The 71,795-nt window shown below is 47.5% G+C and overlaps 1 protein-coding gene across 1 annotated transcript; it reads right to left on the reverse strand.

The window, feature by feature from the left end:
• Positions 1-7,433: 7,433 nt before the first annotated feature.
• On the reverse strand, positions 7,434-40,720 carry LOC134385654 (coiled-coil domain-containing protein 86-like). Its single transcript, XM_063107409.1, has 13 exons — positions 40,703-40,720; positions 39,799-40,363; positions 36,924-37,076; positions 35,378-35,544; positions 31,357-31,436; positions 30,232-30,355; positions 27,336-27,456; positions 22,379-22,437; positions 20,522-20,630; positions 14,871-15,074; positions 13,106-13,197; positions 10,015-10,144; positions 7,434-7,610 (listed from the first exon to the last, which is right to left on the reverse strand). Exons 1-13 carry the CDS (start codon positions 40,718-40,720, stop codon positions 7,606-7,608), a joined length of 1,827 nt encoding a protein of 608 aa, XP_062963479.1. The 3' UTR covers positions 7,434-7,605.
• Between the last annotated feature and the right edge of the window lie 31,075 nt (positions 40,721-71,795).

Below are 71,795 nucleotides of genomic sequence, written 5' to 3' on the forward strand. Positions count from 1 at the left end.
GGCAGTAAAGCTGGGTTAAAAAAAGAAAAAAGCAGGGGGAAAGTGCAGGTAAAGAGGTTAAATACGAGATGTGTCCCTTTAAAATCGTATCACTTACATAATGCCATAGGTGCACCAGTGATGCCTGAGAACAGCATAAACTTACAAATTGTAAAAATATTTTGGGTGTTGCAATATCTGTAATACAACAAACAATACTTTATTAGTGTGATAGCTTGATTATGAGATTTTCCTGGCTCATTTTTCTGCAAAGTCATTTATTAGGTCATCAAGGTTTTCACTTTCAGCAACTTTACTTTCAATCGACATAATTGAAAGTGACATCAGTCGCTCTTGGCAGATGCAAGATTGCAAATCATTTTTGGCCATTTTCATTTGAGAAGGACCTTTCTGCTGATGTGACTGTTACTGGAGCTTCCTGTAGGCTGTGACAACATTGGGATACATTTCTGAAAAATGATTTTGAAATGCAAATTTTAGCTGATGATTCTTGCAGAACTATTTTCCTAAAAAGATTTAATTCTTCATGCAAATCAGTTTCATGTAAGTCTGAATTTAGTTTTAGATGTGCACAGTGGTATTTTAATGTTTAATGTCTGACATTTCCTGTAACCCGTGCAGGTTACACAAAACACTAACAGTGGTTTCATGGCTTGTGTACAGTCCCCTCATCTATTCATGCGTTCTGTCACTGCACCTGAATTACAAGGGAAATTTAACTTTAAAATTGTCTGCCTCAATAATTGTTTCATCAGAGCTTGATATAAAACAGTCTTCTTCTGGCCAAACATGACCATCTTTGTATTTAATTTCTATTTCTAAACCTTTGGATGTTTGCTTTACAGTGTTCTGACAGTTTCCAGAGATTTGAAACTCGTTGAAGAGTTCTAATAACACCTGATATGCTTTATTTCAACGTCCTTGAGTGCTCTTCTATTTTGTAATAACTTACTGACCAAGTTTACTGCCTGAGCCGCAGCGGCTCCTGTTCAGACCTGGGACTCTGGCCCGTCTAGTCATAACTGTGGGCAATCAAACTTAACATGGCTGTGGTGAGGACTGCCTGAGATTTTCAAACTTTGGCCATGACCTGTAAGAAGTCCTGAAACCAACATATTGGGCTTTGCCCAGCAGTTTTAAAATATGAAAGAGAGAGGAAGACAAAGTGTCAGGGTGCACCCCTGAAATAGGGTAAATATTGTTTTGCAAAAGTTTGGTCTTAGTCATAGCTGTGTGCTGGGCCACATGTAAAATGTACTTCTCGCTGTGCCTGTGTATACACCAAGTTCTGTACTTCTCGCTGTGCCTGTGTATACACCAAGTTCTGTACTTCTCACTGTGCCTGTGTATACACCAAGTCTGACTCAGATGATTATGGTGCAGCTCCAGTCAGTGGGGGCACATTTGGGAGAACCACTAAAGTATTGTCACCATTTCTCCAGATTGCCAGGGAAGCTTTCCCACTCGGCTCATCTGTCTTTGTCCAGGGCACCCAAGGCCCCATTTCATACCCTATTACCCCAAATGATTTGGTTTCCTGGGGTACTTTAAGCATGCCCAGAGAAGCACGTCCTGCCAAGGCCTGGGCCCTGAGCCATCGAGTTACCTGGTCAGGAGGATATTGGGTGACCTCACATCGACTGGGAGTTAAATTTCAAGGAGGAGGCAGGCACCCATGGCTGCACCCTCCGTTCCTCTCCATGTCAGGCATCGCCCAACACTGCAGTCCAGGTTTTGATGTATCATTCTTGCAACCACACTCCAGGCCCAGGATTCAAACCAGGATGGTGGCTTGGGGTCCTGTAGACACGAGCGCACTGAGAGGGAACGTGTGGACACCTCGGTTCGGGGGCTTGCTGGCCAGACAAGAAACCCAAACCCAACCCCCAAGGTGGATGGTGAATGGAATTGCTTCAGCAAAGAAGCTCAGTATGGGGATCATGTGAGACAATCAGTGCATACGTGTCACACATCAGGCAGTCAATGAGGATGTTATTGTCACTGTACCTCCCAGGACTGACACTGCAAGAATGATCGATCGTCGATAACACCACAAATAACCACATCTGGCACCCCTACCGCATGCAGACACTGGGCAGGGTGCTTTATAAAACACATCTGCTTTAATCCTCGCAGTATCCCTGCCACATGTCGAGCCCCCTTTTACAGATTGGAAAACTGAGGCTCAGGGAGGATGTGACTTGCTCAGCACCCAGCTGAGCTAAGCGGAGGCACTTTGAAGTTGGGTGTTGGGTGTGTCTTTTTGACATTCAGACTGTAGGTACTAGACCCCAGCTAGTCTAACTCCCTCATGGCAAGTGGGGACACAAAAACGAAGGGCTGGGCTGGAGTCCTGCAGGCTTTTGTAGGTAGCTAGCACTAAGGCCAGAATCGACCCCAACTACCACCCACAGGTGCACCCTTTCACCTGCTGCCTGAGGCACCTGCTCTCACCTCTGGACTCCTCCTCACTTGGAACCTGCCATTCTCTGCTTCCCTTGGTCGTGTTTTGTGAGAAAGCCCTGATTGCAGTCCCAGGTACATGGGGGTAGCTACTATCAATTTGCTGTCTGTCCAGGAGATATCCTTTCCCTCTCTGGGCATCTGTTTTCCCTGTGATGAAACAAAGGGGCTCCTACAGGATCAGTGGTCGGCCGGGCATTCGTGTTAGGGCTGCCAGATAAAATCAAGACATCCAGCTAGATTTGAATTTTAGATAAACAACTGATAACTTCTTAATATAGGTATATCCCAAACATAAACATAATAGAAGCAAAAGTTTTTATTTTTTTAATCTAAAATTCAAATTTAGCTGGTGTATTTTTATTTGCGTTATCTGGTGATCCTATTCATGGTCTAATTTGGACAATGTGTTATTATTTGTTAAGATTTGCTGAGTGTGCCCCAAGGGCTGGCCTCTGGAGGAGCCCCCAGTCCAGAGGGGAAGGTGGGCAGTGACTGATGCCATGGGCAGGGGTGGTGGTAAGTAGAGGTAAGCAGGGGGCCAGGGCGAGCAGAGAACTGTGGGGAGGGAGAGGCTGAGCTGGTTTGGAGAGAGAAAGATGCCCTTTCTCTCACAGGCTCTTTCTTCCTCGCAGGACCTTGACCAGAGCAGAGCTGGGATTTCCACCAGGTGCGGTTGTGATGGAAACACGACATGCACCACTGTGCACTCCGGCGAGTGCTGGCCTCTCCCTCCCCATCTGTAAACAGCTCAACTACACCTGCCTCACAAGGGTGTTGTGTGCATGACACAAAATGACGTGTGCCATGTGCCTGCCTGGCACAGAGCAGGCCTTCCACAATGCCAGTGTGACTGTCATCCCCCCAGATGGGGACAGAATGACGCTGGGGCTCCTCCTGCCCAGGATCAGAACAAGCTGCTCCTCTCCTACAGAAACAGCGCCCAGGGTGGCAGATGCCGCCCTCTGCCCTCCCACTATTTTTCCATTCCCCTCCTCCTCCCTACCAACCCCAGTTTTGCTCAGGACAGCCACATTTCAGCAGAGCTACACTTCCCAGCCTCCCTTGCAGCGAAGAGTGGCCAGTGCCATTTTGGTCCCTGAGATGCAAGTGGAGGGAGCTGGAGGGGGCTTTCTGGAGGCACATTAAAAGGAGGCAGAGCAGTGGGCACCGCCTCTGCCCTTCCCCATTGCCTCCTGCCTGCCCGGAGTGCCAGGGCAGGGCTTTTGTTATGTGATGAGGCCACCTGTGGTTGGGTCTCTGCTGCAGGCAGCTGGACCCGGACCCTGACATCTGCACCCCTGCACTGCACAGGAAATGTTGTAGTGAGCAAGACTGAAACCATGTTGGGACCTAAAACCACATGGGTTCTAAAAGATTTTTAAAACACACAGTTTTCTTCCTAGCATGCATTTCTCTGAGTTCCTGTTTCTCCCACGGATATTTGATATTTTGAACCTTGTTATAGGGCAAGATGACATCATTTACATGAATGTAAAGTTGTTTTCCAGACAGCCTGGAACTGCAGACTTGCTACAAGACACGTACTATCCAGACCCCGAGAAACCAAGGAAGACATCAGTAAGCCGTGCTGATTCCACCCTGATTCAGGACCCTGAGATAACAGCGGGGATGGAGCAGAAACCAGACGGAGCCTTGGTGGGATCTTGTTCCCTGCTGCTTGCATGGAGCCCCTGAAGGTCACGTCCCCCTCCCTCCTGCTTTTCATTTCCCACGTTCCATTCCTCAGCCTCCTCTATAAAAACCCCTCAGTCTTTGAGATGGTTTTCGTCTGGCCATTCCCCGTCAGGTTTGCTGGGGACATGGCTTAGCCTAACATCTCTCCTGAGGTCACTGGTATTCCTGAATAAAAACTGACTTCCATTTCCATCAACAATTTGGCTTTTGGGTTGTTTTCATTTGGGGGCAGGCAGATGGGCCTGGGTTCGGTAACAAGATTTTGCAGAACCTCAGGCAAGAGTTGAGTGCCCCCCAGTATCAGATTTTGGCAAGCAAAGCCAAGAGCTGGATGCCCTATGTGGCCTAGATGCCCCCCAAACTTCTACGGGAGTGAGGCTGGGTGTACCTGTGGGTGCCAGCTGCCTGTGGTAGGCCAGTCCTTTGGTTGGGACTTTGGGGACTTTTCCTGATGTTCCAGCAGTGGTGTTAACCACTGATTCCCCCCCCCGCCTTTTGGCTGGTGAAAGAAGGCAGCTTTAGTAAGGGGTCAACAGGCTCTGAGCTGGTAAGTCATACTGGGAGTCCTCTTATCTACACCATTTGTGTGTTACAGGTACCATTTGGGTGTGATATATGACTCGAGGACATAAAAGCCACCATTTTGTTTGTTTGTTTGGAAGAGCTCGGTCTGTTTGGGTTTGAGTAACTAAGTTTGTGCTTTTTGGTCATTAAAAACCTGATGACCAAAAATGAGTTTGTTTTCAAGTTTCTCTTGGCAAGCTTGAGAAACAAACTGCGATCCAGAAAGTTATAACTGGCCAAATCTCTGCACAGAATTTGTCTGTGTACACAGTTCTGCAAGTGTTAAAACATAAACTCACTCAGTTTATGGCATTCCAGCCAAAATAAAGAAAAAAAGAGCCCATTAGAAAGAATCAAAGCCACTTGGAGATTTTGTTTTTCTCATATAATGTAGCCAGTCCTAGCTAAATGTAAATATTTGAGAATTTTACTCTAAACTCATTTGAAACTGAAACTGAAGGGGGAAAATAGGTAAAGGGGTATTTTTTTTTGAAAATCAGAATGCTGTGAGAAATGTCTTCAGAATTATCAGCATATATTTTTGCCTGGGTTCACTGGTCCATCAGGATTATATTTGTATCCGCTAGAGGTTTTTAAAGTTAAAATTATAAACCCAGACTAAAACAGAATGATCTTTGATTATGCAATTTTTAGATAAATGAGGCTAATTTAGCATTATTGATAGAAAGTAATAAGTAAGTAGGAGAGAGAAATGTGAAGAAAGCTGTGGATATGGAGCTGTAGTTGTGGTTAAGAAGGTTAAAAAGAAAAGAGACTTGTATGTATGAAAGCGTCTTGTGTAGTGAATTTCTGTCCTAAAGCAAAATGACTGGTTGTTTAGGAAAGAGGAAACATAGGACAAAACAGAAAGTCTAAAGCATGTTGTAGAAATGTCTGAGCAAGTCATAAAATGGTTCATGAAGGGTGAATTTATGAAAGAATTTTGTGTGTGATTAAGTTGGCTATAATTAAAAGGGAATTATTTCTAAGTCTTTCTAAAGACTGAGCTTTGATATTAAAAAGACACTGATACAGAACTAAACGTCCCCTATGTTAGGACGGGTTTTTCTTAAAATATTGATCTGCTCTTAGTAAAATTGCAAGAAGTTTTGATTTTTCTCTACAGGCATCTACAATTGGATTCATGGAAAAGACTGTAACAAATACTCTTAAACACAGGTTTCAAATAACTTTCAAGTCAATGGGCAAAATAAAAGTTTTTTCAGAACTCTAAAAAGACATCAGATGGGTTTATAAAACTGCTAATTAAGATCCAACAAAGCAAAAATTAATTACATGAGGTTAAATAACTGATAGTTTTGTAACTTTCACTGTTGGTTCTTAAATGTTTTGTTTAGATTTAAGGAATCTTTACTCTCTTAAGCTCTCTATAACTTACAGCAATTTGGTAACATATACTTTTATGAACAAAGATGGAAAAATTTGTATGTTTCCTCTATTTGATTACTTCAAAATTTGAAAACTGTGAGTATCCTTATGCCTTTTATGGCAATATGGTTATTTGCACAGGTGCAATAAGAATTTGCTCTCTCTTTACAATAGGATACAACTGGAAAGACTGGTTATGAGGTAGCATGTCTCTTCTAAGTTCCCGACCACACTTTGTGTTGCCCTAATTTGGTCTAACTGCTGTTGTTTCTTTCCCCTTGACATGGTGCATGACCACCTGGGAATGAGCCTTCCTAGTACCAAGGGACCAATGAAAAGAAAAGCCTTTTTCAATCAGAAAATTGAGCATCAATGCTTTCCATTTTCACCAACAATTTGACTTTTGGGTTGTTTGTTTTTATTTGGAGGCAGGCAGCTGGACCTAGGTTTCGTAACAAGATTTTGGGGAGCCTCAGACAGGAGCTTAGTGCCCCCCAGTATCAGAACCACCACGACATGCCTGCTCCCCCATTTGGTCTAACAGTCCTACAACGGATGCTGCTGGCACCCCACCAAACCCCTCTCTCTCACCACTCCAGGGTGCAGCCTTCCAACTGCAGCACTGCGTTTCCCTGCCCAAGGGCTCTTGCAGCTTTCTCTGTCCACCTTGCACCTGTGCAGCAGACTGGAAGAATAAAGATCAACCTCTCCCGGAAACCATCCTCCAGCAATGATTGAAGGGAGTCAGTGGGTCATTACCCAGCTCCCTTGCCATAGGCTGGGTGGCTCTCAGAGGCACATCCTGCACTGGCTCCCAGGGACCCCAGGGGTCTAGCTCCCATTGCTTGGTTAATGCACCCTTTCATGGCTGCCTCTCTTGCCCTGCTCCTCTACCTGGGATCACATCCCAAACAGCCCACTTGCACACAAATCCGGATCTCAGGGTTGCTTCTGGGGGACCCAAACTTGGACAAGGTGATCATGTCACTTGATCTTCACCCATCCTTTGAGGCTGACAAGCAACGATTATTGTCCTTACAATTTAGACGAGGATACAGAAGCATGCCCAGGTCACACAGACAGATCACAAGAGGGAGGGGTCATGGCCAGAGGTGGTCCAGGTCGCCTGGGGGCCGCTCAGTGCCTGTGTCCTCTGTGAGTGGGCATGTGCTGAGGGATGTCAGACGTGGAAAGGTACAAGCACTCCACCCAAATCTCCCCAAGTCAAAGCCGCCTGACTGCAGGCGGCCCATGGTAGGAATACTCACGGTGTGGACACGCTGCTGAGCCCAGACGCAAAGACAGGCTGAGTCTGTTGCTCAGACACACACGTGCACACACGTGGTTTATTATCTCCTCAGTCGGCGGACCCATCTCAGTGTCCCTTCTGCGAGGCCCCAGCACATTGAGAGAGATGTCTCTATGGCGTCCGCCCTCAGAGTGCCTGGAAGGTGTCCGGAGGTCCCCGATGGTCCTGAGGCAAGTGCTGCTCTAGGCTGTAGAGTGGGGAGGGAGAGCACAGAGTTACTGCCGGGACCACGCTGACAGAACACAGGGGTGTTTCGCACGAACCCTAACCGCTCTCCATTCACGTGCACTCATCCCAAACGCTCCTGCAGACCCATCATGTGCTGGGATGGCACAGAATGCAGAGGCCTGTGCTGCCCCATGATGGGCCCTTGAAGGATGAAGCCCCTGCTCCCCACCTTGGCCCAGGAGGAAGGCCCTGCCCGGCACCTCCACTGCTCACCCCAGGAGGGCTCTGTCTCACCCACAGCCCCGACGCGTGACCCGGGTGCCAACCCTGAGACTCGGAGCTTTGTGAGTCATAAAATGTCTCCTCTGATTTTTGGACTTCTAGCACCAAGCCCAGGGCTTGGCATACAGTAGGCGCTCAGATGTCCACTTCCGGATGGATGAACTGAATGAGCGGGCCAGAGAGGGAACTGCAGGAAGCAGAGAGCAGCTGGAGTTGAGGAGAAGCTGCACCGGCAAGGCTGCTTTCTGGACAGTACTCGATGCCGGACGCATTTGTCATTTTGGAGGCGATTATCCATCAGGGCTTCCCGAAAGCCAGGTTTCTTTCACCTCACACTGTCCAGGTACCAGGTGAGCACCTTCCGTCAACTTCTCTGGGGAGGACACTCACACGAATGCACCTGGATACTAATTGACACCCCCCCAGCATCCTCCACCTGCTCCCCAGAGCTGCTGATGTCACAGATGCAGGAAACAGAGCCCAGTCACAAGATAAGCAAGAGGCCACCCCAAGGAAGAGAGCAGGGGACAGTGGGTTTATCCACATCAAAGAACGTGCCTCCTCCCTGCCTCCCGTATCCAGTAAGACCCACGTCTGCTTAATCCTCCTTCCGCAGCAGCCCTCGAGCCTGTGAGGGAGGGCGCCAGCCCCGGCCCCTGGACCGTATAAAGTGCCGCTTCCTCTTCGCTCGTACGCTACGTCTGTACACAAGTGCCCGCGGAGATCACCCAGGGCAAAGGCTCCCACTCAAGGTAAGGGGAGGTTTCTGAAGCAGAAGGACCCACCCATGCCTCTCACTGCCAGGGGCCTGGGCTTCAGCTTTGCTGTTTAAGAGACCAGGAAGGTGCTGGGAAAATTAAGGTTTATGGTCTTGTTCAGGCTTCAGAGGGATTGCTGGGCCTCTGACTGAAGAATGACCCTGCACGGGCTGTGCCAGACTCAGAGACTGTGTGCAGGCCGACGGGACAGGTGCTTGGTAACGGTCAGGTCAGAAGGAAAGCAAGTCCTGGAGCTTCTGGGACCTTGGGAACCTGGCCAGTTCCCAGGGCCGAAGAACGTCCCGAAGACTTGTGAGAAAGGATGCAGCCACGAACAAGATAACCACAGCTGCACGTCTGCACACAGGCTAGCGTTATCAGTCTGCAGCTGCGTGATAGAAGCAGGACTCCCCCAAACCGCTGTCTCGAGTCTCACCTGTGGAGGGGACACACTGCCGGGGACAAGCCCCACTTGTCTTCGCGACTCCAGATCGCTGTTTACGGGACTTCCTGGCACTGCTTACATCTGGATGCAGGTGTTTCCCCAATTTGGTGGTGTAAACAATGTTTAAATCTTTTCTTTCTTCTTCTTAATATACCTGCATAATCTTGCTCTCTTTGCTTACTTCATATATATCATCTATTTCTTACTTTGCTGTATCTTAATAAATATAAGCTGGTTTATTAGTGTGACCAGCGGTTTCTTTTACTAGTGAATCCTTTGAACCCAAATGAAAGCAAAAGCTTTTGGCAAAACAGAGGCCCCGCTTGTACTGCTCAAGAACTGGCCGCCTGCTGCCTGCACTCCCTCGCTCTGCCTTCCAACCTCCCTCCCTTTGCACACGTGGGTCCTCCCACCTGTGTGCTGCTGCTGCCCCCTCTGTGATAAAGGAGTTGGTAATTGTCCTCCTGGGCCCAGTGAGACGCTCTTGTCCTTATCTGGTCCTCTGTGAGCTGGCCTTCCAGATAATCACTGTGTCCCATCTGAGTGCCCACGGCCCCTTGTCCACGGAGGCAGATCCCCCTCCCTCCAGCACACTGCACCCCGACAGTCCCGTTCCCTGCCTACAGCTTGTGGCCAGGGGCTCCTGTATCTCTGCATCCCCCACTCTGGTGCCCAGCTCAGGGCCTGGCACCCATGGGCGCTGGATGAGGGATGGCCCATATCACTGTCCACCGCCACTTCCCCAGCAAGAGCTGGGATGCGCTGGTCACGTGGGAATGCTTGCTGAGTGAAGAAAAGAGTGACGCATGCATGAATAAATGCATGGACAGACAGGGATCTCCAGGGCTTTGCTCTTGTGGACCACTGAGGGCCAGGAGGAGATGTGTGGCAGGAGAGAGGGGAGGGAGATAGTGACCTTCTTAGATGGCCCCGCTCACCCGTGTCCATCACGTGCAGGCCAAAGTGCGACAGCATCAGGACCATGTTGAGGTTCTCAAACTCCTGCTCCAGGACCACCCCGTAGGTCTTCAGGCCCATCAGCTCCACCTCCAGCCTCTGCTGCTGGTTCTGAAAGGAACAGAGAGATGTTCACGCCAGCTGGCCCTGGGCTGGGAGCGAGATGCGCAGGTACACAAGTGAATGAGCAAGCGAGGAAATAGAAAAGTGAATAACTAAATACAGACATAAGGAAGTAAATCCATAAATAAGTAAATAAATACATATGCCAGAAAGTTGAAAGTAAATAAGCACATAAGTAGGAAAATAGGTACACATGTAAATAACAAAATAAGAACATAAGTAAACAAGTAAACAAACATGCAAAGGCTTCTTGTCCTGCAGGGCACATGCAGAATCCACAAACACCCCCTCTCTCCGCCTAGTCTCCAGGAAGCAGAACAGCCTTGCCCTCCCCCCCCACCCTCCGTTAACATCCTGCTACTTTGTGCTGGGCCCATCACGTAAAGCTCAGTATCTCACCAAACCCTTGGGGAGGCCGGGTAAGCAAGGTTCTGAGGGGATCAGTGACCTGCCAGACCCCCCAGTGGGAAGGGGAGCTGAGGTCCTCATCAGGGCTATGCAGTTGGAAATCAGGCTCAGCCCAGCCAAGATGTGAGGCAGACCCATGGGGTGAGGGCTGCCTTTGCAGGGTGTGGGCTCCCGACAGCCTGAGCCCACTAGATTGGGAGCTGTCTGCCAGGCCCTGTCCCGTTGCCACCTCTGACCCTCCAACATCCCGAGAGTGTCATCCTCAGAGGGAGGGGGCATAGCTGTCTGCAGAGACGAGCCAGGTGAGGCTACTTGCTAAGCATGTCAAATCCTGAGGAGCCCTGTGGGACCTCTGTCAGGTGTCCATTGGGTGATGGCTTTGGAAAACTGGATGTTTTCTTTTTTGCTTTCTTTTTTAAATTTAACATTCTCTCTTCAGAATTTTTTAGCAAGTTGCAGAGAAAGGAATAAAGCTACATTCAAAGGAAAAAGGAGTTTCAATGGAATTTGAGATGCACAAACGTCCAGGATGAAGGGCCTGTTGGAGGGGACATGAGTAGGCCAGCCCTCTGGGGGATGCTGCTGTGATTGTGATCCAAGGTGACATCCCCTGAGTGCCAAGTGCCCTGCCAGGTACTGGTCTACGAGCTCCACGAGAATCAGCTCATTTAATTGTCCAGGACACCATGTGGGGCAGACCCTGAGGGTATCCCCAGGTGATACGCTGTGTGTGTCCATGTACACAACTGCTAGGCTGCCGCCAGCGTTCCAGCCCCAGGTGTCAAGCTGGGGCCTGGGCTCCTGACCACTGCAGATGCCACCTCCTTTGGCAGGCCTCAGAAAGGCTGGCATGTGTGCAGTGATCACTGTACTTCTAGGAACCCCTGCTAAGGGAGCCAGCGGGGGTGAGCACAGAGCTGTACAGACAAGAATGTCCAGCACAGAGTTATTTATAACACAGCAGCTGGATGTGACCAGAATGCCCAACAGGGAAATGGGGGGTCAACTGTGGTTCATCCACATGGTGAAATGTCATGCAGCCACAAGAGGCAGTTCGTAAAGGAGTGTTGACAGAGACGTGAAGATGCGTGCGCTGTAATGAAAACAGAACCCACGGGGTCAAAACTGCGTGGTTTAGTCTGATTCTGTCTCCCTGTGTATCTGTCTCCCTATATCTCTCTCTACCTTTCTACCTCCGTTTATCTACAGAGACACATGAGAATACTTCAAAAAGTTCACGGGAAGATTCGTATTATCTTTTAATTCCATTTCTCCACAAGCTTTTTGAAGTAACCTTGTATTTATTTAAATATGCAGACATATGGATGTACAGATACATTTACTGTCATGCACTGCGTAAAGATGTTCGATCAGCGATGGACTGCTTATAGGAGAGTGGTCCTGTAAGATGATAATGCTGCATTTCTACCATACCTTTTCTATGTTTAGGTATGTTCAGGTATCTAAACATATGCTGACACATGTTTACAGCATATTCACAAATGCTGGCCACTGTGTTGCCGTTGTCTACAGTATTCAGGACAGTAACATGTTGTACAGGTTTGTCACCTAGAAGCAACAGGTTGTACCATGTAGCCTAGGTGTGTAGTTGGCTATATCACCTAGGTTTGTGTAAGCACATGCTGATGTTTGCACAACAAAATCATCTAGCGACACATTTCTCGGTATCCTCGTCCTTAAGTGATGCATGACTGTATCTATAAATAGATGGATAGATTTAGATATTTATACAAGACTAGAAGATGCTACAATGAAATGTTAACAATGCTTCTCTAATGATTGATTTAAATTTTCTTCATAAACTTTTCTGAAATTTTAAAATTTCCTTCAATAAATATACATTAATTTCATAAGCAGGCTAAAACAACACATTTTTAAAATGTCACTGCATGCATGGTTCCCCTCATCATTTTCCCTTTGCTGTCATTAGTGGGCACCACCTGTCAGAGCTCACATCTATACAGACTTGCCACTAAAAAGTGCCACACTCTCCATGGCCAGGCAACCCTGCTCTGTTGTATGTAGTCCACAGAACCTATCCCATGGCTCCATAAAAGGGCACATGTGAGGATATTTATCATGCCCTTAGCTGCAGTTGTGGGGAGCTGGGCCGAACTGGGCACCTGCCAGGAGGGAATGGGCCCATCAAATGTGGTGGGTGCAGCTGCCAGTTAGAAATAACAGGCAGGATGCCACGTGGCACTGTGGATGAAACAGCATGGAGTGAAACAATGAGCAACACAAGAGGCTCATAGCATAAATTTCTGTACACCAGAGACAAAAAGGGACAGAACACTGTATTTTGGAAGGACACATGCCAAATGTATTCTGGCATGCATGGTTGGGGTGGCAAGCGGCACTGGGATTTGCAAAGCATTATTTTACATGGACCATGTGGTCTCCATCCTTTGCTTCCTGAACACTGCAGGAGGGGCCTGGAGCTGAGGAGTGGGCTGTGAAGATAGGTGATGTGAGCACTTCCCTCCCTGCACTGCTGGCTCACACACCCACACACATCACCTGGAACTCTACCAGCTGCCTCTGCAGGGCCTCCTGCTCTGCTCGAGCTCTTTCTAGAGTCCTCTTCAGCTCTCTGAGCTCAAATTCCTTGACTGGAAAGAAAGGCAAGAGAAGGCCATCACGGTCTGTTTTTCCCAATCCCAAATCTTCCCTTCCCTAGCTGTGCAACTATTGGCACGTGACTTAACATCTCTGTGCTGCACTTTCTTCATCTTTAAAAGGAGGTGTAGGAATACTGGTCAGAACTCACTCCATTCTCATGGCCTTCAGAGCTCTGGCTTCAATAGTTATGCTCTTTCCCTTGCACAAGTTGCTTAGCAACCGAGGAAGGGAAAGGAACAGAATGCTATGCTTGTGTAAGGTAAGGGGAATGACTCCAGCAACCCCAAGGATAAGCAACAGGTGGCTACAAGGTGCCTGGGAATCTCCCACTTCCACAGCTTTTCTCTCTTTGGCGTAGCTCCACTTTTGTCTCTGAGTCCCTTATGAGCTTTAATTCCTCCCCTCTGGGGTTGCAGAGAAAGCAGCTGCATAGCAACTGGATTGATACTGTGCTCAATCCATTCCCTGTAAATAATCATCTGTCAATAATAATAATAATAATAATAATAAACAACTCCTTGTAAACCATATGGACTTGCCTGCTTCATTGTTTGGTCTCAGGACACCGTCTCAGTTTGGTGAGCATTATACTGTTAGCTCACACTCAGGCAGGAGGTGATGCTGTTACCTACCTTACACAGGCAATGGCTGGGACCCCCATATATGCAGGTCATTCTTTAAATTCTTTTTAATAGTTTTTGTTTCTTCCTCTAATACAAGTGACATCTATCCATTGGGGAAAATGTGGCAGACACAGAAAGGAATAAAGATGAACATAAAGACCCTACCTAGCCTGCCAGAGATAACCACCATGAACATCGGTATGGATTTTTGTATGTGCAAATTTACACCGTTAACATTGTTGGGAAGCAGTGAAGAACAGGTGTTGGAACGAGATGGCCTGGATTTGAAGCAAAGATTGGCCACTTACTAGCTGTGTAACCTTGAACAACTTACCTAACCTCTCTGTGCTGCCCTTTCTTCATCTTTAAAAGGAAGTGATAGCATTGCCTACGTCAGTCCTCTTAGGAGAATTCAAAGAGGTCGTTAGTGTAAAGTTCTTAGAACTCACTGAACACCCTTGGTTGTTCCTCATCCAATTATAATTTTTACTGCTGTTACTCCCCTAGACTGCAACTTTTCTTTATTGGCCCACTTAATATTTTAACCTATTATGTAGGTGCTATAGATTGGATGATCACCCTTCCCCAATCTCACTGAAGCTTAACCCCCACTATAACTGTCAAGGGTGGGAAATCCTATTATGGTAATTGAAAGGTAGGTCTTGAAGAAGTGATTGGATTGAAGGACCCTGCAGTAGTGAATGGATTAAATGTGGTGGTCAGGGGTATGGTCCTGAGGGCTTTAAAAGAAGAGGATATGAGAGTCAGTCTCTCTCTCTCTGCTCTGTCATTTTCTACCATGTGGGACCCCTTCATTGCTGTAAAGCTACCACCAAAGAAGACCCTCACCAGATGTGTTCCCTAGACTTTGGACTTCCCAGTCTCCAAAGCTGTAAGCAATAATTTTTTTCTTACAAAGTACCCAGTTGCAGGTGTTTTGCTATAAGCAACAGAAACAGACTAACAGTGCGTCACTCTGACCAGGATTATAAAACCTTAGGTCACTAAAGTGCAGGGAGCTGCTGAAATCTCTTACTCACATTTCAGCAGTTTAAAGATAAATTCTTGCAAGAAACACAAGTCGAATGAAGCAAAACTCTTCTCTGGAATCAGACCTCTGAGCAGAAGTGAATCGGGGCCCCCAGCTTCCTCATATGGCTCCACCTTGTTCAAATTCTGACCTTTCTCTTTCTCCAGAGGTTCCAGATGCTTCGAGTACTCAGCAGAATCTTTTTCAAATTCCCCTAAAAAGCAAAGAAATCCCGTGGCAAAGGTGAGCCCCACGAGCAGGAAATGAGCAGCTCCTCCAGGCCTGGCCCTCTGCCCAGATATAGGCAAACCAGTCCCTGCCGCAGGGTCCCCAGTCCAGTGGGCAGATGGATGGATGTACAAGCAGAACAGACTGTGACCAGGCAGGGCGGAGGGCAGGGGTGATGGTGGTGGTGGCTGTCCTGGAGTAACGGTCCTTGACTGAGATGGACATTTTTTTCCCTAACAGCTTTATTGAGATCCAATTCACAAACCACATAATCCATCCATTTAAAGTGTACAACTCAATGGTTTTTAGTATATTCCCAAGAAACCAAGGCCTGAGGATGCAAGAGCATGGGGGTGGGGGTGGGGTTCTTCCAGGGTGGGGACAGCTGGGAACAGGTAAGTCCTGGGCTCACTCCAGCCTGGGTGGATCCAAGGGTGACAAGAGCCACTTGAGATCTGAGCCCTAAAGAGATGTGCGACTAACACCCCCCTCCTCAGTCAGGACCAAGCCTCAAAGACTGTTGTCAGAAGCCCTGCTTTCCAGCAATATTGCAGCAATAAAAGCAGAAATAAAAAAGCTCTCAAGAGCTCAACTATTATCATAAAATCGTAGGTGATTTAGAAGGAAGATGAAGTGAGGTTTGTCGACGTGTTTCCTCTTAAATACTTGTAAAGGCCCTCAGAGACGTACGCTGGATCACAGCCACATGTACCTACAACCTCTCACAGCCCAGCACAGGATTTTATGGATTTTGAAATAAGCCTTGTTCTCTCCAGTGGGTAATTTACATGGTATGATGCTATGCATCCGGAGCACAAACGCTGTCCTCAACAGCACGCAACGAGATGCGTTTTGTCTTCGTCACCATTACTCACCTTCAACAAGATGTTACCAAAAACGGTTTATTTCCTCTCAAACACCAGACACAACGTGAACCTCCTGTACTTTCTTTCCTTCAGTAAATGTTTATCATCTGTTATGGGCAAGTGAACCACAAACAGCACCTGCTCTCCAGACTGTGTCCATGTGTGCACGTGTACACGCGTAGTGTATGTGTGTGTGCATGTGCATGTGTGTATGTGTAGTGTATGTGTGTGTGCATGTGCATATGTGTATGTGTAGTGTATGTGTGTGCATGAGTGTGTAGTGTGGGGTGTGTGTGCACGTGTACACGCGTAGTGTATGTGTGTGTGCATGTGCATATGTGTATGTGTAGTGTATGTGTGTGTGCATGTGCATATGTGTATGTGTAGTGTATGTGTGTGTGCATGTGCATATGTGTATGTGTAGTGTATGTGTGTGTGCATGTGCATATGTGTATGTGTCGTGTATGTGTGTGCATGAGTGTGTAGTGTGGGGTGTGTGCACGTGTACACGCGTAGTGTATGTGTGTGTGCATGTGCATATGTGTATGTGTAGTGTATGTGTGTGCATGAGTGTGTAGTGTGGGGTGTGTGTGCATGTGCATATGTGTATGTGTAGTGTATGTGTGTGCATGAGTGTGTAGTGTGGGGTGTGTGTGCACGTGTACACGCGTAGTGTATGTGTGTGTGCATGTGCATATGTGTATGTGTGGTGTATGTGTGTGCATGAGTGTGTAGTGTGGGGTGTGTGCACGTGTACACGCGTAGTGTATGTGTGTGTGCATGTGCATATGTGTATGTGTAGTGTATGTGTGTGTGCATGTGCATATGTGTATGTGTAGTGTATGTGTGTGTGCATGTGCATATGTGTATGTGTGGTGTATGTGTGTGCATGAGTGTGTAGTGTGGGGTGTGTGTGCACGTGTACACGCGTAGTGTATGTGTGTGTGCATGTGCATATGTGTATGTGTGGTGTATGTGTGTGCATGAGTGTGTAGTGTGGGGTGTGTGTGCACGTGTACATGCGTAGTGTATGTGTGTGTGCATGTGCATATGTGTATGTGTGGTGTATGTGTGTGCATGAGTGTGTAGTGTGGGGTGTGTGTGCACGTGTACATGCGTATGTATGTGTGTGTGCACGTGCATATGTGTATGTGTGGTGTATGTGTGTGCATGAGTGTGTAGTGTGGGGTGTGTGTGCACGTGTACACGCGCAGTCTATGTGTGTGTGCATGTGCATATGTGTATGTGTGGTGTATGTGTGTGCATGAGTGTGTAGTGTGGGGTGTGTGTGCACGTGTACATGCGTAGTGTATGTGTGTATGCATGTGCATATGTGTATGTGTGGTGTATGTGTGTGCATGAGTGTGTAGTGTGGGGTGTGTGTGCACGTGTACACGCGTAGTGTATGTGTGTGTGCATGTGCATATGTGTATGTGTAGTGTATGTGTGTGCATGAGTGTGTAGTGTGGGGTGTGTGTGCATGTGCATATGTGTATGTGTAGTGTATGTGTGTGTGCATGTGCATATGTGTATGTGTAGTGTATGTGTGTGCATGAGTGTGTAGTGTGGGGTGTGTGTGCACGTGTACACGCGTAGTGTATGTGTGTGTGCATGTGCATATGTGTATGTGTAGTGTATGTGTGTGCATGAGTGTGTAGTGTGGGGTGTGTGTGCATGTGCACATATGAGCGTATAGTATGTGGTGTGCGTGCACATATGTATGTGCATGAGGTGTGTGTGCATGTGTGTCGTGTGTGCACACATGAGCATATGAGTGTAATGTGGGGTGTGCGTGTAGTGTATGTGTGTGCATGAGTGTGTAGTGTGGGGTGTGTGTGCATGTGCACATATGAGCGTATAGTATGTGGTGCGCGTGCACATATGTATGTGCATGAGGTGTGTGTGCATGTGTCGTGTGTGCACACATGAGCATATGAGTGTAATATGGGGTGTGCGTGTAGTGTATATGTGCACACATGTATGTGTAGTGTGGGGTGTGTGTGCGCATGTGCACGAGTGCATAGTAAGGGGGTATGTGCACATTTGTATGTGAGCTGTGTATGCATGTGTGTGTGTGTAGTGTATGTGTGTGTGCATGTGCACATATGAGTGTGTAGTGTGGAGGGTGCACACATTTGTATGTGTAGTGTGTGCAGCATGTGTGCATATGAGTGTGTAGAATGAGGTGCGTGTGTGTGTGTGGTGCATGTGTTGCAGGGTGGTGGTAACAGTAACGGGATTATAATTATAAAGCAAAGGGCTTGTATGGAAGCCTCAGGAGCCCTGAGGAGCCCCCAGCCCAAGTCTGGGTCAGGAAAAGCTTCCGAGAGGATGTGACCTCTTGGCTGCACCAGGCCCTGCATGAGGCATGGCCCTTCCTTGTAGAAGGTTAGAAATCTGGATTCTCAGTTGATTTTTAGAATAGGGTTGTAGGTAATGCATGTACAGGGCAAAAACCCTTGGTTAAGGGGCAAAAGTCCAGAGCTAGCCTGGCAACAGCCCATCTAATCAACTCTAATCACTGTTCAAGTATGGGATTGTATACTTTAACGATTTTAGAGCTAACAGAGGTGGTTGACATACCAATCCTGTTAAGAGATTTTAAAGAGTCTCTGTAGGGAAAAATGTGAAAAAATGTTTGCTAAGGGCAAGCTGTCTGTTGGTGGAAACTACAGAGACAATTATACTTAGATTTAATCATAAGAATGTAACTTTTGCTTAAATCATTTAAGGAGAAGTTATATTTTAGATAATGATCACAGTTTGACCAACTTAGTTTTTCACAAATTGTACTTTGGATGTCACCTTGTTAACTTTACTGATGTTACTAGTTTCCATTGTTTAAGCTATACTTAGCCATAAGATAACTTTTGTCGCATTGCCCATGTCTTTGTGTCTTTTTGAAATGACTGAATCAATTGATTTTTCTTGTGAAACTTCGTTGTCTTTACAATAAAAAATAGAAGTTAACTTTGAATTGGGGCTGTACCCAGTTTTCTCCTTCTAACAGAGGGGTTGCTGAGGTGCAGTCCATTTGGGCATCTCATTGCATTCGTGTTGCTTTGAGTAATCCTTTTTCGCGTCTCCTTACACAGAGAGAAATGTAACACGTCCTCAGAAGAGCCCCGTGGGGCAGACAGTTTCATGATTATTTTACAGATGAGGTGAGGGAAGCTCAGAGAGGTTAAGCAACTTGCCCAGCAAGCTGGGTGCAGAGTGGGGGCTTAGGCCAGACCTATTTCTATTTGAACAATATTAAGGATATGTGGAAAAAAGAAAAAAAAGTTCCCCCTTAGTTCAGAAACTCCACAACTGTTTTCATCCCTAGAGGGTCTTTTCTAGCCCCAAAGCACATCAGCGACTATACGCAGTTGTAACTGTGGTGGTTCCCATTTCACTAGAATGCAACACATTTTAATGCGAGGATGTTTGTATTAATCCACCTGCTTGACCCTTGAGTTTCTTTAGGACAGAACCCTGTCTCATTCTTTCTGTGTCCCTAGCACCTGGCTTGATGCCTGGGAAGGAATAAGTTCTCGAGAGTTATTTGTTGGACACATTCATTCATTCGGTCAGCAAATACTTATTGAGCACCTCTGTGAGTGCCAGTTGTGGGTATGCTGCAGTGAATAAAACAGGCAAAAAGTCCCTGAACTCGGACTCGTATTCCAGTGGGAAATAACTGAGAATAAAGACACAAGTGAGCACATTAAGGTAGCTGTTGGAAGGTGATGGGATAATGAAGGAGCTAATGCAAGTGCCTTGCGCTGAATGTCCCCCCAAACTTAGTCTCCACTGTGACAGTGCAGAAGAGGGTGGGAAATCCTGTTATAGTAATTGAAAGGTGGGGCCTTGGAAAGGTGATTAGATTGTAGGACGGTGCGGTAGTGAATGGATTCACAGTGGAGGTCAAGCGTGTGGTTCTGAGGGCTTCGAAAGGAGAGTGAACGGGAGTCTCTTTCTCTGCTCTGCCATTTTCTGCCATGTGAGACCCTTGCATTGCTGTAAAGCCAAAGAACTCTCACCAGCTGTGTTCCCTGGACTTTGGACACCCCAGCCTCCGAAACTGTAAGCAATAAATTTCATTTTCTTATAAATCACCTAGTTCTGGGAATTTTGTTGTAAGCAACAGAAATGGACAAATACAGCAGGGTAAGAATACAGTGAAGGGCAGGGGCTGGAGGTTTGCAACTCTGCATGGGGCAGCCAGGGATGGCTTCCCTGGGCAGGGGACAGTTAAGCAAAGACCTGGTTGAGAGGGTAGGGAGAGCCCTGCAGTGACACGGGCACACAGTGGAGCAGGTGGAGTGTGGTATGCAGGCCCCGAGGGGGGCACGAGCCTGGCATGCTCTGGGAACAGTTCAGGAACTGGGGGGTAAGAGGCAAACTGAAGTGGCATCCCAGGAAGACCTGCCCTCCTCCCAAACTCTCACCTGGCAATAAGCGAGTTTGATTAGATCCTGTCTTAAAATTAATTTAAATAACAAGGAGGCATCCAGCGGCTGTAGGTGGCCTGCTCGCAGCTCCAGTGGCGCATCTGCCAGGCTGAGCAGCCTGTGGCTGTTACCTGTGAGGTTTTGCAGGTGCTGCTTCCCCAGCAGGTGCTCCTTCTTGTTGTGCAGGGAGCTGAAGAACTGCCTGCACGTCCCACAGTACAGGTCACTGTTTCCATCTCCCTGAGAGTGGAGATAGTTTCTGGTGAGCAGGGAGAAAGCGCAGGGGATCTGGCCTTCTCTGAACATAGGCTTAGCTACCAACAGCGCTCTGTTTCTCAGGAACCGTCTGCCATGTCAGAGAGGAGCTCTAGTGTCAGGTCACACTAATAGCTATGCCAATTGTATGGCTACGCATTTCATAACTAAAGCCAAACGTTTCATTATATTAGTAACACTAATTCCATTTGTAGTGCCAGGTCTAGGGCTCAGACCCTTCAAACCCATTGCACAGACTGGGCCACAGACCCCTCACATGCCAGGCCGGGTCACCAGACCCCTCACATGCAGGTCCACAAGCTCTAGGTAATTGGGAAAGATCTCAGGAGCCACTTGCAGATGACATGAGCTCAGTCCTCAGCAGCAGCGGTGGTGGTGATGGTGGCAGTGGCCTCCCTGCAGGACCCCCCCCCCCGAGGTCATCCCAGGGTCAAGGGGCCCCGTGGCTCAGAGCCCATTGTCCTTTAATACTTAAGTCATAACCTAAGACACCTGGGTGCACATGAGCAATTAGTCAGTAGCCAAGGGACACCTGGGCACACGTACATATTTATATCAAATGTCCGGCAAGATTCTGAACATCTGAGGGGCCCTGACCATTTTCCTATATTTTCCCAACACCTAGCCATACAATTAGTGTATCTATTGCCTCAATCCAACAACTGGCATAGTCATGTAGCTTTACAATACAATTTCCCCCCCTACAAATTCCATTTGCAATGTTTCCCCCCCTGATTCTATAAAATATACATAGCATGAAATTTACCATTTTAAGTGTACATTAAGTACATTCACAATATGTCATGCAACCATCATTGCTTGTAATGCTTTTTTAAAATAAAAATCCTAAACCTTTGTAAGAAAGGGATCTTGTCACAGAGACCTGCAGTCTTCCTTTCCATCTGCCTCAAACCCAGCATACACCAAGGCCCACTTGTGGCTTTCTGAGGGGATATATAATCTGGTGATAAATCATCCTTTTCCACTTTTTCTGAGACATACACAGTGGACACCCTGAGTGAGGTCTGGATGTTGATTTATAGTTTTAAAATTGTATTAATTCATTCAGTAATTACAGGCAGGCATCAGACACTTTGCCAGGAATATCAGAAGGAGCAAATCACATTCAGATACCACTTTATACTAATAGGATGGCTGTAATAATAAAAACGAGAATATCAAGTGTTGGCAAGGATGTGACAAAATAGGAGCCCTTCTACATTGCTGGTGGGAATGTTAAATGTGCAGCTGCTGTGGAAAAGTCTGGCAGTTTCTCAAAAAGTTAAACAGAATTACCATACGACCCAGCAATTCCACTAAGAATAAACTCAAAAGAATTCAGAACAGATGTCAAACGCTTGTACAGAAATGTACACAGCAGCATTACTGACAGTAGCCAGCCTCTCTGGCGGCAGCTGGCAGTCCTCAGCTAGTGGCTGTGTCGCTCCAATCTCTGCCTCTGTGGTCACATGGGCTGCTTCTGTGTTAAATCTCCCTCTGCCTCCCTCTTATAAAGACACTTGTGACTGCGTTATGCCCCCATCTCAAGATCTCTAACTTAATCACATCCTCAGATACCCAACCCCCCATTTTTTTTTGCCATATAAGGTACCATTCTAGGTTCTGGGGATTGGGACGTGGCTATCTTGGGAGGGATGATTTTACAGCTGTCCACACCAAATGAGGGTGATTCCTCCCCCCAAAAAACTTACATCAATTGCTGAGAAGTCGAGGCCCTCACTCTCAAATTCATTTCCTGGGGTTCCTGTTCCTGATGGAAAGAGAAACAAAGGACATCATTTTAAAGAGTCTGTCTCAGAAAAGGGCTCAGCCTCATTTGGGGGGCATTGATTAGAGGGTCAGAAGTGCCTTCTTTGTCTGCAAACATTATCTTAAGAAGTCCCGTGCCACCTGCTGCCAGATCAATGCTCGATTTCAGCTGTTCAATTTCAACTGAGGCCTGAAAATCCCAATAAACCACGAGGAAACACCAGGTACATTTGATGTCAATTTATAATAAGCACCTGACCAGGTGTGGAATGAAGAGTAGAGAGAAGCAAAGAAAAATGAAATCAGTTGATTTTTCAGCATGGCAGATTTTAGGCGATATTTAAAAAAAAATATCTATAGTCACACACCACATATCGATGTTTCAGTCAATGATGGATCGCATATGCAATGGTGGTCCTGAGACAGGAGGTGCTCAGTTTCCCTAGGTTGGGGTTTCGGGACACACCTCTGGGTTTCAAGCCACTCTCCCAGGTCTCAGGCCCCTCCTCTAGGCCCTCTCCTAGAGGAAAGTTACTGGTGCCAGCTGGAACCTATTTTCAGCACCAGCACGGGAAATATCGTCTAAAATCTGCCATGCTAAAAAATGAACTGATTTCATTTTTCTTTGTTTCTCTCTAATCTTCATTCCATACCTGGCCAGGTGCTTATGAATTGACCACAAGGGGTTGGCTTATGCAAATCCAGTGGCTGGGCATGCTCAGTAGAGAAGGGTTGTATAACCCTGGTAGCTGAATAAGTTTCTGCTAGAAGTGCTAAAGAATACAGAATGTTCTTGAATATGTTCAGTACATGTGATAGAATTTGACCAATGAACGTGCTCCAGAAAGAGACCAACTGAGAATGTGCATACATAACTGGGAACCACCCCCCTAATTGAATATTCATTAGATACCATGAATATGTATTAGACAGCAAAACTGTAAAAGCCGAATCCCCGCAGAAGGTGGGGCTGCTGTTCACTCTCCTAAAGCCAGCCTGCACTCGCCTGTGAGGTGTGTATTTCTTTCTTTTTGTATCAAACTTACTTTCAGTGAGTGGCTGCTCACTCTTGAGCCAGCCTGCACTTTCTATTGAACTTTAAGTGTGTATTTCTCACTTTCTTATTAAACTTGGTGTGGGTCCTGCCCAGTCTCTGGAGCTATGTCACACTCTCTCCGTGGAACCTGTATTTCTTATCTGTTACATTAAACCTGTTCTCACTTTCTGCTGTGATTCTGCTCTTGAATTCTTTCCTGTGGTGGAGTCGAGAACCTGGTAAGGGGATGAGGTGGGTTGAGGCTAGCTATGGGCCCCCCAGACCCTTCCCATAAGATTATAATGGAGCTCAGAAATTCCTATCACCTAGTGGAGTCATAGCTGACTTCACACAGTAGTACAATGCATAACTCACAAGTTTGTGGTGCTGTTGGCATAAACAAACCTACTGCAAATATGTTGCAGAGTCCCTAGCTTACCCACAGGGTGATCCTCCCTGCCATGGATTGAATTGCATCTGCCAAAGTTCCATGTATTAGAAACTTAAACCCCACTGTGACAGAGTTAAGAGGGTAGGAAATCCTGTTATGGCAATCAAAAGGTGGGGCCTTGAAGAGGTAATTAGATTATGAGGACCATACCCTAGTGAATGTATTAACCCACCAGTAGTTTAATGGTGGCCATGGGCGTGGTCCTGATGGCTTTAAAAGGAGAGCAACTGAGAAGCGTGCCCATCTTTCTCAGCTAGTGGCTGGTGTAGATAACAGGAAACTTCACTGTTGTTTACTTTCATAACACACTTTCACACAAGATGAAATCACCTAAAGAAGTGTTTCTCAGAATGTGTCCTCACTGTTAAGTGATGCATGACTGTATTATAATTACTATTATATTTTGTGTGGAGTGTACTAACACTTATAAAGCAAATGTATTTCACAGGGCCTAGCTTCCAAAATCCCATAAGTAGGTTTAGCCTACCTGTTTAAAATTACACATAGAAATGTTAAGCTTGCAAAAGACAGGAAACTTTCCCCAGGCTAAAGTCTCTGTTGTAGATAAAGAATTGTAACACAGCAAAGTTGCTGGCTCAAAGGGCAGATGTCCTTGGTGCAGGTTAACCTACTGACTGATATGTTCAGAAAGTTAATGACTGTTATGTAAATATACTGAAAAAATTGTTGCAGGAAAAGAAAAGTGTTTGCTAAGAACAAGCTTTTGCTGGTGGATCAACTTACTTTTTACAAATTAATGAGTGTTGCCATGGCAATTATCTTACTGTTCTTTTTGTAGCCACCTATGTTCCTTTTCTGTAACCTCCTGCCCTGGAAAGTAAATACTGGGAGAAGACCCCAATCTGGTGTTATTTTTCCAAGGAGGAATGCCTCTCTCTTGAGGGTTTCTGGAAAATTAACCCCTTCAGGGCTCTCACTGCTCAGAAGAAATGGGTTTTGAGTGATCCTTTGCGTCTCCATCACCCTGGGGGAGAGGTGACATTTTGATATAGCATTCTTTAAAAAATTACTACGTTCTTTTTTTTTTTTTTTAAAAGATGACCGGTAAGGGGATCCCAACCCCTGACTTGGTGTTGTCAGCACCACGCTCTCCGAAGTGAGCTGACCGGCCATCCCTATATAGGGATCCGAACCTGCGGCCTTGGTGTTATCGGCACCACACTCTCCCAAGTGAGCCACGGGCCGGCCCCTAAAAAATTACTACTTTCTAAGTAAGGCAGTAACAGATTTTGTTTGTTTATAAACCAAGCTGTGTTGGTGTGGTGGCCTTTCCTTGTAACATACCAGGTTTCCACGTGATGACAATTTACAATCACAAAAATAAGGGCCACAGGGAATCAAGCCAGATAAGTTTTTCTCTACTATGCTCTGACAAAATGGCATTTTTAGGGAGAAAAACATGAGCAGGAAATGACAGCAGCTCCCAGAGGCCCCAGGGGAGTCCTGCTGCTCTTGGACCCACAAGCCCACACCCTGACCACTTAGGGGCAACTCTCTCAGCCAGTCCCAGGTGGCTGGAGGTCTCAGGGCAGGCTCCACTTAGCTCTGGCACCAATAGACCTGACATTTATGATGAGGACTAGAGGCCCTGCAGCTCCCTAGGAACCGTCAGAGACCCACCACACTTGGTGGGTTGAGTGCACCTGCTAATTCTTATGTGCTAGGCCAGTGCTTTTCCAATAGATTGAAAGCAAATGTTAGGTGGAAACCCAATAAGTATAATGGGCCAGAGTGAAGGTGCCTGTGGATCAACAGTGCCCTCTACATGTTTTTGTAAATAAAGTTTTATTGGCACACAGTCATGCACCTTTGTCCACATATTGTCTATGGCTGCTTTGCTTCTACAACCACTCGGTCAAACGGTAGTGACAGAGACCATATGGCTCACAAAGCTTATGATATGGGCTTATCTATCCCTTTACAGAAAAAGTTTGCTGACCGGATGGACCTAGGGTGGGGGCCATGAACACTTACTGAATGCTCGTCATCTGCCAGGCACTGAGTACCAGCCTTTCTATTGTTTAACTCAGTAATCCACACTAAGCTCTGAGCAGAAGGTCTGATTACAAGCTCCTTTTTCCAGATGAGGAAACTGAGGCAGAGTGCTCAGTGATTTGCACAAGGCCACAGGGCTAGTAAGTGGCAGAGCCAGGTTTTGGACTCCCAAGCCTACACCCTGACCACTTGGGAGGCAGCTCTCTCAGCCAGTCCCAGATGGAAGCACAGGATGCAAGCCGCTGGTGCTGGAGTCATGTAGATGGCCCAGCCCTTGGCGCACGCTTCGCCTGGAGCTCAGCCAGACAGGTGGCAATGTGGAGGACAGACAGTCTCTGCTGGGTGTCCTGGGGATGCCAGTTAGCCCCTACCAGAGAGCACAGGGCAAGGACTCGATGGACAGTGGCTGGACCCTGTTCCATTGACAAAGAGCCCAACTCCTTGTACCAAGTGGTCTCCTATGGGGCCAGACTGGCTCCCAGACTCCCCAATGAGGATCACTCGACTGGCATCACGGGTGGCTGGTGGCAGCACTGTCAGTCTGGATGCAAAACATGCCCCTGGTGGTCACTGTGATCTTTAAGACTTCCAATAGGAACAAAAAAGAGAAGTGGATGGAAAGTGCCCCGCGTGGCAAAGTTGTGGTAAGCAGACACTCAATAACAGGGCTCCTTTCTCTGCCTGAGGTTGGTACCCCCCAGAACTGGACCCTGAGGCAAGGATTTTGGTGGAAATGGTCAGTTTGGGTATTGATCCCAGGAAGCACTGGGAGGGGAAGGGGAAGACAGGTTGCTGGGCAGGCGCCATTACAGACCACAGGGCCCCTTGGGAGTGGGGGTATTTATCCTCCAATTCCCATCCCTGATGGCCCTGCAGGCTGAGAAGAGGATTCAGGCAGTGACGCTGGGACTGCACGGGGTGCTGTTCACATGTGGGGTGGTGAGTGCTGCTGGGACTGGGCCTGCAGCATCATCAGAGGTGGTCCCTGGACCTGCAGCAGCGGCAGCCCAGGGGCGTTTCAGAGACTAGACGCCCAGGCCCTACCCAGACCCGCTGGATCAGAATGTGCATGCTAACAAGCCCCTGGCGATCATGCGCACGTAGGTGTTGGAGATGCGGCTCTTCCCTGACTGCAGGTTCCTTTGCCTTTCCTAAGTACTAAAAAGTAACCACCAGCCCGACCTGGCCCTGCCTGACTGTCCTCCGGCCCTCCTGAGCAGGGAGGGAAAGGGATGCCTCTTATGTTTAACGGGTTCAGGATGGGTCTTAATGCTGCTTAGGAAAGGGAGGAAGGAGCCTTTCAGTTGAAGGCAAGTGGAGTGAACGCTGGCAGGGGTGAGCTTTCCAAGCACACTTTCTGCTGTGTAAATATCCCAGAGCCCCGGGCCCCACTCACCGCACAGCGCCTTGTGGGCCGCCTGCCTCCGCAGGAAGGCTCGGTAGGCCTCGGAGCTCTGGTAGGCCTGCAGCTCGCGGATGTAGCGCTGCTTATCCTCGTCTGCCTGGTAAACGTACCTCTGGAAGAAGCACAGAGGTTCTGAGGCTCTCCTGATCTGGAGGAACTGGGAGTCCTCTTGTCCAACCTCCCTGGGGCTCTTTAGGATGGTCCTAAGAAGCTACTGCTCAGCATCTGCTTGCATGCCTCCAGGGACAGGGACCTCACCACTTCCCAGCAAATTCATTCCTTGTTTGAGTGACACTGACACTGCAGAAGGTTTTCCTCCTGATCAGCTAGAGTCTGCCTCCCCATGGCTTCTGCCATCCTGCCGGTGTGGTCTGATGATTGCAGGGAAGGGTAGCACTATCAGCTCCCTCTCCAGGGACATTAGGCTTCTATTCAATTATTGCTTGTGCAAGTATCAGCACTTTACCCTGTGCAAGGTCCTGGGCTGGGCACTGGTGATAAAGAGACAAACTGGACTCCGCCCCAAGCCTTGGGATGTTCCCTAAGCTACCCCATCCACACCGTCTCCCCTCCACCACTGACACCCATGTCACCTTTCCTGCCCTGGCCCAATTCTACCCATCTGTCAAGACCCATCACAGATCAGTCACCTCCTCCCAGCATCTTTCTTTGATGCCCTCAGGCTGGGTCAGGCACCTCCTGGTATCCCCCAAACCTTGGTATAGACCTTTGTTCCAGGTACCCCCACCCTGGATTGCACGGATCCTGACCCCCTAGACTCTGAGCTCCTTGAGGGCAGGGGCTGCACAGAGCTGGTGTTTTGGACCCTCATGGCTGGCTGGCGGTAAACCCAGGGACAACCATGGGTGCAGGTAAGCATTCTCCCTCAGAATGCTGGTTGGGTAACTTAATAGTTGCAGCAGTTACTTTGTGCACCTGGCAATTTAATATAAATCATTTTATCAAATAAAAATTTTTTAAAGCACTGATGTGTCGGGTTTGTCCTGGTAAACCAGGGTGCACACAGTCCCTCAGACAACCTCTTTCAGGCTTCTAAATCCTCCTCCCACCTGGCCTCTGGCCCATTCCTGCAGGGACTTGAGTCCAACCAAAAGGTCATCTGATTTTTAAAGGCAGAGCTTTTAAAATTGGGCTTTGGAGGAGCCCCAGGCATGGTAGCTGGGAAAAGGAGAGGGTGAAGGATTTCTGAAATTGTGAAAACTTCAGATTGGAGGCTCTGCCTCTCATTTCACAAGAGCTGCCCTGTGCTTTGCAATCACCAGGAGCATTTGCAAAACCAGTTGTAATTGTGTCTCTGCCAGTCAGACTGGAATGTTAGGAGTTAAATCACTGTAGCAGGTGGGGACTAGCCCTAACTGTCCTCACCTAGTTTTAACCACAGCAGCTTTGCTTTGGTCTGTTTTACATGTTTGTGTGTGTGCCCTCCTGGGCATGTGTGTGTTCATGTGTATGTGTGTTGTGGGGGCACTTCATCCTCACTTGTGATGTTTCCTTCTGTATGGGGGGATCTCCATCAGCTTAACTTTCCTAGCCTGCACCAGGTTCCCCTCAATGGTGGGAGAAGGGGCTCATCTGGGTAGTAAATTTGGGAGCTCTTCCCTCTCTCTTCTCCCCTGGGATCTGCTGGCTGGCAGGGGGTAAGGGCTCTGGCCTGCTCTTGACCACACAGCAAGGGGTCTGCCCTGACCAGGACGGCCAGTAGTGTCCAGATCTGCAAGTAGCTGGTGCCACTGATCCAAAGACACCCTCCACCAAGCTTTTTGTGAATAAAGCTGACATTTTAATTTCTGTCTGATTGGCTACTGACTAGTTCCCAATTGATTGCCAACCTGGGTGGGAAGAAGAGAGGTATTATTGACATCCCCCAACCCCTGTTAGGATTTCTCTGTAATAGTTCATTTGAACCAAGAGTTTTCTATGACACAAACAAGCTGAAATTGCAGAGGTTTAAAAAAGTTCATCTTGGGGTCTTTGCATTTGACCTCCAAAAATGACACTCTGGAGGCCGGGTCCTGCTCTGGAAAAAGTATGGGCTTTGGGAACAGACATACGAGCACCTAGAAGGGGTATGGGAGGGCTTCTTGTAGGAGGTGACATGGGATCAGGTGTGGCTTGATCAGAAAATAACACGTTTGTTCAGTGTAGTTGGAAGGCATGTTGGGGGGAGTGGTGGAAGTGACATAAGATAGTGACATGTATTTCATGCTAAGAGGGTGTTGACTGTGTCCCATAAGTTAGTATTTCCTCTCCTGTGGCCCCAGTACATACTTCTGCGGGAGGTTAACAGGTGCTCTGTGAAAAAGGGGTTCCTTGGTAGAATTAGTTTGAGAAACGCTGCACACTAGTGCTCACATTGAGACGCTCGTGCCCACTGGTGTGTTCTGCTCTGTCTCTCCACCCACAGCCTCACTCCGGGACAGCAGGGACCTTGTCTTTCTGGCTCTCGGGCTGTGTCCCCAGCACCTAAACAGTGTCAGGCACACAGCAGGCGCTCAACAAATATTTTCTAAGTGAACAAAACTGTATGAAACATGCCAAAAATCCTTCAGAGGGAACAATCTCGTTACCTTGATTTGTTCTGGAACTTCCTAAACTTACTTGACAGCTCACGCATGTTTCATGGATTAGCCATTCTGCCCAAACCAGTTTAGGAGAAGATGCTGCTAAAAGCAAGGGGAACCAGTCGTTGCTTTTAAGGGGTGGGGTATGACGCATCTCCTGTCTGCATCCAGAAAGTTCCCTCTGGCTCCAGGGTGAAAAGATGGACTAGGATGGCACAGTCCCTAGTCCATCATCAAGGCTGCAGGCTGCTGGGTCACTTCTCAGGGAGGGCCTCTCTCCTTATTCCACATAGAAAGGGACTTACTTGCTTCTTCTCTTGAGGCAGCTGGGCCCACTGAGCAGCCAACATCTTTGTTATTTCTGTAAAAGGCAGATCAGGGTGTCTGGCCCTCAGCTGGCTTCTCTGCTCGTTTAGGAATATCACGTACCTGTGCCATGAAGGGAGCACACAACAGCTCTGAGCCACTGGCGAGGAACGGGTCAGCTAGGATGGAGCAGCTACTTTCTGGTTTTCATAAAGATAGAGAGTTACAGGTTGCCCAGATTTTTCAATCTAACCAGTGAAATGGAGATTAATTTAAGAGGGGAAAATACTTGAATAGCTGGTTTATCTAGAGTCTGATGAAAGGCCGAAGGTCTAGAAAAGGGACTCCCTATGGGGCAGGAGGTGTAGGAAGAGTGGGTGACTGGTGGCAGAGGACACATTCAAATCCCTGTGCTGTGTTCTGTGGGCAAGTCACTTAACCCATCTGAGCCTCAGTTTCCCCCTCTGTATAATGGACATAATGTACCTGCTCATAGGGTTGCTGTGTGGCCTAATGCTCTAGGTACAGGCCCCCCCATCCTCCTGACCAGGAAGGATTCATTTTGGGGCCATAGCAGTCTTCAGACTGAAAGGCCCATCCATGTGAGTTATAGGAATACTGAAAAAAGACCCTCAATTTAGAACTGTGTGAACCTTGAGGATAAAGAGAATAGTGTTCAAGCTTCCAGAGGGAGCAAGGTGAACTTGAGAGCAGTGGTCAGTGGCTGGCATGGGACCTCTGTCTTGCAGCACAAGATGCAGGGGGAAAGGGACAAGGTCACACGGCTCTGGGAAGGGGAGCGTGAGCCTCCGTGAAAATTAACCGGCTTATCCAAGGCCACAGAGCAGCCATATCTTCAATCGTGGAGTGGAAACCAGACCTACTGGCCCCAAACCTACCCCCTTTCCTGTCTGTGACCCAAGCTCAGCTCTTTTGTACTCTCCCTTCCAGCAACAGAACCTTATTAGAGCTTGAAGAACTAAACAGCCCACCCCAAGCTCCCTGTAATGTGAGGCCCCCCTAACGCCAGATAAAAGCTGAGATGAGATTGTGGCCATCCCAGGCACATGGCACAGGCCACATAGGGAGCCCTGAATGTTGCTTTAACATTCCCCACATCTTACCCTGTCGTAGGTGCACGGGGAACAGAAAGATCCCTTGGGGGTTTCCTTTTCTTTCCTTTGGGCCAGCCCCCTTTCTTCTTCTGAAACAGAAATACCACAAAGGAAAACCTCAAGGGTGTGCACAATGACTTGCCATGCTTGAATCACATATGCCACAATAACGACAATACACCAACAGCATCCTCTCTGTGCTCCCCACAGACAGCTTTACCCTCCCAGGACCTATGCACGATGGGGATGATCATCCCTCTCAAGTTGAGGAAACTGAGGCATGGAGCGATGCAATAACTGCCCCAGCACTACCCAGCAGATGTGGGAGCCAGGACCTTCCCTCCTGTCCAAGCTGCACAATGATCACCAGGCACAATCAAGAAAGCAACCCAAGGTTGAAGTTCTACGTTCATGGAGATGGGACCAAGCCTTGGCCCTGGGGGCTGGGAGTTGGGGGCAGACGATTGACATCTGAGCTGGGCTGACACTCAGCCTGGGTTCCCATCTCAGCTCCTGCCACTTATCTGATTTGTGGGCTTTGGCAAGTTATCAACAACCCGTGCCTCAGTTTCCCCACTTGCAAAATGAGGGTCATAATAGTCCCTACCTTGTGGGTTGCAGTGAGGATTCAGTGAACTAATATCCATGCAGTTCTGAGAAGAGAGCCAGGCACTGAGTAAGTGCTCAGTAAGTAAGTGCAGGCTGTTCTGATTGTATGCAGAACCTTTTCCCACTCCAGCCAGCTCTCAGGAGGGAAATCCAAGCTGCCCGCTCATAATCCCACCCATTTCACTTCTGGTTCATCAATGGTGACTGAGTCCTGTGTTGAGGACCCCTTGCCATGCTTAGAGGCTAGAGGGCTGAAAGACACAGCCTTGCCCTCAGGAGGCTCACAGTCTAATGGAAGAGGCAAATTGCATATAAATAATTGCAACAATTCATTACAGGGGATGGTGTTGTAAGATGACAGCCTGAATGTCCCTGTATCAGGGCTCAGTTTCAAATTTTCCTGAGCCAAATACACACATGTGACAAAAATGGTGGCAAATAATCAAAATGTGGCCGTAACCACCTCTGTTTCAACTGTTTCAGCTTCCAGGTTTCAGAGCTCCTTCTCAGACATGCCCATTTTGGCCTTCCCAGGACCAGGAGGTACAAAGTAAGTCAGTGGCTCAGCAGGGTGGCACTGCCACGGGCAGACCAGATGTGCTGGGGGCTGAAGGACAGTGCTGGTCAGGCCACATACAGGTCAAGACAGCAAGGGCTTAAGGAGCAGGAGGGCAGAGGTGAGGCCAGGCAGAGACAAAGGGTCAGGGCAGCAAGCATGTGTGTTAACGAGATAGAGCTGCAGAGGCCAGCCCAGCACCAGGCATACAGCAGGCACACAGCCCTGCACCAGGCACACAGCAGGCACACAGCCCTGCACTAGGCACACAGCAGGCACACAGCCCTGCACCAGGCACACAGTAGGCACACAGCCCTGCACCAGGCACACAGCCCTACACCAGGCACACGGTAGGCACACAGCCCTGCACTAGGCACAGCTCAATGAATGACATTCTCACTTGCTGACTCCTATGCATAGACTATGGTGACCCATGGAGTCTGAAAGTGGATGAGCACAATGTTTTCAGCACCCTGGAGAGCTCCCAAGGCCCTAGGCTGGTTCCTATTTCATCTAGTAAATACTGAAAACAACCACTATTGCTATAGTTTGAGTTCACCAGGGGCTTTCACATGCACACATTCCTGAATGTGTCTCATGTTCCCCAGCTGAAGTGAATATTATCATCCCATGCCACAGGGGGACATTCAGAAAGATGATGCCACTTGGCCACTAAGCAGCAGTACCCATGGCACCTGCTGATGGAGACCCCATAACTGGCTGGGGTCAAGTGGGACATGGGCCAGGTCACCTCTGCCCAGATCACGGCAGCCACCGTCTCTTCTTTTTCTGCTCAGCTCCTCAGCTGTGGCACACACATTTTTTTTTAATTGGAGGAAATATTTTAATACTATTTTAGTGTAATTCTTCATATTCTAATATTATAAATCAAAAGTCAAAATAAATGTGCTTATTTATGACCATCTTTGGCCCTTTGTTTCAGCTACTTTATTTAAAAGAAAATCCTTCCTGAGTGTTTTCTTGGTTTGCCCAGAAACCATAGCTACTGAGACAAAGGGACTTGGGAGAGCTGCAGGGATATTTTTCTCTGCAGCTTTTTGTTCTTGAGTTTCTCATGTACAATTTATACCAAGTTTTCTCAGCCCTAAATAGAGCCACATAGACAGGGAGCTCATCTTTAGTACAGGGTGTTACTATGTGAAAAACCACCCACTCGAGTACCTCAGTTGAGAGAAAAAGGGAAGGCAGAAGACAATTGATCAAGCAAAGACTAATTTTTTAAAAAATAAAGACAGTGGGAAAACTCCATTTTAACAGGATTCTTTTTTTTTTTTTTTTGTGGCCGGTAAGGGGATCGCAACCCTTGGCTTGGTGTCGCCCATACCACGCTCAGCCAGTGAGCGCACTGGCCATCCCTATATAGGATCTGAACCTGTGGCGGGAGCACTGCTGTGCTCCCAGCGCCGCACTCTCCCGGGTGAGCCACGGGGTCGGCCCTTTTAACAGGATTGTTGACCAGCAGAGACCTTCTACACTCAAATTGCAACAGCCAGTGAATTTTGGACATTTGACTTTATAAATAGGATTTTATTTTACAAAGAAAACCTCCTTTGGGAGACAGCAGGATGTAGCAGAAAGCACCGGGGCTTGGACGGCAGCTCTGGGCTTGCCCCCAGCTCTGGCAATGTGGTTCTGAAATCCCCTTTAAATCTGCGGCTCCCACCTGCAAAGCAGCAGAGGGCAGCGATGGATGAGCAAGCTAATGTGTGCAAAGGGCCCAGCGAACGGCAGACACCCAATGCACGTCTCTTTCTCTCTCTTTCAGGAAGGGAAAAACTCAGTACAAACCGATGAACACAAATCTACAAGGTCGTTGAGCTAGTCTCAAAGAGAAAAATACTTTAGTTTTTGCAACTTATCATGTCATTTTTTGGGAACCAGAGCCAAGCTTGGATGACCATTATAATCATGGTCCGAAATGGCTTGTGGCCTCTGTGTATTTTACAAATAGTTTTCCTAGGAAAGTCTAGATGCTGGCTTTTCTAAGTGGACAATGATTTTGTCAAGGGCATGCAGGAGTCCCCCTCTTTTAACAGTGAGGATGTTTATTACAAGACAGCACATGGTTCTAGATACCATAAGAAAGTTAAACTCTTAAAGATTGGGTTCCCACCCTTAGATATGATGCTCCTGACTTAAATTAGGTTTCTAGTTCATTTATTTCTGAAATAAACTAACACTATGTTATGGACTGGATTGCATCTCCCTGGAATTTATATGTTGAAGCCCTAACCCCTCATGTGACCATATTTGGACATAGGGTCTTTAGGAGGTAATTAAGATTAAATGAGGTCATCAGGGTGAGGCTGTAATCCTATAAATAGGACTGCAGCCTTATAAGAAGAGGGAGAGAGAGGGAATCTTTTCTCTCTGCCACATAAAGACACAGCAAAATGGCAGCTAGCTGTCTGCAAGCCAGGAAGAGAACACTCATCAGAGTCCGACCACCCTGATCTTGAACTTCCAGCCTCCAAAACTGAGAAAATAAAATGTCTGTCGTTTAAGCCACCCAGTTTATAGCATTGTATTATGGCAGCCCCAGAAGACTAAGACACTGCATAAGAGGTACTTCATTCTTTTTTAACAAAGGACTATTAGACACCAATAGCACCACCTGGCCTAATTTCTCATCTCAACTTTAACCAGGTTTGCAGCCCCAGAGCTGAAGGGAGAGCTTAAAATGTTGAGTGACAGTGCAGGGTGGTGGTCAAAGCATGCATTCGGGAGGCAGACTCTGTGGATTCAAGTCCCAGCTCCATATCCTGGCTGTGAAGCCTTGAGCACATCACCTCACCTCTCTGTGCCCAGTGTCCCCTTCTGTACAGTGGAGATACCAGTTCTTACCTCACTGGCTGGGAGGATGCGTAGGTGTGAGCTCTGAGGCAGGTGCTGGAGCACAGGAGCTCTTGGTTGGCTGTTACTGAAGTCAGCTCTCTTCCATCCTGATCCTGCTCCACCACCCTCCGCATGTGTGTCCTTGGGAAAGTCATTAGTCCTTTCCAAGTCCATCTCTGCCTGGAAAGTAGGACTGGCTTGTTGTGAAAGTTACACAGGGAAGATCTATGCAAAGGGGGAGGCTTTCCATTGCTTAGGACTGAGCTCTAGCTCTAAAAAGAGGAAAGGCCCGAGTTAAGCTTGTCACACACTCTCTGTGGCTGGGGCAGACACTGCTGCCAGTCGTCTCCCCAGTATCCATCCTGCCCTTCTTCATTAGGAATCGAACCCTGGCTTTTTGATGGACACACAGCCACCTGGGACAAATACATTTCTCAGCCTCTCTTGCAGCAAGGTGGGTCCATGTGACTAAGTTCTGGCCAATAAGATTAAAATGAAGTAAAGTATGCAATTTCTGGAACATATTCATAAAGGGAGGGCATCTGTTGTCACCCCTACCTCCTTCCTGCTGGCTGGAATGCAGACATGAGGGCTGGTGCTCAGCAGCTAACTTGGACCATGAGGCAGCATGCTAAGGGTAGCAGAGCAGTGAGATGTAGGAGCCTGGGGCCCTGCTGATGGGGGTACCTCAGTACCAGCCCTGAACCACCTGCCTTCAGATGTCATTCACATAAGAAAGAAACTTCTATTGTCTAAACCACTATTATCTGGGGAGTTTTTCATTTTGTGCAGCTGAGCCTGATTCTAACTGACACAGAGTTACTGCTTGTTTTTGGTATTTCTAAGTAGACCCTGGTCATCTCTCACCTGAGCTATTTAGAACAAGAAGGTGGAAAAAACCCAAACACTTTTGTTGTGCATTTATTATGAACCAGACCCTTAGGTAGGTGACAGTTATCATTTAGTCTTCAGAAATTCCTTTAAAGTAGGCAGTGTCATCCCCATTTTACCAAGAAGGAATGGAGGCTCACAGATTCAACATGCCTCACATGAGGTGTCACAGCCAGGAAGTGGTGAAGCTGGGATCCCCTTACCCATCCACCTGCTTCCGGAGCCCGTCCTCTTCCAGCTGCAGCCCCCACTGGTTGCCTCTGCTCAGGCCTCATCAGCTGCTTCTCCCAGAAGGAGAATGGGTCAGAGAAACTGCCCACGTGAGAACTGCCCCCTGTACCCAGACAATTCACCAGCAGCTCCAAATTTCCTGGAGTGGTTAGGTTCAGGAGCTAGAACCTCTAAGCTCAAATCCTGTTCTGTTGCTTACTGTGTGATGCTGGGCAAGTTCCCTGAGTTCTCTGTGCCTCAACTTTATCCCTATTGAAAAGTGGGGATAAAAATACCAACATCACAGGGTTGTGAAGATTTGAAGAGACAATGCACAGGACAGCCTGGCCCAGAGCTCGGAGCACAGAAAATACTAAGTGTGTAGCTGTTATTGCTCTTGTCATGATGCCAGCACAGCCTGTGAGGCCCTCCATGCCTGGCCCTGGGACTGCACTTGCCTTTGGCTCCTTTGGGTCCCCCTGGTTGGCCAGCATGACACACTGCACGGGCAGAGATGCCAGGTCCTGGCAGTGGATCTGGATGACGGAGCTCCCGGGGAGCAGGTCGCACGTCCCATTTGGAGGTGGGAGAAGGAACTCTGTGGGCACTAAAACAGCAAGAAATGGCTTTATATAGTCAGAGACATTGAAATCACCACCACTCCAGAGTCTGTCTAGCATAGGCACTCCCTGTATGTAGATGGGGATACTGAGGTGCAGGGAAGCAGACTGATGGCCCAGAATCACACAGGTAGGAAGAGGCCAGGCAAGGTATTTTACCCAGGTTTCCTGGCTGCCAGCCCCTGGATCTGTCCCCTATACCACCTTCCCCAGCTGTGGCTGTTCATGCTGAGGGGGAAGGTAACAATTCTCAAGGTACCCACTGCAAATGTGACCCCATCTGTGCTCCATCCCCTTACTTAATAAGCCACAATGCAGAAAACACTTCCCTGCCAAACCATTCCAGACACCAAGGCACCCCAGAGTAAGGAAAAACTGTAAGGAATCCATGGACTTTCCTCTCACTTCCTGGGAAGAGGAAATGTGGCAAACAGTGACGACTTTGATCTAGCACTACAGAACTATCCTGGCCTGTCTGCTTTCCTGTATCCACTTGGCCAGCCTGGTCCAGGCCTTGTAATTCATCGCTGAAACTCCTATTTTTTTTTTTAATGGAATTTTTGTTTTGAATCATAACTTGTGGGAATGGCTCAGAACTCAAGCAGTACCCAAGTGGTGATGGTAAAAGGTAAAGCTGGCCCCACCCTGGTCCTGCAGCACCCAGTCCCCTCCCTGGAGGCAACCTCCATCAGGGGACTCTGTGTGCTTTCCGGAGCTAGTCTGTGCATTTTCAAACACTTGTGTCCCCCCCCCATCCCCCAAGTGGCAAACTAGTCACATCGAGCCTCACTTGGCTTCTTTCGCTGACGATGTGTCTTGGAGCCCTTGACACCAGAACCGCACTTTTTGTTGAAGGCTGCACCATATTCCACTGTGCAGATGATCCGTGGTGCATTTAGAAGCCCCAGTAAAGAATGCAGAGGTTATTCCTGGTCTTTGCATGCAGTGGGCACTCTGGGAATTGGGTTGCTGGGTCAAAAGGCTGGACCATTTCACTCCCACCAGCAGTCTGGGCCCACAGGCGAGTCCCACCACCTCCCTCTCTGCTCACACCCATTTGTGGCTCCATCTGCCTTTGGCATGAAGTCCAGGCCCCCGAGCCTGGCATTTGAGGCTCTGAGAGGCTGGATCTCATTTTTGCTGCAGCCCCACACTCATCTGACTGATATAACTGACTCCAAAAGGTGGTGATCAAAATAGACAATGATCAGGCCCTTTGCATGTATTGTCCCATTTAATCTTCACCTTGACCCCTATTACCATGGTGACATTTACACACATTTTACAGATAAAGATGTGAGTGCCCATAGATTAGTGACTTCCCAAATGTCCACAGCAGGGCAGGGGCAGATGGGACCCTCCTCAGACCTGTTCTTTCCATCTCTCCAGCCACCTCCCGACAAGTAGAAATCCTCTCCCATCCAGCACAGAACAAATGCAGATGCCCTCACCTCAGTGGGACCAGCCCCAAATCTCCCCTGCCTTGACCCCCTTTCCAAGGGTCCAGGTACTGCTGGGCAGCAGGGAGGAGCACATTTGGTGGACACCCTCGGTTGGTTCATTTATTCAGTCGACACGCATAAGCACCAGGGTCTGACAGTGTGCCAGCCCCCCGTGGGCCTGCAGAGACAATGGTGGGCACAACAACACAGCCTTCAGGGAGCTCTCAGTCAGCACCAAGTCTTGGTGCCACAGAGGGCAAGGCCATGTGATCATTTTGCCTAACACCCTTGTTTGAATTATGGGTAAACCAAGGCTCAGGAGTGCTCTACGACTTGCCTGAGATCTCCAGTCCAGAGAGAGCTGGTGCCTGCCCTGGAGCCAAGGCCTCCAGACTGACTGGACAGTGCAGTGGTCACACCTATGACTCAGCCAGGTCATCTAGCTTCGGAGCCAACTCTGCCACCTACCAGCCCTGGCATCTGTGCCTCAGTTTCCTCAACTGTAAGATGGGGCTACTAAGAGGGGAGTCACTGAGGATTGACTCGCTATTACAGTGCCTAACACCCAGGAGGCAGGCAGTAACAGAGCTACTGGTTATTTTTAAATGACCCTGACACTAATGTCAAGGTCTGTGTTGGAACAGGAGAAAGGTCTCTGAGTTAAACTTTGGGCCAGAATGCCACATGTCACGACAGAAACACTCGAGCCAGGAGTAAATTACACAGTTTTCACTGAATTATCCCACAAGGTCAGCAAATGGGATTTTCTGCATAATGGAAGGGTCTGGACAGAACCTGAACCTTTCCAGCGTCAAGTTCCACGTCTGCAAAAATGCAGCCGAAGTGCTGACACCCAGGACCTGGGTTCGAATCCCGTTTACGCCACTAACAACCCGTGGGGCCCCACGCATGTCACTGAACGCCTTGGGTTTCTCATTGGGAGACGGGCAGTGCCACCTCGGGTCGCCGCGGGCGTTCCACAGGACAGGTGTGCTCAGGTTCGCTAAGCAGGAGGCCGAGAGCGCCCCCCACCACTCCTGCTCTCAGGGCCAGAGTCACCCGTCACCGCGCGTCCCCGTCCGCTCCCAGCCGTGGCGGGCCCGGACTTGCAGCCGGCTCCGGAGCCCGGGCCGCGCCTCCTTCAGCACTGGCGGCCGGGGAGCAGGCCCGAGTCACGCCCGACCCTGTCCCGGGGAGACCCCCCCCACCCCCGGGCAGCGGGGCGCGCGCGACAGAGGGGGCGGGGGACGCAAGTCCAGCCACTGACCCGCAGCCTGGCCGCCGTCCCGCTGCATGTCGCCCGCCCGGGCCGCCTCCCTGCGCCCGCCGCTCAGCCCGGCGCCCCGTGGGCGGGATCCTCCGGGGAGGCGGGGCCGATCCCCGTGCTGCCGCGGGTCCCGGGGTGCGGGCTCCCGCCGCTCTGGAGCGGGTCGCGGGCGCGGGGCGGGGCTGCGGGCAGCGTGGCTGTTCCGGGCTCCGGGCTTTCCGAGCGGCCCGGCGCTGGGCGGGGCGGGGCCAGCGGGGCAGGGGAGGGGCGGGGCGAGGCCAGCGGGGAGGGGACGGGGGCGGGGCCAGCGGGGCGGGGCCAGCGGGGCAGGGGTGGGGCGGGGCGAGGCCAGCGGGGCGAGGCCAGCGGGGCGGGGGCGGGGCGAGGCCAGGCCAGCGGGGCGGGGGCGGGGGCGGGTCCAGCGGGGCAGGGGCGGGGCGAGGCCAGGCCAGCGGGGCGGGGGCGGGGCGAAGCCAGGCCAGCGGGGCGGGGGCGGGGGCGGGGCCAGCGGGGCGAGGCGAGGCCCGGCAGCCCCGCCCGGGCGGCCTGTCGCGGGGCCTGGTCGCTGTGCCCCCCGCAATTACATAAGTGCTCCCGGGGGCGAGGAGCTCGCCTCTTGCATTATTCATACGACTTTAATATTTTCAAATCACACAAGAATACGTGACACATGATCACCGTGGCGAAGTTAGGAAATTCAGAGCGGCCCCTCTCTGGAAATCCTCTTCCGAGCCTCCTTGGTGCACCTTCTTTACACGAAAACAGCCAAAGTATAATTTAACGGCAGTTTTAAACATTTAGAAACAGCCACGAGCTCTGCCCCGTCCTTCCAATGGCAACGCTGCCGTGTTTGCACAGTCCCCGTCTGCTGGAGGGGACGCGAAGGCAGCGCTGGGGTCCTCACACTCTCCGGGGGTGTCATTTTTGAGGTTGCCTACAGCACCGTCCCCGGAGCCAGACGGTCTGGGTTCCTCAGCGCGTCTCTGCTGGGTGACCTTGGGCCGGTTACTTCACGTCTCTGAGACTCAATCTCAACGGTCTGTAAGTGGAGATAATAGTGCTGTTAGATAAGAAGGTCGACGGATTAATGCGTTAATATTCCTATAGTACATAGGAAGCTCTCAACAAATACGTTATCTATTAGTACTGAGGTCATCTGCATGTACCAAGGATAGTGGGCGCCAAGCATGTAATAACTTAATTTGGTCTTTTCTTATTCACCCAAAGCTCCCCACTTCATTCCTTTGTTATCTTTTTTAACCAACCAGCATCTTCAGCAAATAAGTCATTAAAGCTCTCCGTTCCTCAGTTTCTTCCTCTGTAGAATGGAGGCAGTATGAATAGCACCTGCCTCCCAGGGGTGTGTGAGGATTAAGGGAGGTGCTGTGCAGGTGAATGTATGTAACTGCTGGGGCACCACGCCCGACGTGTATGACCTGGCCAGTGAGGACATAACCAGCTGCTCTTATCACAGCGTGTTCAGTGCTCACCAGGAAGCCCCAGGGCTGAGCCAACCCGGGCTGGGACTCCGGGGCAGGAAAGCAGCCCAAAGGTCTCAAGAACCAACCCTCTTTCTTCAGGGAGGAAACTGAGTCCTGGGGAGGGAAAGCAGCTTACTCAAGCGAAGCTCCTTGCACCTCACCATGCAGCTCTCAATTCAGTGCAACAAATACACGCCAAGATCCACCTCCTTAAAAAAAGAGTGAAAAATATTTCCTGAAAATAAATCCTTGAGAATAGCTAGAAAATTAAAAAACAAACAAACAAACAAAAAAAAACCCGAACCATAAGAACATTCAAATGAGACTCACATCTTCATACATCAGAACATACACAAATCCATTGGAATCTAATCAGTATGGAATTGGTATAGGAATGGACAGATAGATGGGTGGGACAGAAGATGGAACCAGAATTAAATCCAGAATATGCGTAGATTAATTTATGACAAATACAGTGGGTCCTCTTGCATTCGTAGGTTCCACATCCACGGATTCAACCAACCTCGATGGAAAATATTGAAAAAAAAATTAAAAACCAATACAACAATAAAACTAATACAAAAGAAAACCAATACAATTGTTTACATAGCATGTACATTCTATTAGGTATTATAAGTAATCTACAGAGGATTTAAAGTATATAGGAGGATGTGTGTAAATTATCTGCAAGTACTATGCCATTTCATGTCAGGGACTTGAGCTTCCATGAATTTTGGTATTGGGGGTCCTGGAACCATCCCTCCCAGGATACAAAGGGACAACTGTATAATAGCTCAGTTCAGCAAAAAAGAATGAATTAATAATAAATACAGCTGGTAACTGGCAGCTGGTAACTGGTAAAAGGGGAAAAAATGAACTCTAGTCTTATTCCAAATACAAAAATACATTCTAAACAAAGACCTAAATATAATAAAATAAACAATAAATGTCTTGTATGAAGGCTTTGAGATCCCAACAGTATGCTTATCTAGATATGCTCGACTGATACCCCCTCTCAGGTTAAAATATGGAGATGGAATATTATTTACAATAAATTTAAAATGCCTTTCTGAAACTCACAGAAAAATGCGGGGAAATACCCAAGGACCATGCCTCCCCGCAAAAAGGGGAATAATCAGCCCAAACCAGAGTGGGTACGAACATGGAAATCCAGGCTCCACTGGTTACAACCACCTACACGAGGACCTTCAAGTTGGAGGGACTCATACTGATAAAGAGGACCAGGGGAAAAATCTCTCTCTGCTGCCTCTGGGTGCAAAAACATAAAAAAGCAAAAAGTCTTTCTGGAGAATTTGCAGCCAGAGGACTGCTTCAATGTGTATTTGAGGTTCAAATTTATACTACCTCCAAGGTCAAGAATCCTCACCCATGAAACTAAGTTAAAATAGTTACAGGTTGGTAGCACCCTCTGGAGCCCAGAAGAAGCAAATGCCAATGCTCTCTGGAGAAAAGCCTTCTCCCCAGCCCAAGCCCATCACCATCTACCATATCTGAGCTCATAATAAAAAGTACCCAATACATGAATAAATAACTCAATGTCAGTGTGAGTCAGCAGAATAACTAACAAGAGACTTTGATCCTCAAGCATTTCTGATAGTAGATACATAATTCACAGAGTAAAAATAATCATGTATAAACATGTTTAAAGAAGTAAAAAATCAAATGAAAAAAAGTTCAAAGTCAAACGACATGACCAAGAAGATTTGAAAAAGAACCAACTAAAACATCCTGTAATAAGAAACATAATAATTGAAGTACAGACCTCAGTGTACCAAGCAGCATAAATAAAAAGAATCTACACATAAATTTATCAGATGAAATAAAAAGACATCAAAGAGAAATCACAGAAGCATAAAAATGACCATATTTCATCAATTTTAAGACGTATATTTTCCTATGGTTTAACATGTCTGAAATTGGGTCTAATTTTATCATCGACGGAGTCTTACAGTTACAACTGAAAGAGTTTTTATTTCTTACTGGTAATAAAATAATGGTGGATTGTATATTTGACGGTGTCTTATGAACATTTATGAATAAAATATGGAAGACTGGCCACAGACTTGTCAACAGCAGCCATGGAAACCCAAAGACAGAGAACTAATGTATTCAAGGAGCTAGAGACAGTGAAAATAAAAATAGAGAGTTGGGCATTTCTGTTTCTGTCCATGAGGAAAACTGGACAAATTATATGAAAAAATGGTTTTCAGATATTGGACAACAGACAGAGCAGAACAGTGATCCCTGAAAGAAGAAAACACATACAGTGTGCTCCATGGTGACCTGTATTCCTGCCGAGAGGCACTTTCCCAGCCGTGATGCAGAAAGAGGAACCAGAGCAGATCATGGTGGATCTACTGAGTTGAGGAGAGAAAGAAGGGGCAAGGAGCCAAGGCAGCTGGGATTTGAGAAGCAGAGTACTGGACAGGAGGGAAGCATGTATAGAAAGAGCTCTTGAGCTCTATATTGGGGTCCTCTTGAGTCTCTTGGATGAACACTAAGCCAAGCATATATTGGGTGAAACTTCTTGAGTTCAGGCAAAGAAAGCTATAAAGGAGTAAAAAAATTAAATAACTATTGGATCTCTTACAATGTTGGGAGACATTTGAATTCTAATAAGCCAGAGTGGAAAGACCCTGTTAAATCCCTATGACACTCAGTAGAAACCCCAGAATGGACATGCTTTAGTTGCAGGGCTGATCTAGGGCTAATGTAAAAACAACCCTAGAACCCAACCTAACGAAGATTAAAACTAAGCTTCCAAAGCATCAGATTGATCTGCAAGTAAATTAGCCTTCTGACGGAAGAGAGCCAAACATTCTTTAAAGGAAAAAAAACAAAGACTAAACACTCAGCGATATCATATTCACAATGTTCAGCATCCATTAAGAATTTCTAGACAAGTGAGGAAACATGAAAGTGTGAACATAACTAGGAAAAAATAAGTTAATAGTAAGAGAATGAGATATGACAGAAATGATGGAATAGGCCCTCAAGGACTTAAGAGATGTTATTATTAGTATGCTTCAGAATATGGAGAAAAACATGAAACGAGTGAAGAGATACAGTAAGACAAAACAGAGAACCAAATGGAAGTTCTAGAACTGAAACGTAAAATCAGAAATGAAAGATTCATTGGATGGGCTTCTAAGAAGATTAGACTTTGCAGAAGAAAAAAATAGTGAAAATATATTATTAGAAAGATTTGAAAATGAAGTACAGAAAAAAGATGGAAAAAATGAATAAGTCTCAGTGACTTGTGGGTTATATTTAATTAGTCCTGAAAGAGGTATGGCAGAAAAGAATATTTGAAGAAATAATGACCCCCCCCAAATTTTTAAATTTGATTAAAACTATAAACAGAAATATCCAAATGGCTCAACAAACCACAAAAAGCACACGCACACGCACACACACACACTGTAATCTACACCAATGCACATCTTACTCAAATTGCTGGAAATCAAGAATAAAGAAAATGATCTTAAAAGCACCCAGAGAAAATATTACCTAGGACATTAGAAAGTCTTATAAGTAAGTGGGGTGTTGTCATCAAGGATAGATGAATAGATCAATAGAGCAAAATAGATTCCAGAAATAGACCCACATATACGTGATTAATTGATTTTTGATAAAGGTACAAAGAAAATTCAGTAGAGAAAGGACAGTCTTTTTAACAAATGGTGTTGGAACAATTGGATATCTACATAAAAATTTAATTTTGATGTATACCTTGATCTATATATGAAAATTACCTTGAAATGCATCATAGACTTAAATGTAAAAACTAAAACTATAAAACTTCCAGAAAAATACATGTGAGAGAATTGTATGGCCTTGGGTTAGGCAAAGATCTCTTACATACAACACCAAAAGCATGGGACATTGTTAAATCAGTGAAAAGAAAAACCACAGACTGGGAGAAATGACATGATTATATAAATATGTACAAAAACTCAAAATGCTCACAACTCAATGTTAAGAAAACAAACAACTCAATTAAAAATTGGTCAAAAGATTTGAATAAACACTTCACTAAGAAGATATACAAATAGCAAATAAACACGTGAAAAGATGCTCACATTATTAATCACGCATCTGGTTACATGGATGTATACGAGTGTCAAGTATTATCTGTGTTTTATGTATGTGCGGTTTATTCCATACCAATTTTACCTCAATAAAGTTATCACAAAAAGAAAAATATATATAATTGACAGTTTTATGATGTACTTTTGGATTTATAAGAAATATAGAAGCAAAGTAGACGATGACAGCGCAAAAGAAAGAGTGGGGGAAGTGAGGGGTGAGGTCGTGAAGTTCTTATGTTACTTGGGAAATGGTATATTTTGTATGAATTAGATTGTAATAAACTAAAGATGCATATTATAAATCCTAGGCCAACCAGTTAAAAAATAAAATAGAGGTATAGCCAATAAGTTAAGGGGATATAAAATGGGATTCTAAAAGCACTTAATCCAAAACGAAGAAGAGCAAGAGAAAAGAGGAATAAGGAACAGGTGGGAAAAATAAAAAACAAATACCAACATGGCAGCCTCTGATCCACCATGTTGACAATCACATTAAAAGTAAATGGATTAGCCACTCCACGTGAGAGGCTGTCAGACGCAGAAGTAGAAAGAGCCAATAGATGTTCTGTCTACAAGAAACTGACTTCAACTATGAAGGAAGAGAGACTGAGAGTAAAAGAGTGGGAAAAATAGACCATGCAAAAAGTAAGGATAAGGAATTTCATAAGGCTACGTAAACATCATACAAAACAGACTTTACAACAGAGAATATTCTTCACAACAAAGAATATTACCAGAGACACTTCATAATAACAAAAGGGTCAATTCATCACAAAGATGTGACAATCTTAAATATGCATATCTGTAATAATCAAGCTCCAAAACATGTAAGTCAAAAACTGACAGAACTGAAAGGAGAAATAGACAAATTCTCAATTATAATTGCAGATTTTTTAACATCACTTTCAGTAATTAATAGAAAGAGTAGGCAAAAATCAGTAGGTATGTAAGAAGATCTGTACATCCCTTTAAATTAACTTGACTTAAACAACATTTATAGAACTTTCCACCCAGTAATAGCAGAAATCACATCTCTTCAAGTACATATGGAAAATTCACCAAAATAGATGATATGCTGGACCATAAAACATATCTCAATACATTTAAAAGACAGAAATCATACAGAGCGTGTACGTTCTTTGATGATAGTAGTATGAATTTAGAATTCAGTAACAAGATGTCTACAAAATCCCCCAAATAGTAGAAAATTAAGCAACATTTAAAAATAATACATGGGCCCAAGAAGAAATCAAGGGAATGATTGAAAACAAGGGAAAATAGAAAATGTTTAAAAATGAATGCTAATACATATTATGCATATAAAATTAGTGGTCTACTTTGCAGGGTAAAAAATATAGAAGCTAGAACTAAAATAGTGGACAAAAACTAAGTAACCAGGAAGAGAAGTGATTGTGGTTAAAGCATTTATTGTTTGAGGGACTGGCTGGTTAGCTCAATTGGTGTCATTAACAACACCAAGGTCAAGGGTTTGGATTCCCATGCCAGCCAGTCACCAAAAAATAATAAATAAGTAAATTTAAAAAATTTTAAAAAGCATTTATTGTTTGAGATGATGATTGAGATTTTGATTAATTTAGGCTTTGTAAAATAAGTATGGTCAAATGTTCAGGTTAATTACTGAAAAGAAAATAAAACTGCATAACTCTCAGACAGTAAGGATAGTGGAATAAGAAAAAAGCTCAAGAATCCAAAAGAAAGGGAAAAAGGGAGAAAAAGAAGAAGAAAAGAAAAAGCAGGCTGAGTAAAAAATACAAAATCACATGGGTATAAATGGCTCCAGGAATATCTGTCATTACAGTCTGCATAGATGAATGAGTTGGTTGGTTAAGTCAGAAAGTATCAGGTTGGATAAAAATACAAATCACAAATGTGTGCTGTTTTCAGGAGAGTCACCCGAAGCGTGAGGAGGACACAGGAAGGTTGAAAGTCAGGATGGAAAAAGATATGTGAAGGAGAAGAAAGCTTCAGTAGCTTTTAATATTGGGCAAAATAAACTTTAGATTAAGTCATTATTAGGATGGAGAGGTTTTACTACCAAATAATGAATTCACCAGGAAGAGGTCACAATTCTAAAATATAAGAACAAACATATAAGCAACAAAAATATAAAAAACGAAGACAGAGAACTAGAAGAAGAAATTGACAAATTCATTATCTTAGTGGGGCATTTCAATATACTTCTGTAGAGGATTCTTAAAGCAAATGTACTTCACAGGGCCTGGTTTTCCAAAGCCTTGCAGTTTCAAATATTGACCTTGCAGAGGACAGGAAATTTTCTTCAGGCTATAAAGTCTCTGGTATAAGATAAAGAATTCCAACACAGCAAGGTTGCTGGCTCAAAGACAGACTAGTTACTGATTGTTATGTAAAGATACTGAGAAATTGCTGTAAGATCACTTAATTGTCTACTGGAATGTCATCTGGCTTGTTTCACTGAAAGTTACCAGCCTATACTGTTAAACTATAACCCCATCTATGTTCTCTTCCTGTAACTTCCTGGTCTGGAAAATAAATGCACGAAGAAAACCCCAATTTGGGGTTAATTACCCAAGGAAGGGATGCCTCTCGCTTGAGCATTCCCAAGGGAAGTTAACCACTTCGGGGCTTCTCACTGCTCAGAAGAGGTGAGCTTTGCAGCTCCATCACCCAGGGGAACTGGGGTGACAAATCCGTGGGGGGCAAAGCAACATACTTCTAAATTTTTTTATTGTTGTAAAATATACATGACATAAAATCTGCCATTTTAACCATTTTTAAGTGTACAGTTCAGTGGCATTAAGTATATTCACATTGCTGTGCAGCCAAACCACCATCCACCTCTAGAGCTTTTTTGTCACTCCAAACAGAAACTCTGTCCCCATTAAACACTGACTCTCCATTCACCCTCCCCCAGCCCTGGCACCCAGCCCTCTACTGTCTCTCTCTGTGAGTTTGCCTTTTCTAGCAACCTCACATAAGTGGAATCATAAAATGTTTGTCCTCTTTGACCAGCTTATCTCATTCAGCATAATGTCGTTCATCTTGTAGCATGTGTCAAAATTCTTTCCTTTTTAAGGGTGAATAATATGCCATTGTATGCACATATCACATATTATTTGTTCATTTATCCATCAATGGATACTTGCGTTGCTTCTACCTTTTGGCTATTGTGCTAATGCTGCTATGAACATGAGTGTACAAACACCTGTTCAAATTCCTGCTTTCACTTCTTTTGGGTATACCCAGAAGTGGAATTTATGGAGTGTGTGTTAATTCTATGTTTAATTTTTTGAGAAATAGCCATACTATTTTCCATAACAGCTTCACTGTTCCATCCCCACCAACATGCACAAGGGTTCCAATTTCTTTACATCCTCAGCAACACTTTTTATTTTATGTTTTTTTTTTCTTATAATAGCCATTGTCTAAATCTGTGTGGCCTGCTATAACAAAAACACCATAGTCTGTGTAATTTATAAACAATAGAACTTATTGTTCACAGTTCTGGAGGCTGGGAAGTCCAAGATCAAGTCACCGTCAGATTCCGTGTCTGGTGAGGGCTTGCTCTGCTGCATAGAGTATCTCTTCTTGCTATGTCCTCACAAGGCAGAAGGGGCAGACAAGCTCCCTTGGGCCTCTTTTATAAGAATACTAATCCCATTTATAGGACAGAGCCCTCATGACCTAATTACTTCCCTAAAGGCCCAATCTCTTATTACCATCACATTGGGGATTAGGTCTCAACGTACTAATTTTGGAGGGACACAAGCATCCAAACCGTAGCAGCCGTAAACTGTAGCAGCCATCCTAATGGTTGTGAAGTGTCAATATACCTCTTTAATTGCTAGGTCAAAGAGTAAAAAAGAAATTGGTAAGGAAAGACAAGATTTGAACTACACAACTAATGAACTTGATTAAATGAACATATATAGACTCCTTCACCTCCCATATAAAGAACACTATAATTTAAAAAAAGATGGCCAGCTGCCAAAAAACAAACAAATAAACAAAACAAAAAATACAAGTAAAAAGATACTGTTAAGGTTGGCAGTTTAGCTCAGTTGGTTAGAGCATGCTGCTGATAACACCAAAGTCTAGGGTTTGATTTCTGTATCTGCTAGCAGCAAAAAAAAAAAAAAAAAGAAAAAAAGAAAAGTAAACATAGAGCTGAATGATCCACTGATCTAAATACATATGACATTTAAAAAGATATCATTTATAATAGCAAAACAAAATTTACTGAAAAAATAAACTTATTGACAGACATGTAAGACCTTTATGCAGAAAATTATAATTCCATACTGAAAGGTTTTTAAGAAGACCTAAATAAATAGAGGGAATCATAAATGGGGGAACTGGATCTTGTGAAATGTCATCTCTCTCCAAACTGTGTGTAGATTCAGTACAATTCCTATCAAAATCCAAACACGGTTCTTTGCAAGAGTTGCCAAGCTAATTCTAAAATACATGAAAGGGAAAAGGACTAAGAATAGGTTAAATACCCTCAAGAAGATAAACAAGATGAGGGAACTTACTGTGACAGAGAGCAAGACCTGTTATAAAGCTAAAGTAGTCATGACAGTGTGATAGTGGCACAGAGGGAGACACAGAGACAAATGGAACAAAATAAGCAGACCATGCACGTGCAGAAACTTGACATATGTCACAGATTGAACTGCAATTCACTGGGAGAAAGGATGGAGTTTTAAATAAGTGATGCTGAAACAACTGGCTATTCCCACAAGGGAAAAAAATGAAATGGGATCTCTAGTTCTTACTGTACATAAAACTCAGTTCTGGTGGCATGAATTCTCAAAATGAAAGAGTAAAGCTTTAAAACATTTATGAGGGAATATGGGGGAATATTTTTATTGCCTTGACATAAGGAAGAATTTCTTACACAAAACACAAAAAGCACAAGTCATAAAAGGAAACATTGAAAAAAATGATTATAATAAAAGCAGTATTTCTATCCATCTCAAAGGAAGCCATAATAATATGAAATGACAAGCCCTTAACTAAAAGAAGATATATGCAGAACATATACCCAACAAAGCATTAGTATCCAGAAGATATAAAGAATCCCTGAAAATCAACCAGAAAAAGACAATCCAATAAAAAATAGGCAATGTACATGGAAAGGCATGTCCATCAAAGAGAAAGTGTGACCAGCCAAACACACACAAAAAGCTGCTGAGTCCCATTAGTACTCAGAGAAATTCACAGCTAAGTTGTTCTGAGATGTCATTGTACTTTCCCTGGAGTGGCAAAAATTTAACGTTGAACCCATACTGTATGTTGGCAAAGATGTGGAGGGAGTAGATTTCTAATAGACTATTGATTGGTGTCTTAGTCAGCTCTGGATTCCTATAGCAAGTAACATAGACTTGGTGGATTAAATAACATGAATTTATTTCTCACTGTTCTGGAGACTAGAAGAAGTCCAAGATCAGGGTAGTAGCATAGTAGGGTTCTGGCAAGAACTTTCTTACTGCTTTGTAGACCACCTGTACCCTCCCTCACATCGTGGAGAAAGATCATCTCTCTTATGTCTCTTCTTATATGGTCACTAATCCCACTGGCAGAGCTCCACCCTCATGACCTTATTACCTCCCAAAGATCCCACCTCAAATACCATAATCGAGTACTAGGGCTTCAACATATGAATTAGGGATGGATCACAAACATTAAATCCATAGAAGTTGAACAATACACTGGCATAAACGTTTCAGAAAACTATTTTGTAGTATCTTGTAAAGGTGAAGATGTTCATGCCCCATGACCTAATTCCATTCCCACACTATATACCCTAGAATAGTGGTTCTCAACCAGGAGAGACTTTGCTTTCCAGGGGACATTTGTCACTGTCTGTAGACATTTCTGGTTGTCATATCTTGGGGGAAGGATGCTACTGACATCTATGTGGTAGAGGCCAGGAATGCAGCTATGCATTGTACAATGCACAGTACAGCCTCCCTCTGCAAAGAATTATCCTCCCCAAATATTAATAGTTCTGCTATTGAGTAACCCTGCTCTAGATATATCTTTTTTTTTTGGCAGCTGGTAGATATGGGATCCGAACCCTTGACCTTGGTGTTATCAAAACTGTGTTCGAACCAACTGAGCAAACTGGCTAGCCCAACTAGCCAGCCCAACTAGAAATATCTTATCTGTGTGCATCAGAAGATACAAATGCAAATGTCCATAGTGGCACAGTTCAAATTGTTAAAAAAGAGTGTCTATTCACAGTTCAGCCACAGGTATCAAAAATAGATGCATTTTTAAAACTTGATATTGAGTAAAAAGTAAAATGGGGAAGAATATATAGAGGCATGACACCTTGTATATAGAATTAGGAAAAAGATAAACATGCACTTAGGAATAATGGTTACCAATTGGGGAAGGGCATATGGGACAAGGCTCATATTTTGTTGAAGTTGAATGCTGGGTCCAGCGATGTTTGTTTATTTTTTATTTCTTGAATGTAGTAAAACCTTGAAGTCATGTGTCCTAGGATAGCACACGTCCCTGTTTAACAGTTAGTGATCAGATTCTGTCCTCTGTCCAGCCCTGTTCTCAAAAAAGGCAATCAAAATTTCTCACTGTCTGGAGGGATGGGGAATGACAGAAATGGTAGTGTTCTCTGGAGCTGTCTCAGGTCCCTACAGACCTCTTGTGCACAATAAATTTCATTGTCTTTTGTTCTGTGCCTTTTCTTTTTGAGGCAGTACAGACAGGAAACTGCCTTTTTTGGAAACCCCCTTACTGAGCTTTGAAGAATACGTATGATACCTGTCTACCTACGTACCTATCCTATAGATATAGATATGTGTGTGTGTGTATATATATATATATATAAATAATTTGGCATTCTTGGAATATTTCATACTAAAAACATTTTTTTCTAACAACAGAAACATCTCTACTTAAAGGCATATTACGGGGTCATATTTGCCAGCCAGACCACTTTTTACTTCATTGTACTGTGTATATAGACAGCATAGTAACTGCCCGACGAAGCAGAATTTTCTTGTACTTGCAAGAAAATCTAGGAGTTTGCATGTACAGTCTATCTGTTTTGGAGACTTTCTAACCAAGAACAACACTCAGAAGCTATATTAAAAAAGTGAGAGACATTTTGGCTGTATAAAAAGTTTGTTGTTTTGTGGCAAATATGCCAAACAAAGTCAAGAGATGAATGCTAGCTCTGAAAAAAGTACCTGAACGCTGATGGCAGGTAAAGGGATAGTTGCTACGCAGAGCCCTAAACATTGGCAAAACAAAAAGCCCCAACTAAAAATGGGCGAAGGACAGGAACAGACAATTCTCAAAAGAGAAAATCGGAAGGCATATGAAGGGTACTTCAAAAAGTTCACGGAAAGACTCATATTACCTGTCAATTCTATTTTTCCATGAACTTTTTGAAATACCCTTTTATATACATGAAAAGGTGCACAAATTCACCAATAGACAGAGAAGTGCAAACTAAAACAACAAGGACATATCACGTTCACCCCTCAGAGTGACTGCATCAGTATAGCATGGGTTAATGCTGGGGATGTAGGAAATACACACGTCCAGGCAGAAGGGTGGCGTGTTACAGACTCTTGGGAAGGTAATCTGTGAAAAACTATTAATAAAAAAGTTTAGACCTTCAAACCAACAAGTTTACCCCTGGGAATCCATCCCATAGAAATAAAAGTACGGCTGTCTGCGGACACACGTGGAGGAACGCTTTGTGTGCACTGTTTGTAGTTACTAATGACAAAGAGGATGTCTACCAGCAGGAGCACGTGAACGGTAGTGCGGCCACAGCGTGTTCCACAGCCTTTCAAAGCGTGAATTAGAGACCCCCAGATGTTAAGAGGGATTTTCATGAGGTGTTGATGAGTGTGAAAAGTGAGAAGCAGAAAATGTGACTACAGTGGATTCGTTTTGTAAAACAATGACCCCCAAGCCCCGTATGTATGCTGTACGTGCATATGTTATATACTTACATAAGCTTATGGAGTACATATGAAACGAAACAAGCTAAGGTTGTTAAGGTGGGCTACTGGGTGGGGGATGTGAAATGGGAGTGGGGAGGGGGAAGCATCCATAATAAACACATCATGCATAAGATAGGCCATTCATGGGAAATCTCATGCATGTATCTACGCACAAGGAGAGGCATGAAGGTCACCTGAGCTTTCCTGGGATACCTTGGATGGTGTAGTGGATTGAATTGTGTCCCCCCCAAAACTCACTGAAGCTTGAATTGTGTCCCCCAAGCTTTATGTATTAGAAACTTAGCCCCCTTTGTGACTGTTAAGAGGGTGGGAAATCCTATTATGCTAATTAAAGGTGGAGCCTTGAAGAGGTGATTGGATTATAGGACCATGTAGTAGTGAATGGATTAAAAATGGTGGTCCAGGGCATGGTTCTGAGGGCTTTAAAAGAAGAGGAGAGTCTCTCTCTCTCTCTCTGCTCTCTCTGCTTCCACCATCTTGCAATATGAGACCCCTGAGTCACTGTCACCACCAGATGAACTTTGGGCTTCCTAGCCTCAGAAACCGTAAGCAATAAATTTTGTTTTCTTTACAAAATACCCAGTCCCGTATATTTTGTTATAAGCAACAGAAATGGACTAATACAGATGGCAAGATTCAAGGTGGCCTTTCTTTCCTTCTCTACACATGCCTGTACAGTTTGAATTTTTTTCAATGAGCATGTATTATTCATGGAATCTGAAAGAGCACACAGAAAGCTGTTTTCGGAAAGGTGGCAAAGAAAAGAAGGTAACATGTCCCGGCATAGGCCCCTGCAGCTGGCCAACCTCCCCCTACACTGACTGGGGATGGAGAATTTGCGGAATCAGCCTGCCTCACACTCCTCATGGCTGCTCCACCCTATGTCTGGAGGAAAACCCCACAGGCTCCCTGGTCCCATCTGCCTACTCAAGGGAGGAGCCCTATGCAGTGCAGCAGCCTTGGTCAACTTACCTACATGTTCCCCAAAAGATGAACAATGTTCTCCATTGTCCTTTTTTATTTTTTTAACTCTTTTTATTTTGAGATAATTGTAGGTTCACACGCAGTTGTAAGAAATAATACAGAGAGATCCCATATACCCTTCATGTAACATCTTGCAAAACTGTGGTACAATATCACAACCAGGAAATTAACATGAATGCAATCCATCTACCTTGTTCCGATTTCCCTGGTTTGACATGAACTTGTGCATGTGTGTTTAGTTCTATGCATTTTATCTCATGTGTAGATTCGTGTGCCCACCACCAGTCAAGGTACAGAACAGTTCCATGCAAGGAAGCCTCCTCCTACCCTTTTACAGGCACAGACACTTTCCTCCTCCCTTCCCCTCCTCCTGGCAACCACTAATCTGTTTTCTATCTCCATAATTTTGTCATTTTGATAAAGTTACATAAATGGAATCATACAGCTTTTTTCACTCAGCATAATCCTCATCCCTGTCTTTTGGGGATTGAAAGTGTAGACTTGGTGTAATTTCCAGATCCTTTTTGTCTGAGTGAACTTGACCACGTTACCTACCCTCTCTGTCTCTTTTGTCTCATCTTGGTGTAATTTCCAGATCCTTTTTGTCTGAGTGAACTTGACCACGTTACCTACCCTCTCTGACTCTTTTGTCTCATCTGGAAAATGGGAATAACAACGTATCCTCTGCAGGGATGGAAGGAAGGAAGCTTTTCTGCTATGAATACTAGCAATGTTCACCGACTGAGCATGTTTCATGGGCCAAACTCTGCTTCACGTGTATCACGACTGTAAAGTGTTCGAACAGCCTAACCAGCATGTGAAGGAGGTACCGTTCTTCCCATTACTTGGATGGGAGAACTGAGGTTCAAAGTGTCATGGGAAGTAGATGGTGGAAGCAGGGGACAAATCCCAGACTGTCCGGCAGGTGTTGGGTATGGCATCATCTCTATTTGACAGGGAGGATCCTGAGGCTCAGAGGTGTAAAGGGACTTGTCCCAAGGACACAGCTTTGTCTCATGGCTGAGACAAAGACAAAGCCTGTAATAAAAGAAATAATTATCTTGTTCTAAAGATAAACAATATGTGTAGTTAGCACTGCTGATTTATTAATTAATGTATAAGCTACCGGTTCTGAATAAGCCATTTCCGTATTGTTAAGAATAGCCAAAGCATGAAGATTCTGCTCCAGGTTGCACGTAGACGCTTCTGGCTCCCACGTTGTGATCAGTGACCAATGATTGTGATTGTTCTGTTCTGTGAGAAAAGGACAATTGTATTTGAAACTTTGCTCCTCCCCTTTTAAACTCCCTTTTGAACCTCTCTCATAAAACGCCTCTGCTTGTAGCAGACTTCAGAGCACTTTCCAACCCTGTGGGCTTGTGTTTTTCAGGTCGATCTTCAAGCTTGGCCTTCAGTAAATCTTTATAAAGTTATTTCTGCCTCAAAAGCCTTGATTTTGGTGCACGCCTGGCACTCCCCTTTTCTCACCCAGCACTGGTGTTTCTGGGTCCCTCTGCCTTGGGGCAAGCTGGGGTTGTCCCTTTGCTTTTTCCCAGCAGCACAGAAGTAGGTTTCTGCTACCTGTGAGATGCAGAGTAGGGGAGTGTTTATTGCCACCGTGGGAGCCAGGCTGGTCGGTTTGAATCCCAGCTCTGTCCCTTCCCAGCTGGTGACCTTTGGCTAGTTACTGAACCTTTATGTTCCTCGGTTTCCAAGGATAAGGTGGGGATTAAAGTGAGTTAAGCTCAGCCCAGCACCTGGCACACAGTATGTCCTCCATAAATGTTATTGTTTTTTATGACATGATTGTTTACTTACACCTGGAGCCAGGCTGCCAGAGTTCCAATCCTGGTTCGACAGGCTGTGTAATCTTGGGCAAGGTACCTAACCTTTGTCTGTGCAGGGCTGCTGCGAGGATATATGAAGTTAGTACCTGTGGAGTGCTTACGTCCCTGCTTCTACAGAGGACGCTTGGCCAAATGTTTGCTCTTGTTATTACAACCCCCCACCTCCACCCTAGAAGTGCAGCCCATTGCCCAGAAGGCAGGTGTTATATGGTGGATCAGTTTCAAACATCCAGTGAGTATGAGGGGTAGCGGGGAATGCCACTTAAAGTGTCCCGGCCTGTCCTTCTGGGGCCATGACTCGAACTGGCTCTGGCCTCATCAACCTCCCTCATCTTGACCAGTTCAAAAGTCTTCCGTCTCCACCTTCATATTAGTCTCCATACAAATGCTGAACCAGCTCCAGTGGTGCCATGCTCTGTTCAAAATTCATCCATCAAGGCTTCCCAGTGTGGCTCTCAGCTCCCCGTGGCCGGCCTGGCCAGCCTCTTCAACCCCGTCTGCACTCTAGGGGCAGCAGGCAAGAAGTGCATGCGGTGGTCTTCACGCCGCTGGCCCCTCTGCACATACTGTTCCCTCTGCCTGGAATGCCTGCTTCCTCCTTCCTTGTGTGACCTCAGCTCCAGCGTTTCCTCCTCCAGGAAGCCCCTCCTGACTTCCTAAGTGGCCCTGGGAGCTCCCTCCTCTGCACGTCTATGGCGACCCCGTGAGAGTCATGCATTCTTCTCTCTCTCTCCCACTGGCCCATGAGCCCCTCACAGCAGAAACAGCCAGTGCATTCTGTGTTCCTGGTGCCTTCACAGAGCATGGGTACATGGTAGATGCTGTGTGTCCTTGGACACATTATTCCCTAGGTCCCAGTCTCCCATCCTTGATAAGGACATCATGGTGGTGCCTGCTTTGTAGTAGGTTATGCAGGGATCACGTGGTGGCAGTAGGGGTGGATTCATTGTGAAGCTAAGCTGCAGATCCTTCCAAGGCCTGGGAGGGCCTGAGCTACAGGTTCACCTGGTCATGTATTTTGGAATATTTTGCAAAAGTGAGACATTTTAGCTTCAGTTAGTTAAGCCCACTGCTAGGGCTACCATAACAAAGTACCACAGACTTAGTGGCTTAAACAATAGGAATGTATTGTCTCATAGTGTTGGAGGCCAGAAGTCTGAGATCAAGGTGTCAGCCGGGTTGGTTCCTTCTGTGGCCTCTCTCCATGGCTTGTAGATAGCCGTCTTCTCCCTGTGTTTTCACACGGTCTCCCCTCTGTGTGTGCTGTGTCTTTATCTCTTCTTCTTTTAAGGACACCAGGAATATTGGATTAGGGCCCACCCTAATGACCTCATTTTACCTTAATCAAATTTAAAGACCCTATCTCCAAATACAGTCACATTCTGAGGCACTGGGGGTTTGGACTTCAACTTAAGGATCTCGGGGAACACAATTCAACCCATAACACCCTCTGTCTCTTTCCCTCTGACTTCCTGTCATTGCACTTCCTCTCATATTGGAAGCCGCTGGAGTGGCCAATGGCATGTTGGGAACGTAGCCGAAGAGAAGTTGAGTCAGGGATGCCTTGGTTTGGGTTTAGTGGGACATGTATACATGGGGCTGCATCAATCAGTGAAGGTCAGGTTATTGCCCCCTGAGCAGGTGCACTGGTTGTAGGAGTGCCCTCCCCGACACTGTGCCACCCCCAGGCACCAGGCCAGGAATGTGTGCTACTGTGCCTGGCACCAGAAGTCTATGGACAGAGGAGGAGACGCAAGGCTTGAAGCAGAATTCTTCCAGCAGGAGAGGCCTGGCTTTGCAGACCTTGACAGTCTCACAGCAACCTGGAAACCACCTAATCCAGGACTGCCCAGGCTTCAGCAGGCGTCAGAATCACGTGGAACATTCAGTAAAATACTGATTCCTGGGCTCTGCTGCTTGGGGGCTCCATTCGGCAGGATGCAAAGAAGCTGGGGGTGTGTCTTCCCTGTGCTCCCCCAGGTGTCCTGGTGGGCACTGAGGTTTAGGCAGCGCTGACCTAGCTGTCTTCTGGTTTGAACTTGTCCAGTGGCCTTTCACCATGAAAATCAGTAAAATTGCAATGAGAAGAAATGATAGAGGCTTCCCAAATTTGAAAACAATCTAAAATTGTACACGACATTACCAGTAATGAGATATGAAGCTGAAAAAAAGCTTTCTAACCAACATTAAATTTTTTCTCCATCATTATAGGAGTACTCTGACTTATCTATTTTCTCCATAGAAAATATATCACAAAGTCGTTGTCCTATGAAGAGGAAGTCAAAAAGGATGAAGCCAGAAAAGTGTAGAAAAAGATATTATAGAGATGAATGTCAGGCAGTTAATTGATAATTATATTTTTCTGGATTTTGTGTGTTTGTGAGATTAAGCATTTAAAATTTGTTGTGTTTAGTCATTATTCTAAGTAAGTATATTCAGTTTTGCACCAAATTTCGTATTTGTTATTTTTTCTTTTCTTAAGGGGCACTCCCCAAATTGTAGAAGCTCTAGGCCCTGTGAAACCTGGCCCACGACTGCTAGTTGCTTGTTCAAAGTCCCTTTTCCCTTTCTCACTAACAGAACCGATTCTGTTTCAGGCAGAAATATATACTCAATTAAAAAAAATGTTTCCCAGCCTCCGCTGAACCCAGGGGTCACCATGAGACTCTGTTCTGGCCAATGAGATAATACAGAGGTCTTTGGGGAGCTTCCAGGAAAGCGGTGAAAGGAAGCCCACTCAGTTGGGGTGTGCCTTCTGCCCTCCCCTTCTCAATTGGAATAATGATGGGGTGCCCAGGACAGGCAGCCATCTCGCCACCTTGAAGATACTATGAGGAAGACAATTACACGCTGAGGATGAAGGACCAAAAGAGGATAAAGTGAGGGATGGCTTACCTTGGGGTTTCTTAAGTAGGGGAAAATAATTCTTTGAACCACTGCATAGCTGTGCTTTTGATTACTCACAGCCAAACGTAATCCTTAGCTGATACACATGTGTCAAACTACCACAAACTGAGTGGTTTAAACAACAGAAATTTATTGTCTCGCTTCTGTAAGCTGAAGTCTGAGATCAAGGTGTCAGCAGGGCCATGCCTCTTCTGAAGGCGTGAGGGAAGGATCTGTCTCAGGCTTCTTTCCTAGCTTCTGGTGGTTTGCTGCCGATCTTTGGTGTTCCTGGGCCAGCTGATGCAGTGGTCTGATCTCTGCCTTCATGTCACATGGTGTCCTCCCTGTGTGTGCGTCTGTGTCCAATTTCCCCTTTGTATAAGAACACCTGTCATTTTGGATTAGGACCCACCCTACTCCAGTGTGACCCCATCTTAACTAGTTACATCTACAAAGACCCTATTTACAAATAAGTCACATTTTGAGGTGCTCGGAGTTAGGACTTCAACATATGAACTTTTGGGGTGGAGGGGGACACAATTCAGCCCATAACACCTAGGCTTCGTCCCTGATGCCTTCTCCCTCCTGCGCACATCCAAGCCCTGAGCAATTCCTGCCAATCCCACCAGCTGGACCTCTTTGACCCTCCGGGCCCTACCTTGTCTCCCTGCATCTGCACTCGCTTCCTTCAGTCCACACTCCACAAGCAGCCAGAGCTCCTTGGAACGTGGGAGCACTTCCCCTCCCTGTCTGAAGTTAGGCATGGCCAAGCAACTTGCTTTGGCCAACGAAGAGCGAGCGGAAGTGTTGTATGCCTCTTCAGGGGTAAGCTTCAAAGCCAGTACCATTTGCCACATTACATTCATACTGCTGTACCCATGGGGGGTGCTCCATGAGACAGAGCCGCATCAGCTCAGGTTCCCCATTGACTGAAGTGAACAGAGCCCCACCGACCCAGGTAAGATGTATAGTGCGAGCAAGAAACAAACCAGTGAGATTTGGGTTTGTTTGTTACTGCAGCTCAAATAGCTTATCCTGACTGCTACGCTGTAAAAAATTGCTGTAAAAATATAAATCCGACAGTGGTCCTCTAGACCACTTTCCAGGTGAAACAGTCTCAGGACAAGCTCCAAACTCTTTTCCATAGCCTGAAAGACCTTCTAAGTGCTGGCTTCTGCCCACCTCCCCACCTCATCTCTCCCACTCTCCCACTCACCTCTCTGCAACATACAGACACCCACTCTTTAGATTCTTAAATACACCCCATTTTCCACCAGTCAAGGTGTTTACCCATGCTGTTGTCTTTGTGTGGACGCTCTCTTTCCTTCTCCTTGCTGGAATGTAGCTCTATGCCGGCAGCGCCTTTCTGTTGTTCCCTGTGGCATCCCTAGATCTTATTACCTGGAACACCGTAGGTGCTCAGTAAATACAGTTGAATGACACTGACCGAAGGACTCCTTGCCTAGCTAAATCCTGTTCCTCCTTCAAGTCCCAGCTTGACATCACACTGTTCACCCAACTTTTATATGGTTTTCCCAGTGGTGAAGACTACAGGCTCAGGATTAAGACTCCCTTGGTTCGAATCTCAGCTGCCCCAGTTGCTAGCTGTGTCTCCTCCAGCATTTCACTTTAGCCTGTGACCTTCGGGTTTCTCATCTGTACAAAGCGGGAAAGACAGCACCCGCGGTGGTGGTCCTCCCTGACTGCCAATGGCTCAGGATGGCCACAGTCCCGTGTTGTATGCACGCGACCCCACTCTAGGATGTGAGCCCCTTGAGGGCAGGGACAAGCTTCTTGCGGCCTTCGGTCCTGCTTGCAGGCTGAAAGCCCCTTCGGGGGCTGCTGCGACCCAGCCCCAGCCCTGCACCTGCCGGCGCGGGGCCCAGTGCGCACGCTCGGGCCGTCCCCGCGCCCCTCCTCGCGGCCGCAGAACCGCTCCCGGCGTCCGCCCGGGGCGGGGGCAGGGGCTGGGGCGGGGCGAGCGCTGCGCCCTCCTCCCTGACTGGCGGGAGGACGGGCAAATCGGAGGGGCGCCCCGGGGAGGGGCGGGGCCGTGCTGCGAGCCGGGCGCCCGGCGGCCGCGGGAGCTGCAGCCGCGAGTGTGCGGCACGCGCCGGCTGCCTTCCCCGAGCGCTGTCGCCGGCACCGCTGCCTCTCGGCCCCCGCCCTGCCGAGTCGCGCGCGCGTCTGCCCGTCCTCCTTCTTGCTTTTTACCGTTTTTTTTTTTGCATGCATTCATTTTTTGTTCCGTCTTGTCCTTTTTAAGGCGGCGGCGGCGGCGTGAGCTCGGAACGGGGAGGAGGCGGCCGGAGGATGCGGCGCGGGTTTGCGCTCGCCACGCACGCTGCTGATGCCCGGCTCGGGCCTGAGCGCCGAGCAGGTGGGTACAGGTGCGCCGGCGGCGGGAGCCTCGCTCTGGCCGGAGGGGACCCGCGGACCCCGCGGCCGATGGGCGGACCCGGCGGCAGGGGACGCGGCGACCGGTGCCGCCCCGCCACCTACCCTCCTTCACCAGCCACCCCCCATTCCCGCGCCCCCTCCCAAGATCCCTTCCACTTTCGCACCCCACCTCCGTGGTCCCCACCCATCCGTTCCCCTCCCCCACTGCTCTCCAGGTCCCCCCGCACATCTCCCAGCCGCTAGGTCGCTTCCCCCAACGCCCCTGCTCCGTCCCGCCCCCAGCGCCCCTCCCTCCCTCACGCCACCCCGATTTCCACTCCTCTCCCCCTCCCGCCCCCAAGCCGAGGAGCGGGCGGGCGACCCACTCGGTGCTCCCGGGAGTGGCGCGGGGGGCGTGGCCGGCCAGTCGTCTCCGTGTCCTCCTCCGGGTAGGTCGCGGTTGCCCGGACCCCCGCCGAGCCGGCACAGAGGACGGCGCCGGGGGCCGGGAGGGCGAGGCCGCCCTGCGCGCACCGCCGCCCCACGCACGGCACACGCCGCCGCAGCCCCTGCCGCGCGGCCTCGCGCTGCTCCGCCCACGTGGGCGCCGGGGAGGAGGCTGGAGAGAGGGAAGAAAGGCCGGCACCCACCCTCCCGTCTGCCGGCGCGCCCTGGGCGCACAGGGCCTCCGGGATGGCGCACGAGGGTGGGCTCCTTGCCTCACCTTCCCCGCCCCTCGCCCCATCACTCCGTCCTCCCTGCTGGGCTCCTGAGGATCCGGCCTCGTCAGCCCCGGTAGACGCACTCCCTCCCCACACACCCAGGCGTCCCTCTCCTGACGGCTTGGCCAGCCTGGGCTCCCCACCAGCCGCTGCTGGCTCTTTATGTTCCGGCGACTTTGTATCTCAGCACCAGCCCTCCTCCGCCACCGCCCCTCCCGCGCACCTCACAGGCACACTGTCCTTGGCCTTTGCTCGTGCTGTTCCCTCTCCGGGAACGCCCTTCCTTCATCGGCCCAGCGCTTTGCAGACCAAGTTCAGGGACAGCCCTTTACCCCACTTGAGCTGGCCTGTAAGGCAGAGCCGGTCACGCTGCGTTCGTTGTCAGCATCCGATGGCCTCTGTCTCCCCAGAGCAGGAGGTGGGGGAGGGCAGGAGCACCCTCGGCCCCTCACACAGGGCTCCACCCACAGTGAATGTCGGGCATAAGGGGTCATCCCCCCTCACTGGTGTTGGTGGGCGAGGCAGCACCCTGGGCTGGTGGGTGGTGGTTCCATTAGCTGGGACAGGGAAGGAGGAGGGGCAGGTTTGGGGATGGGGAGGGAGTGGTTCGGAATTACAGGGCATTGTCAACTCCCTGGAGACCTGCTGCCCTGGAGGAAACTCACGTACCACCCAGTGGTGGCTTATGGACTGTTGCAGAGTTGTTGTTGACAGTCTTGTGCCTGGTGAGCATCTCTGCTCCAGAGTCTGGGGGTAACTATCACTTGGAGTCTCTTCACAGCAAGAAACCCCCAAAGGATCACCTGTGGACCCAGCGAATGAGATGATTGCCAATTTCCTTCTTCACAAACCGTCCATGGCTCCCACTGCCCCTTACCTCGCAGGTTCCTCACAGCCTGGCTTTCCTGGCCAGCTGTCCTCTCTCCCGGCTGCACCATCTCAGTCATAGTGGCCTCTCCAGCTCCCCCTGTGCTCTGCAGACACATCTTCACACTTAGGTGTTTTCCCCGGACCCCAGATGCTGTTTTTTCCTCCAAAAAACGTTCCTCTCCCTTGTCTGTCTGGAGAACTGTCCTAAGATCAGGTCCAGCTCTCATGGTACTTTGTGGTTTCCCCTGACTCTGCCAGATTGTGTGGTTCTCTCATCTATCTTTCTCAGAGCTTTGTATACATAATATTTGTTTGTGTATTTTTTCCTTAAGCTGGTCTTGCCCACTAGAGACTGGGACACAGTGAGTTCTGACAGGTGGCCCCACTTCGGTGGGCCTCTGTCTTCCTGGGGCGCCATTCACACCGACACTGCCAGCATGTAAGAAAGAGAGAGCATGGCAGGCTCCCCTCAGCCTGACCAGGAAGGCTTCACGAGGAGGTGGCAGGGATCAGTGCCCCAGTCTCTTGGTGTGTAGAGTGCGTTGGGTCTGGCGGACCAGCAGCAGAAGGAACAATTCTAAGGCATAAGCTAGCAGCTCTTGCCATGGCATGCCATGGCTATTTGTTTGATTCCCTGAGGAGGGACCTTGCCTCTGCAGGCTCTGAGCCAGGCTGCCTGGGCTCCCATTCAGACCCTGCCCCACACTTAGCTGTGATGGGCAAGTGCCTCCGCCCCGGCCAGTCTTCCTAACTAAAATGGGGTGCCTTCCTTGGAGAGACTGGATATAACTGCGGTGTATCCCGGTTCTCCTGGGTCGTTCCCCTCCCCCATGGCAGTAGGATCAACCTGCAGGGCTTCTGAAGTTGGACTCCCCTGTGTCCTATTCCTTATTGCTGTGTGATCTTGGGCAAGAGGATTAACCCCTCTGAGCCTCCACTTCCTGTATAAATGGGGGGCAGTGGCCTCTCTTTGGCTGGGTTGATGTGGGCATCAGGGGTGTGGTCCCTGGGCATCGGTGGCACTTAATAAATGGTCATGATGAGGAGGATGGCTGTGATGAGCTATGAAAAATATTAGTGCTTTAGCTTTGTCAGAGCAAAGCGCCAGTTACAGGCCCTCTTCTGTTCCTCTCTAACTAATAGTGGAACTAATGATCATCCTAAGTCGGGGGCACAGCCTAGGGGAGCTGAGCAGTGTGGAGGACGGGCTGGGTCGGAGGGGCTGCACCGAGGAACAGCTCAGACCCTACTGGCTCTGTGACCTTGGGCAAGTTAGCCTCTCTGTGCTGAGTTCCTTTTTCTGGAGAATGAAAATGAGGGTCACATAAGGAAAATCGCTATCGTTGCTTAACTTTGTACCCCTGACGTGAGTTGTCTCACCTTAGCTGCATTATGTGAGCACCTGACCAGGAGCAGCAGAGTCCCAGGGCAGTGGGGCTCCCTCTCTCCCTCTCTCAGACGTTGCCCCGTGCAACACACTGAGCACCGTAATGGAAAAATGACCTTCCTACAGGGCTCGTGTGAGGAACAAATCAGAGGAGCCTCCTCTGTGCCTTTAATGGAAGCATGTCACTGTAATGCCAGTAGTGGCCATTGGTATTGCTGTGATTAGAGGCTCAGAAAAGGATCCCAGGGCTGTTTGTAGCCCTGGATGCCTTCAGAAAATGTTTTCTTTGCTCATGCCTTTCCAAGGCCAGTTGGATAGTGCAAGAACCATGGGTCAGCAGAGAGGGGCGGGGACAGGGAGGAGGCTCAGGTGCTCATGTGGTGAAGGGGCGGGATTAGGAGCCCCTCCTGTAGGAGGTGGGAAGTGCAGGGGTGCTTGCTGGAAGTAGCCAGGGAGGTAATTAACAGCAGGTTCGGAATCCCAGCCCCAGGTGGGCGAGGGAGGGTGCTGCAGGAAGCCCCCTGTCCCGCCCCCGCCTCCGGCAGCTTAGAGTGGGGAGGGGCTCTGCTCTTGCCTTTGGTGTTAGCATTTATTTATCTATTTTTATTGAAATATAATTGATTATACATATTTGTAGGGTACAGAGTTGAATATTAATACCTGTGTGCAATGAGTGGTGCTCAAATCAGGATAATTGGGATGTTCATCATTATACAATGTAATCATTTTTTGTGGCCCTTTACCAATTTCTTGCTAATCCCCCCCTCTGCCTCCCCCTTTCCCATTTCTGGTGGCCTCGGTTCCCTTCTTTTCCTTTTGAAAGTTCAAGGAATTACTGTGATTGTTGTGTATTTCTTTCTTTCTTATTTATTTACTTTTTTAGCTCCCACTTATGGGTGAGGACATGTGGTATTTCTTTTTCTGTGCCTGGCTTATTTCGCTTAACATAATTTTCTCCAAGTTCACCCATGTTGCTGTGAATAGCAGAATTTCACTCTTTTTTGTGGCAGAGTAGTATTCCATGGAATTGCAGCAAGTAGAGTACCTGTCTTAAGTCTATAGAAGTGAATGTGCATAAGAGCCGTTTTTAAAAGTTATAACTGCTAACCTTTGCAAAACACTTACCAAGTGCCGGGGTCTGTGCCAGGGACTGGCAAGCTATGGCCCGCCACCTGTTTTTGTAAATAAAGTTTTATTGGAACACAGCCACACCCATTTGTGTACATATGGTCTGTGGCAGCTCTTGTGCCATCACGGAAGAAATTGAGTAGGTGTGGCGATGCCCGTGAGGCCAAACACATTTAGCACCTGGCACTTTACAGGAGGAGTTTGCTGCCCCCTGGTCTGAGCTGTCCCTGTTCTGGGCTCATTCTGTCCTAGAGGGAGGTGCACCTGTGTTTCCCATTTAACAGATGGGCACAGAGAGGCTCTGAAGCCTGCCCGGGGTCACAAAGCTGTCGTGTGTTCCGGAGCAGGGATTTGAAACTTAAGAAACCTGTTATCTTTGTTTTGTTTTGTTTTTTGGTGGTAGTGGGATGTATATTTTTTATTAGCTTCTAATTGAATTTTGTCATGCTCAGAGAATGTGTGTATAATATCTATTTTTAAAAATTTGTTGACAGTGTCTTAATAGCCTAGTACTTGATCAGTTCTTGAAATATCTCTATATTAAATGTATGTATGTAATAATGGCTAATATAATAACCCTTTTAAAGTGTACAGTTCAGTGGCATTAAGTACATTTACATCGTTGTGCAACCTTCACCACCACCGTCTCCAGAGCTTTTCCATCTTCCCAAGCTGGCAGCCCATGTTCCTAACCACTACCCTTTGCTGCTTTGCAGGAGTTTTGTAAGAAAAAAGCAAACACTGGTGGCATCATGAGTTAGCAGAGAAGGCTTTGATGTCAGCCTTAGGTCTGAGTGCCAGCTCTGCCATTTACCAACTAATCTTTTGCAAGCATCTGCACCTCTCTGAACCCCCTGTGACTCAGTTGCCCTTGCAGATCACATGGTGTGAGGAAGAGCGAAAGAATAGAGGTGCACGGCCCAGCACTGTGCAGTGGGCAGTACTTACTATGCTCCGTCCCTTGGAAAACTCACCTTACCTGGCATTGGGTCAGTCTATTCCTCTCTGTGTGGCCCAAGGTGTCCCTTTTATCCTTTCTATGACCTGTCACATGTCCTAAAGCTCTAGACCTGAGTGCAGAGGACCCAGGTACCATATGGGTGCAGGCCCCTGCTCTCCTCTCTTCCCAGACTTGGCTGAAGGGCCACTTTAAGGAATGAAAGGGGTTCTGTGTGCGCCAGCGGGGACTGCCAGCGGATGCTCACTGTGGCACTAATTCCCTTGTGTGTGCCAGGTCAGAGGGACATGCTGGCTGGGCCCCGGCCTCTGGGCTTCTTTCTCAACTGCATTTTGAGTGAAGAGCCTGGGACTGGCCCCTGTTCCCTTCCTCAGGGCTGGAGAGGTGGGACACCCCCCAGTGGGTGTCCTGCTTTCTGTGAGCAGTGCGAGGCGGTGGCAGCGGAGGGGACGCATGTGCTGGTAACTTAACTTTCCACTTTTTTTAGCCTCAGGGCCTGTCCTCTCTCTTCTCCCTGCCCGTTCTTGGCTTCTGGAGGCTGGGTGCTTGTGCATGGGATTTTATTTAATGGGATCACAACCGGAGTCTTCCGGTGAAGCTGTTCTTTTTTTTTCCCCCTCCTTTCTCTCTTTTTTTAAATTGAGGTAAAATTCACAAAACATAAAATTAACCATTTAAAGTTTACAATTCGGGGGCATTTAATACATTCACAGTGTTTTGCAACCACGGCCTCTACCCAGTTCTAAGGCATTTTCTTCACTCGCAAAGAGAACCCTGTACCACTGGCAGTCGCTCCCCACTGCTCCCTCCCCAGCCCCTGGCAGTCACTGACCTGCTCTCTTTGTCTCTATGGATTTGCCTGTCCCGGGCATTTCATACAAATGGAACCATACGGTATGTGGCTTCTTGTGGCCGGCTTCTTTCACTTAGCACACAGTTTGCAAGGTTCACCCGTGTTGTAGCGTGTGTCAGAACTTCATGCCTTTTTATGGCTGGATGACATTCCCTGGCGTGTGCACACCACAGTCTGTGTCTCCATTCATTTGTTGATGGGCATTTGGTTTCCACTTTTGACTACTGAGACTCGTGCTTGGAGCAGTGCTCGTGGAGTCAACCTTTTTCGCCAGGGCCCCGACTGCCAGGCCTGCTCTGCTGGCCCGCTCCCTCCTCCCCCTGCCCGTGAACTCATCAGTCCGGCCCCTCATCACACAGGTGTGAAGCGCTCTCTGTGCCGGGCACTGTGCGGGGAGCTTCCAGCCTTGACTTGTTCTTGAAAGCTGGAGGATGCTGTGTGGGCTCCTTAGTTTCCAAGTGAGAGTGTGGGAGCGCCCGAGGCAAGAGGGACGAGGTGGGGCTGGCCGAGCTCGGCCTGAGGGAGGCAGCTGGCACCATGCAGGGGCCTGGCCGCCTTCCTGTCGTTCCTGGAACGTGCTGGACTCTTCCTGCTCGGAGTGTTTGGGTGGGTGGCCGCTGTCTGCAGTGCTCGCCCCCTGCCCTCGCCCAGACTGGCTTCTTTTGATCCATCACCATCTAAGCTTACATTTCCCCTCCTGGGGGTGGGGGTCTTCCCTGGCCAGCCCACATAGCCACTCTGCCTTCTCCCTTGGCACCTGTTTTCTTCTGAGAATCATCATGATCTAAAACAATTTTGGTTCCTCATCGATGATCATCCGCCTCCCCAGGAGCTAGAATAAAGCACCACGAGGGCAGGAGCACTGCCTGTCGCGGTTTCTCCAGTCTCCCGGCAGCGCCTATTGGCGTGTAGCGGTGCTTGGTTAGTCATCGTTGCTGTTGCTTGGAGGTAGATGCGACTCAATTTCTGAGCTCCACCTTGCTAGCGCTGTGATCCAGGGCACGTTACAGAATCTTCCGGAGCTTCTCTTCCTTCTTTTGTGAAATACGGAGAGTGTCCCTGCATTCTTGGGGGTGGTCTCAATAACGTGTGGAATGCCGTATACAGACCGCCCAGCACAGTGTAGGCCTGCAGCAGGCGTTTGTCGCGGGCACTGCTGCTGGTGTTAGTGGTAGAAGTCGCGGTCATCGTGAATGTGAGTGAGCTTCCTGATGCAGAGTGACTCGTACACTTGCCCTGGGGTGGCCAGGGGACCTCCTGGAGCCGAGTTGTCCAGTTACGATGGCTGCTCCCCAGTCGGGGCTCTGGAGCATGAAATGTGGCGCATCTGGATTGAGATGGACTGTGGGGAGAAATGCACTGAATTTCGCAGATTTTGTATGAAGAGATGAAAAGAGAACATGAAAAATCCCAGTAACAGTTTTAACATTGATTATACTTTGAAGTGATACTATTTTGGGTATATTGGACATATATTAATTTCACCTACTATTATTAATTTTTACTTTTTTAACGTAGCTGCTAGAAAATTTAAATTGCATGTGGGGTTCACACTGCATTTCTCTGGGCGGTGCTGCTGTAGACTGTCAGCTCCTTGAGGGTGGGGACCAGGCTCAGAGGGCGATGGCATACGGGGTCACACCCTAGCTCTGCCTTCCATGAAGGGTGTGACCTTAGGCAAGTTAGTTACATTTTTGGTGTGTGTTTCTGTTTCCCCCTCTGCAAACAAGAAGCTCAATCTGGTGGCAAACAATGACAGTGCACATATGAGGGCCTCTTTGTGCACTGCTAGAAACTGGAGCCCCCTGAGGACAAGGTGTGGTAAGTCCCTGCCCAGGGCAGCTTATGTTCTGGGGGAGGGGAGACCCACAATCTACATGATCTAAATAAGGAGGCCGGCGCAGTCACTAAAAGCCTGTGGCACAGTTGCAGAAAGGTGTGAGTAGGGAGGTACAGTAGACGTTGGTGCTGGTGGCCAGAGCTGGCTCTGTAGCCATGAGATGGCAGCGAAGGCCTCGTGAGAGCACAGGAGTGAATCCACATCTGGCCCGGTGCACAATAGGCTCTCACCAGCTGGCAGCCACAGCAATGGCTTTGGTATGGCCCGAGAATGTTGAGCCACTCCACGTAGAGTCACCTCCACTCAAGGGCTCTAGCCTTTTTAATCCTTTTACAATATTTACTACACAAGGATTTCAGAGTTTGCTACCACACGTTCATTTTCTGTGGACCCTGAATACCCGAGACTTCTCCAAGCATCACCTTGCTGAGGGTGAGACTGCTGTTCGTCCCCAGCCTGGAACTGCCCCCATGGCCAGCTCTGACGGGACGAGCTGATTCCCAGGATGTGGTGCAGTCTACCCTCTTGTTTTGTGTACTGCCTCTGCTCTGGATCCCCTCTGCTCTGGATCCCCTGGCTTCTTGCCAGACCTGGAAGGATGCTTTGGGTTGGGTCCTTGATCCAGCCAGGAGCCACAGGGAGACAAATCACTTTGCCCTGGGAGCACTGGTGTCCTGGGTTATCACCCCATCCCTGTGATGGGGTGTGTGTTCTCCATGTGGAAAGGTGCCCAGGGAGGACTTTGACCTGAGTTTTGCAGGAGTCATCCTTGTTTTCCTTATGCACACCTGCCTGCCGGTGCCTGGCATTGTGCTGCCTGCTGGGGTTGGGGACAGGAGGTGTTGGGGATGAGCTGTGCTCACAAAAAAGCAGAAACAAGCCGTGGGGTGGATTATTGAGGCAGCAGTGGATCCCCCTTGCCAGCCCTCATTGGACCTGCAGCACCTCACTGCTGGAGAGTGGGTGACCTCTCTCAGGTTGTGCAGGTAGAGATGGCAGTGGTGGGCTGCAAACCCGCTCAGGCTCCTCCTAAGGATGCTGATTAGTTATGGCAAGAGTGTAGGATGAACAAGTCTAGAGAGCTAACATAAAAAATGAGGACTATGGGCCGAGCCCGTGGCGCACTCGGGAGAGTGCGGTGCTGGGAGCGCAGCAACGCTCCCGCCGCGGCTTCGGATCCTATATAGGACTCACTGGCTGAGTGCCAGTCACGAAAAAGACAAAAAAAAAAAAAAAAAAAAAATGAGGACTACAGTTAATAGAATTGTATTGATTAGGGATTTTTGTTAAATAGATTTTAGCTGCTCTTGTCACAAAAAAGTGACTACATGAGATGATAGATATGTTAATCTACTTCATTATAGGAACCATTTTGCTAGCTATATGTGCCCCATAATGTCATGTTATAAACCTCAAACATATGCAATAACATTTATTTAACAAAAAAAGAGTGTAGCCACCTTAGCCTGGCGTTCAAGCCCCCATGGCCCGCTGCTTCCGACTCAGTTCCTGTGATTCCCCCAGGGAACCGTCCCCTCTCCTGAGCACTATCCTCTTCCAGTCTCTTGCTTTTCAGCTCCCCACCTGTGAAATCCTGCTGGCCCTGTGGCCTTCTTGGATGCCACGTCCTCCATCCTTGCTGGGCCCCCAGGAGTGATCTGCTTGGTCACTCTACAAAGGCAGATTGAATGATTGAAGTTTCCGGGGCTGGGTTAAGACAGGAACAGCCCCAGGGCAGAGGAATAGACTAAAGGGGCGCTCTGTGCTCCTCTGATATTGGCAGCATGGCGTGCCCCTCTACTGCCTCCCTTTCCTGCCACGCCTTCAGTAGAGCCTGTGTCCACCTGCTGTTCCTGACTGAGCTGGGCCTTAGCACACGCTGTTCCCTTGACGGATCTGCCCGTTAGCCTTCCCTGCCCCCATCCACCTGCTGAACATCCTCCGCTTCTGCTTAAGATCCATCATGAGCTTCTCCAGAAAGCCTTCCCTGGCTGCACCCTTTCCCAACCCCTAGGCCACACGTGTCCCCAGAGCCCCCGCTGCCCAAGCATCCCTCTGTTACTGCCCTGGACACTGTATTGCAGCTGCCAGTGATTCATCCCACTTTCCCACTGGACAGTGGGTTCTAAGCTGGTGCAGGGTGGGGCGCACATAAAGTGGTCAGTAGATTTCGACTTTTAGTCTCAGATTTTCATAATGTCAGTGTTGGAAGGGATCTTAACAGTCTCTGTTGCTGGAATCAGGTCCATTCTGCCCTTAATAGGCATCACCCTGTGTCTGCAGCAGTCACCTCGGGTTTGAAATACCCCAGGTTGTTGTATCAGCCTGGAGGTGACATTTTCGAGGCTTCTGTAAGACTCAAAGTTTCTCTCTCCCTCCTCAGACTGGGATTTTGTTACCTTACAGTGTGGCCTGCTTTTAGTTCAGGGCAGCCAGAGACATTAGAAAGCTGTTCCTCAGAATCCAAACCATGTTCCCGCAGTCACAGAAGGTCATATTTCGTATTAAATTGGCCTGGTTTTCTCTTTCTCCCAAGCTGCA

Source organism: Cynocephalus volans, chromosome 9 (genome assembly GCF_027409185.1).
Source record: "Cynocephalus volans isolate mCynVol1 chromosome 9, mCynVol1.pri, whole genome shotgun sequence".
Lineage (NCBI taxonomy): Eukaryota > Metazoa > Chordata > Mammalia > Dermoptera > Cynocephalidae > Cynocephalus > Cynocephalus volans.

Coding starts and splice junctions, on each gene's coding strand:
- LOC134385654 (XM_063107409.1), bottom strand. Junction 22,438..27,335: donor GGCCCACAAGGCGCTGTGCG/GTGAGTGGGGCC, acceptor TCTTTCCATCAG/GAACAGGAACCCCAGGAAAT. Junction 15,075..20,521: donor GCACCTGCAAAACCTCACAG/GTAACAGCCACA, acceptor TTTGCTTTTTAG/GGGAATTTGAAAAAGATTCT.